Raw genomic sequence first — 72089 nt, 5'->3', positions numbered from 1 at the left:
AGTGTTTCCCAACTGCTCTATCAAAAGACAGGTTCAACTCTGTTAGTTGAGTGCACACATCAGAAACAAGTTTCTGAGAATGCTTCTGTCTAGTTTTTATGGGAAGAGATTTCCTTTTTCACCATAGGCCTCAAAGCGCTCCAAATGTCCACTTCCAGATCCTACAAAAAGAGTGTTTCAAACCTGCTCTATGAAAGCAAATGTTCAAGTCTGTGCCTTGAATGCAATCATCATAAAGAAGTTTCTGAGAATGCATCTGTCTAGATTTTATACGGTGATATTCCCGTTTCCAACGAAATCCTCAAAGCTATCCAAATATCCACTTGCAGATCGTACAAAAAGAGTGTTTCAGAACTCCTCTATCAAAAGAAAGGTTCAACTCTGTTAGTTGAGTACACACATCACAAACTAGTTTCTGAGAATGCTTCTGTCTAGTTTTTATGGGAATAGATTTCCTTTTTCACCACAGGCCAGAAAGCGTTCGGAATGTCCACTCCCAGACACTACAAAAAGACTGTTTCAAACGTACTCTGTAAAAGGAAATGCTAAACTCTGTGACTTGAATGCAAACATCACAAAGACGTTTCTGAGAATGCTTCTTCTTTTTATACGGAGATATTCGGGTTTCCAACGAAATCCTCAAAGAAATCCAAATATCCACTTGCAGATTCTATAACAAGAGTGTTTCAAAACTGCTCTATCAAAAGAAAGGTTCAAGTCTGTTTGTTGAGTACACACATCAGAAACAAGTTTCTGAGAATGCTTCTGTCTAGTTCTTATGGAAGAGATTTCCTTTTTCAACATAGGCCTCAAAGTACTCCAAATGTCCACTTCCAGATTCTACAAAAAGAGTGTTTAAACCTGCTCTATGAAAGCGAATGTTCACCTCTGTGACTTGAATGCAATCATCATAAAGAAATTTCTGAGAATCCATCTGTCTAGATTGTATACGATGATATTCCCGTTTCCAACGAAATCCTCAAAGCTATCGAAATATCCACTTGCAGATCGTACAAAAAGAGTGTTTCAAAACTGCTCTATCAAAAGAAAGGTTCAACTCTGTTAGTTGAGTACACACATCACAACGAAGTTTCGGAGAATACTTCTGTCTAGTTTTTATGGGAAGAGATTTCCTTTTTCACCGTAGGCATGAAAGCGTGCGGAATGTCCACTTCCAGATCCTACAAAAAGACTGTTTCAAACCTGCTCAGTACAAGGGAATGCTCAACCCTGTGACTTGAATGCAAACATCCCAAAGAAGTTTCTGAGAATGCTTCTTCTTTTTATATGGTGATAATCCCGTTTCCAACGAAATCCTCAAGGCATTCCACATATCCACCTGCAGATACTATAACAAGAGTGTTTCAAATCTTCTCTATCAAAAGAAAGGTTCAAATCTGTTAGTTAAGTACACACATCAGAAACAAGTTTCTGAGAATGCTTCAGTCTAGTTTTTATGGGAAGAAATTTCCTTTTTCACCACAGGCCTCAAAGCGCTCCAAATGTCCACTTCCAGAATGTACAAAAAGAGTGTTTCAAACCTGCTCTACGAAAGCGAATGTTCAACTCTGTGACTTGAATGCAATCATCATAAAGAAGTTTCTGAGAATGCATCTGTCTAGATTTTATCCGATGATATTCCCGTTTCCAACGAAATCCTTAAAGCTATCCAAATATCCACTTGCAGATCACACAAAAAGAGTGTTTCAAAACTGCTCTATCAAAAGAAAAGTTCAACTCTGTTAGTGGAGTACACCCATCACAAACAAGTTTCTGAGAATGCTTCTGTCTAGTTTTTATGGGAAGAAATTTCCTTTTTCACCTTTGGCCTCAACGCGTTCGGAATGTCCACTTCCAGATACTACAAAAAGTCTGTTTGAAACCTGCTCTGTAAATGGGAATGCACATCCCTGTGACTTCAATGCAAACATAACAAAGAAGTTTCTGAGAATGCTTCTTCTTTTTATATGGAGATAATTCCGCTGCCAACGAAATCCTCAAAGCAATCCAAATATCCCCTTGTAGATTCTATAACAAGAGTGTTTCAAAACTGCTTTATCAAAAGAAACGTTGAACTCTGTTAGTTGAGTACACACATCAGAAACAAGTTTCTGACAATGCTTCTGTCTAGTTTTCATGGGAAGGGATTTCCTTTTTCACCATAGGCCCCAAAGCACTCCAAATGTCCACTTCCAGATTCTACAAAGAGAGTGTTTCAAACTTGCTCTATGAAAGCGAATGTTCAACTCTGTGACGTGAATTCAATCATCACAAAGAAGTTTCTGAGAATGCATCAGTCTAGATTTTATACGATGTTATTTCCGTTTCCAACGAAATTCTCAAAGCTATCCAAATATCCACTTGCAGATCGCACAGAAGGAGTGTTTCAAAACTGCTCTATCAAACGATAGGTCCAACCCTGTGAGTTGAGTACACACATCAGAAACAAGTTTCTGAGAATGCTTCTGTCTAGTTTTTATGGGAAGAGATTTCCTTTTTCATCATAGGCCTCAAAGCGTTCAGAATGTCCACTTCCAGATACTACAAAAAGACTGTTTCCAACCTGCTCTGTAAAAGGGAATGCTCAACTCTGTGACTTGAATGCAAACATCACGAAGAAGTTTCTGAGAATTTTCCTCTTTTTATATGGAAATAATCGCGTTTCCAAGGAAATCCTAAAAGCAATCCAAATATCCACTTGCAGATTCTATAACAAGAGTGTTTCCCAACTGCTCTATCAAAAGACAGGTTCAACTCTGTTAGTTGAGTGCACACATCAGAAACAAGTTTCTGAGAATGCTTCTGTCTAGTTTTTATGGGAAGAGATTTCCTTTTTCACCATAGGCCTCAAAGCGCTCCAAATGTCCACTTCCAGATCCTACAAAAAGAGTGTTTCAAACCTGCTCTATGAAAGCAAATGTTCAAGTCTGTGCCTTGAATGCAATCATCATAAAGAAGTTTCTGAGAATGCATCTGTCTAGATTTTATACGGTGATATTCCCGTTTCCAACGAAATCCTCAAAGCTATCCAAATATCCACTTGCAGATCGTACAAAAAGAGTGTTTCAGAACTCCTCTATCAAAAGAAAGGTTCAACTCTGTTAGTTGAGTACACACATCACAAACTAGTTTCTGAGAATGCTTCTGTCTAGTTTTTATGGGAATAGATTTCCTTTTTCACCACAGGCCAGAAAGCGTTCGGAATGTCCACTCCCAGACACTACAAAAAGACTGTTTCAAACGTACTCTGTAAAAGGAAATGCTAAACTCTGTGACTTGAATGCAAACATCACAAAGACGTTTCTGAGAATGCTTCTTCTTTTTATACGGAGATATTCGGGTTTCCAACGAAATCCTCAAAGAAATCCAAATATCCACTTGCAGATTCTATAACAAGAGTGTTTCAAAACTGCTCTATCAAAAGAAAGGTTCAAGTCTGTTTGTTGAGTACACACATCAGAAACAAGTTTCTGAGAATGCTTCTGTCTAGTTCTTATGGAAGAGATTTCCTTTTTCAACATAGGCCTCAAAGTACTCCAAATGTCCACTTCCAGATTCTACAAAAAGAGTGTTTAAACCTGCTCTATGAAAGCGAATGTTCACCTCTGTGACTTGAATGCAATCATCATAAAGAAATTTCTGAGAATCCATCTGTCTAGATTGTATACGATGATATTCCCGTTTCCAACGAAATCCTCAAAGCTATCGAAATATACACTTGCAGATCGTACAAAAAGAGTGTTTCAAAACTGCTCTATCAAAAGAAAGGTTCAACTCTGTTAGTTGAGTACACACATCACAACGAAGTTTCGGAGAATACTTCTGTCTAGTTTTTATGGGAAGAGATTTCCTTTTTCACCGTAGGCATGAAAGCGTGCGGAATGTCCACTTCCAGATCCTACAAAAAGACTGTTTCAAACCTGCTCAGTACAAGGGAATGCTCAACCCTGTGACTTGAATGCAAACATCCCAAAGAAGTTTCTGAGAATGCTTCTTCTTTTTATATGGTGATAATCCCGTTTCCAACGAAATCCTCAAGGCATTCCACATATCCACCTGCAGATACTATAACAAGAGTGTTTCAAATCTTCTCTATCAAAAGAAAGGTTCAAATCTGTTAGTTAAGTACACACATCAGAAACAAGTTTCTGAGAATGCTTCAGTCTAGTTTTTATGGGAAGAAATTTCCTTTTTCACCACAGGCCTCAAAGCGCTCCAAATGTCCACTTCCAGAATGTACAAAAAGAGTGTTTCAAACCTGCTCTACGAAAGCGAATGTTCAACTCTGTGACTTGAATGCAATCATCATAAAGAAGTTTCTGAGAATGCATCTGTCTAGATTTTATCCGATGATATTCCCGTTTCCAACGAAATCCTTAAAGCTATCCAAATATCCACTTGCAGATCACACAAAAAGAGTGTTTCAAAACTGCTCTATCAAAAGAAAAGTTCAACTCTGTTAGTGAAGTGCACCCATCACAAACAAGTTTCTGAGAATGCTTCTGTCTAGTTTTTATGGGAAGAAATTTCCTTTTTCACCTTTGGCCTCAACGCGTTCGGAATCTCCACTTCCAGATACTACAAAAAGTCTGTTTGAAACCTGCTCTGTAAATGGGAATGCACATCCCTGTGACTTCAATGCAAACATAACAAAGAAGTTTCTGAGAATGCTTCTTCTTTTTATATGGAGATAATTCCGCTGCCAACGAAATCCTCAAAGCAATCCAAATATCCCCTTGTAGATTCTATAACAAGAGTGTTTCAAAACTGCTTTATCAAAAGAAACGTTGAACTCTGTTAGTTGAGTACACACATCAGAAACAAGTTTCTGACAATGCTTCTGTCTAGTTTTCATGGGAAGGGATTTCCTTTTTCACCATAGGCCCCAAAGCTCTCCAAATGTCCACTTCCAGATTCTACAAAGAGAGTGTTTCAAACTTGCTCTATGAAAGCGAATGTTCAACTCTGTGACGTGAATTCAATCATCACAAAGAAGTTTCTGAGAATGCATCAGTCTAGATTTTATACGATGTTATTTCCGTTTCCAACGAAATTCTCAAAGCTATCCAAATATCCACTTGCAGATCGCACAGAAGGAGTGTTTCAAAACTGCTCTATCAAACGATAGGTCCAACCCTGTGAGTTGAGTACACACATCAGAAACAAGTTTCTGAGAATGCTTCTGTCTAGTTTTCATGGGAAGAGATTTCCTTTTTCATCATAGGCCTCAAAGCGTTCAGAATGTCCACTTCCAGATACTACAAAAAGACTGTTTCCAACCTGCTCTGTAAAAGGGAATGCTCAACTCTGTGACTTGAATGCAAACATCACGAAGAAGTTTCTGAGAATTTTCCTCTTTTTATATGGAAATAATCGCGTTTCCAAGGAAATCCTAAAAGCAATCCAAATATCCACTTGCAGATTCTATAACAAGAGTGTTTCCCAACTGCTCTATCAAAAGACAGGTTCAACTCTGTTAGTTGAGTGCACACATCAGAAACAAGTTTCTGAGAATGCTTCTGTCTAGTTTTTATGGGAAGAGATTTCCTTTTTCACCATAGGCCTCAAAGCGCTCCAAATGTCCACTTCCAGATCCTACAAAAAGAGTGTTTCAAACCTGCTCTATGAAAGCAAATGTTCAAGTCTGTGCCTTGAATGCAATCATCATAAAGAAGTTTCTGAGAATGCATCTGTCTAGATTTTATACGGTGATATTCCCGTTTCCAACGAAATCCTCAAAGCTATCCAAATATCCACTTGCAGATCGTACAAAAAGAGTGTTTCAGAACTCCTCTATCAAAAGAAAGGTTCAACTCTGTTAGTTGAGTACACACATCACAAACTAGTTTCTGAGAATGCTTCTGTCTAGTTTTTATGGGAATAGATTTCCTTTTTCACCACAGGCCAGAAAGCGTTCGGAATGTCCACTCCCAGACACTACAAAAAGACTGTTTCAAACGTACTCTGTAAAAGGAAATGCTAAACTCTGTGACTTGAATGCAAACATCACAAAGACGTTTCTGAGAATGCTTCTTCTTTTTACACGGAGATATTCGGGTTTCCAACGAAATCCTCAAAGAAATCCAAATATCCACTTGCAGATTCTATAACAAGAGTGTTTCAAAACTGCTCTATCAAAAGAAAGGTTCAAGTCTGTTTGTTGAGTACACACATCAGAAACAAGTTTCTGAGAATGCTTCTGTCTAGTTCTTATGGAAGAGATTTCCTTTTTCAACATAGGCCTCAAAGTACTCCAAATGTCCACTTCCAGATTCTACAAAAAGAGTGTTTAAACCTGCTCTATGAAAGCGAATGTTCACCTCTGTGACTTGAATGCAATCATCATAAAGAAATTTCTGAGAATCCATCTGTCTAGATTGTATACGATGATATTCCCGTTTCCAACGAAATCCTCAAAGCTATCGAAATATCCACTTGCAGATCGTACAAAAAGAGTGTTTCAAAACTGCTCTATCAAAAGAAAGGTTCAACTCTGTTAGTTGAGTACACACATCACAACGAAGTTTCGGAGAATACTTCTGTCTAGTTTTTATGGGAAGAGATTTCCTTTTTCACCGTAGGCATGAAAGCGTTCGGAATGTCCACTTCCAGATCCTACAAAAAGACTGTTTCAAACCTGCTCAGTACAAGGGAATGCTCAACCCTGTGACTTGAATGCAAACATCCCAAAGAAGTTTCTGAGAATGCTTCTTCTTTTTATATGGTGATAATCCCGTTTCCAACGAAATCCTCAAAGCATTCCACATATCCACCTGCAGATACTATAACAAGAGTGTTTCAAATCTTCTCTATCAAAAGAAAGGTTCAAATCTGTTAGTTAAGTACACACATCAGAAACAAGTTTCTGAGAATGCTTCAGTCTAGTTTTTATGGGAAGAAATTTCCTTTTTCAACACAGGCCTCAAAGCGCTCCAAATGTCCACTTCCAGAATGTACAAAAAGAGTGTTTCAAACCTGCTCTACGAAAGCGAATGTTCAACTCTGTGACTTGAATGCAATCATCATAAAGAAGTTTCTGAGAATGCATCTGTCTAGATTTTATCCGATGATATTCCCGTTTCCAACGAAATCCTTAAAGCTATCCAAATATCCACTTGCAGATCACACAAAAAGAGTGTTTCAAAACTGCTCTATCAAAAGAAAAGTTCAACTCTGTTAGTGGAGTACACCCATCACAAACAAGTTTCTGAGAATGCTTCTGTCTAGTTTTTATGGGAAGAAATTTCCTTTTTCACCTTTGGCCTCAACGCGTTCGGAATGTCCACTTCCAGATACTACAAAAAGTCTGTTTGAAACCTGCTCTGTAAATGGGAATGCACATCCCTGTGACTTCAATGCAAACATAACAAAGAAGTTTCTGAGAATGCTTCTTCTTTTTATATGGAGATAATTCCGCTGCCAACGAAATCCTCAAAGCAATCCAAATATCCCCTTGTAGATTCTATAACAAGAGTGTTTCAAAACTGCTTTATCAAAAGAAACGTTGAACTCTGTTAGTTGAGTACACACATCAGAAACAAGTTTCTGACAATGCTTCTGTCTAGTTTTCATGGGAAGGGATTTCCTTTTTCACCATAGGCCCCAAAGCACTCCAAATGTCCACTTCCAGATTCTACAAAGAGAGTGTTTCAAACTTGCTCTATGAAAGCGAATGTTCAACTCTGTGACGTGAATTCAATCATCACAAAGAAGTTTCTGAGAATGCATCAGTCTAGATTTTATACGATGTTATTTCCGTTTCCAACGAAATTCTCAAAGCTATCCAAATATCCACTTGCAGATCGCACAGAAGGAGTGTTTCAAAACTGCTCTATCAAACGATAGGTCCAACCCTGTGAGTTGAGTACACACATCAGAAACAAGTTTCTGAGAATGCTTCTGTCTAGTTTTCATGGGAAGAGATTTCCTTTTTCATCATAGGCCTCAAAGCGTTCAGAATGTCCACTTCCAGATACTACAAAAAGACTGTTTCCAACCTGCTCTGTAAAAGGGAATGCTCAACTCTGTGACTTGAATGCAAACATCACGAAGAAGTTTCTGAGAATTTTCCTCTTTTTATATGGAAATAATCGCGTTTCCAAGGAAATCCTAAAAGCAATCCAAATATCCACTTGCAGATTCTATAACAAGAGTGTTTCCCAACTGCTCTATCAAAAGACAGGTTCAACTCTGTTAGTTGAGTGCACACATCAGAAACAAGTTTCTGAGAATGCTTCTGTCTAGTTTTTATGGGAAGAGATTTCCTTTTTCACCATAGGCCTCAAAGCGCTCCAAATGTCCACTTCCAGATCCTACAAAAAGAGTGTTTCAAACCTGCTCTATGAAAGCAAATGTTCAAGTCTGTGCCTTGAATGCAATCATCATAAAGAAGTTTCTGAGAATGCATCTGTCTAGATTTTATACGGTGATATTCCCGTTTCCAACGAAATCCTCAAAGCTATCCAAATATCCACTTGCAGATCGTACAAAAAGAGTGTTTCAGAACTCCTCTATCAAAAGAAAGGTTCAACTCTGTTAGTTGAGTACACACATCACAAACTAGTTTCTGAGAATGCTTCTGTCTAGTTTTTATGGGAATAGATTTCCTTTTTCACCACAGGCCAGAAAGCGTTCGGAATGTCCACTCCCAGACACTACAAAAAGACTGTTTCAAACGTACTCTGTAAAAGGAAATGCTAAACTCTGTGACTTGAATGCAAACATCACAAAGACGTTTCTGAGAATGCTTCTTCTTTTTATACGGAGATATTCGGGTTTCCAACGAAATCCTCAAAGAAATCCAAATATCCACTTGCAGATTCTATAACAAGAGTGTTTCAAAACTGCTCTATCAAAAGAAAGGTTCAAGTCTGTTTGTTGAGTACACACATCAGAAACAAGTTTCTGAGAATGCTTCTGTCTAGTTCTTATGGAAGAGATTTCCTTTTTCAACATAGGCCTCAAAGTACTCCAAATGTCCACTTCCAGATTCTACAAAAAGAGTGTTTAAACCTGCTCTATGAAAGCGAATGTTCACCTCTGTGACTTGAATGCAATCATCATAAAGAAATTTCTGAGAATCCATCTGTCTAGATTGTATACGATGATATTCCCGTTTCCAACGAAATCCTCAAAGCTATCGAAATATACACTTGCAGATCGTACAAAAAGAGTGTTTCAAAACTGCTCTATCAAAAGAAAGGTTCAACTCTGTTAGTTGAGTACACACATCACAACGAAGTTTCGGAGAATACTTCTGTCTAGTTTTTATGGGAAGAGATTTCCTTTTTCACCGTAGGCATGAAAGCGTGCGGAATGTCCACTTCCAGATCCTACAAAAAGACTGTTTCAAACCTGCTCAGTACAAGGGAATGCTCAACCCTGTGACTTGAATGCAAACATCCCAAAGAAGTTTCTGAGAATGCTTCTTCTTTTTATATGGAGATAATCCCGTTTCCAACGAAATCCTCAAAGCATTCCACATATCCACCTGCAGATACTATAACAAGAGTGTTTCAAATCTTCTCTATCAAAAGAAAGGTTCAAATCTGTTAGTTAAGTACACACATCAGAAACAAGTTTCTGAGAATGCTTCAGTCTAGTTTTTATGGGAAGAAATTTCCTTTTTCAACACAGGCCTCAAAGCGCTCCAAATGTCCACTTCCAGAATGTACAAAAAGAGTGTTTCAAACCTGCTCTACGAAAGCGAATGTTCAACTCTGTGACTTGAATGCAATCATCATAAAGGAGTTTCTGAGAATGCATCTGTCCAGATTTTATCCGATGATATTCCCGTTTCCAACGAAATCCTTAAAGCTATCCAAATATCCACTTGCAGATCACACAAAAAGAGTGTTTCAAAACTGCTCTATCAAAAGAAAAGTTCAACTCTGTTAGTGGAGTACACCCATCACAAACAAGTTTCTGAGAATGCTTCTGTCTAGTTTTTATGGGAAGAAATTTCCTTTTTCACCTTTGGCCTCAACGCGTTCGGAATGTCCACTTCCAGATACTACAAAAAGTCTGTTTGAAACCTGCTCTGTAAATGGGAATGCACATCCCTGTGACTTCAATGCAAACATAACAAAGAAGTTTCTGAGAATGCTTCTTCTTTTTATATGGAGATAATTCCGCTGCCAACGAAATCCTCAAAGCAATCCAAATATCCCCTTGTAGATTCTATAACAAGAGTGTTTCAAAACTGCTTTATCAAAAGAAACGTTGAACTCTGTTAGTTGAGTACACACATCAGAAACAAGTTTCTGACAATGCTTCTGTCTAGTTTTCATGGGAAGGGATTTCCTTTTTCACCATAGGCCCCAAAGCACTCCAAATGTCCACTTCCAGATCCTACAAAGAGAGTGTTTCAAACTTGCTCTATGAAAGCGAATGTTCAACTCTGTGACGTGAATTCAATCATCACAAAGAAGTTTCTGAGAATGCATCAGTCTAGATTTTATACGATGTTATTTCCGTTTCCAACGAAATTCTCAAAGCTATCCAAATATCCACTTGCAGATCGCACAGAAGGAGTGTTTCAAAACTGCTCTATCAAACGATAGGTCCAACCCTGTGAGTTGAGTACACACATCAGAAACAAGTTTCTGAGAATGCTTCTGTCTAGTTTTCATGGGAAGAGATTTCCTTTTTCATCATAGGCCTCAAAGCGTTCAGAATGTCCACTTCCAGATACTACAAAAAGACTGTTTCCAACCTGCTCTGTAAAAGGGAATGCTCAACTCTGTGACTTGAATGCAAACATCACGAAGAAGTTTCTGAGAATTTTCCTCTTTTTATATGGAAATAATCGCGTTTCCAAGGAAATCCTAAAAGCAATCCAAATATCCACTTGCAGATTCTATAACAAGAGTGTTTCCCAACTGCTCTATCAAAAGACAGGTTCAACTCTGTTAGTTGAGTGCACACATCAGAAACAAGTTTCTGAGAATGCTTCTGTCTAGTTTTTATGGGAAGAGATTTCCTTTTTCACCATAGGCCTCAAAGCGCTCCAAATGTCCACTTCCAGATCCTACAAAAAGAGTGTTTCAAACCTGCTCTATGAAAGCAAATGTTCAAGTCTGTGCCTTGAATGCAATCATCATAAAGAAGTTTCTGAGAATGCATCTGTCTAGATTTTATACGGTGATATTCCCGTTTCCAACGAAATCCTCAAAGCTATCCAAATATCCACTTGCAGATCGTACAAAAAGAGTGTTTCAGAACTCCTCTATCAAAAGAAAGGTTCAACTCTGTTAGTTGAGTACACACATCACAAACTAGTTTCTGAGAATGCTTCTGTCTAGTTTTTATGGGAATAGATTTCCTTTTTCACCACAGGCCAGAAAGCGTTCGGAATGTCCACTCCCAGACACTACAAAAAGACTGTTTCAAACGTACTCTGTAAAAGGAAATGCTAAACTCTGTGACTTGAATGCAAACATCACAAAGACGTTTCTGAGAATGCTTCTTCTTTTTATACGGAGATATTCGGGTTTCCAACGAAATCCTCAAAGAAATCCAAATATCCACTTGCAGATTCTATAACAAGAGTGTTTCAAAACTGCTCTATCAAAAGAAAGGTTCAAGTCTGTTTGTTGAGTACACACATCAGAAACAAGTTTCTGAGAATGCTTCTGTCTAGTTCTTATGGAAGAGATTTCCTTTTTCAACATAGGCCTCAAAGTACTCCAAATGTCCACTTCCAGATTCTACAAAAAGAGTGTTTAAACCTGCTCTATGAAAGCGAATGTTCACCTCTGTGACTTGAATGCAATCATCATAAAGAAATTTCTGAGAATCCATCTGTCTAGATTTTATACGATGATATTCCCGTTTCCAACGAAATCCTCAAAGCTATCGAAATATCCACTTGCAGATCGTACAAAAAGAGTGTTTCAAAACTGCTCTATCAAAAGAAAGGTTCAACTCTGTTAGTTGAGTACACACATCACAACGAAGTTTCGGAGAATACTTCTGTCTAGTTTTTATGGGAAGAGATTTCCTTTTTCACCGTAGGCATGAAAGCGTGCGGAATGTCCACTTCCAGATCCTACAAAAAGACTGTTTCAAACCTGCTCAGTACAAGGGAATGCTCAACCCTGTGACTTGAATGCAAACATCCCAAAGAAGTTTCTGAGAATGCTTCTTCTTTTTATATGGAGATAATCCCGTTTCCAACGAAATCCTCAAAGCATTCCACATATCCACCTGCAGATACTATAACAAGAGTGTTTCAAATCTTCTCTATCAAAAGAAAGGTTCAAATCTGTTAGTTAAGTACACACATCAGAAACAAGTTTCTGAGAATGCTTCAGTCTAGTTTTTATGGGAAGAAATTTCCTTTTTCACCACAGGCCTCAAAGCGCTCCAAATGTCCACTTCCAGAATGTACAAAAAGAGTGTTTCAAACCTGCTCTACGAAAGCGAATGTTCAACTCTGTGACTTGAATGCAATCATCATAAAGGAGTTTCTGAGAATGCATCTGTCCAGATTTTATCCGATGATATTCCCGTTTCCAACGAAATCCTTAAAGCTATCCAAATATCCACTTGCAGATCACACAAAAAGAGTGTTTCAAAACTGCTCTATCAAAAGAAAAGTTCAACTCTGTTAGTGGAGTACACCCATCACAAACAAGTTTCTGAGAATGCTTCTGTCTAGTTTTTATGGGAAGAAATTTCCTTTTTCACCTTTGGCCTCAACGCATTCGGAATGTCCACTTCCAGATACTACAAAAAGTCTGTTTGAAACCTGCTCTGTAAATGGGAATGCACATCCCTGTGACTTCAATGCAAACATAACAAAGAAGTTTCTGAGAATGCTTCTTCTTTTTATATGGAGATAATTCCGCTGCCAACGAAATCCTCAAAGCAATCCAAATATCCCCTTGTAGATTCTATAACAAGAGTGTTTCAAAACTGCTTTATCAAAAGAAACGTTGAACTCTGTTAGTTGAGTACACACATCAGAAACAAGTTTCTGACAATGCTTCTGTCTAGTTTTCATGGGAAGGGATTTCCTTTTTCACCATAGGCCCCAAAGCACTCCAAATGTCCACTTCCAGATCCTACAAAGAGAGTGTTTCAAACTTGCTCTATGAAAGCGAATGTTCAACTCTGTGACGTGAATTCAATCATCACAAAGAAGTTTCTGAGAATGCATCAGTCTAGATTTTATACGATGTTATTTCCGTTTCCAACGAAATTCTCAAAGCTATCCAAATATCCACTTGCAGATCGCACAGAAGGAGTGTTTCAAAACTGCTCTATCAAACGATAGGTCCAACCCTGTGAGTTGAGTACACACATCAGAAACAAGTTTCTGAGAATGCTTCTGTCTAGTTTTCATGGGAAGAGATTTCCTTTTTCATCATAGGCCTCAAAGCGTTCAGAATGTCCACTTCCAGATACTACAAAAAGACTGTTTCCAACCTGCTCTGTAAAAGGGAATGCTCAACTCTGTGACTTGAATGCAAACATCACGAAGAAGTTTCTGAGAATTTTCCTCTTTTTATATGGAAATAATCGCGTTTCCAAGGAAATCCTAAAAGCAATCCAAATATCCACTTGCAGATTCTATAACAAGAGTGTTTCCCAACTGCTCTATCAAAAGACAGGTTCAACTCTGTTAGTTGAGTGCACACATCAGAAACAAGTTTCTGAGAATGCTTCTGTCTAGTTTTTATGGGAAGAGATTTCCTTTTTCACCATAGGCCTCAAAGCGCTCCAAATGTCCACTTCCAGATCCTACAAAAAGAGTGTTTCAAACCTGCTCTATGAAAGCAAATGTTCAAGTCTGTGCCTTGAATGCAATCATCATAAAGAAGTTTCTGAGAATGCATCTGTCTAGATTTTATACGGTGATATTCCCGTTTCCAACGAAATCCTCAAAGCTATCCAAATATCCACTTGCAGATCGTACAAAAAGAGTGTTTCAGAACTCCTCTATCAAAAGAAAGGTTCAACTCTGTTAGTTGAGTACACACATCACAAACTAGTTTCTGAGAATGCTTCTGTCTAGTTTTTATGGGAATAGATTTCCTTTTTCACCACAGGCCAGAAAGCGTTCGGAATGTCCACTCCCAGACACTACAAAAAGACTGTTTCAAACGTACTCTGTAAAAGGAAATGCTAAACTCTGTGACTTGAATGCAAACATCACAAAGACGTTTCTGAGAATGCTTCTTCTTTTTATACGGAGATATTCGGGTTTCCAACGAAATCCTCAAAGAAATCCAAATATCCACTTGCAGATTCTATAACAAGAGTGTTTCAAAACTGCTCTATCAAAAGAAAGGTTCAAGTCTGTTTGTTGAGTACACACATCAGAAACAAGTTTCTGAGAATGCTTCTGTCTAGTTCTTATGGAAGAGATTTCCTTTTTCAACATAGGCCTCAAAGTACTCCAAATGTCCACTTCCAGATTCTACAAAAAGAGTGTTTAAACCTGCTCTATGAAAGCGAATGTTCACCTCTGTGACTTGAATGCAATCATCATAAAGAAATTTCTGAGAATCCATCTGTCTAGATTGTATACGATGATATTCCCGTTTCCAACGAAATCCTCAAAGCTATCGAAATATCCACTTGCAGATCGTACAAAAAGAGTGTTTCAAAACTGCTCTATCAAAAGAAAGGTTCAACTCTGTTAGTTGAGTACACACATCACAACGAAGTTTCGGAGAATACTTCTGTCTAGTTTTTATGGGAAGAGATTTCCTTTTTCACCGTAGGCATGAAAGCGTGCGGAATGTCCACTTCCAGATCCTACAAAAAGACTGTTTCAAACCTGCTCAGTACAAGGGAATGCTCAACCCTGTGACTTGAATGCAAACATCCCAAAGAAGTTTCTGAGAATGCTTCTTCTTTTTATATGGTGATAATCCCGTTTCCAACGAAATCCTCAAGGCATTCCACATATCCACCTGCAGATACTATAACAAGAGTGTTTCAAATCTTCTCTATCAAAAGAAAGGTTCAAATCTGTTAGTTAAGTACACACATCAGAAACAAGTTTCTGAGAATGCTTCAGTCTAGTTTTTATGGGAAGAAATTTCCTTTTTCACCACAGGCCTCAAAGCGCTCCAAATGTCCACTTCCAGAATGTACAAAAAGAGTGTTTCAAACCTGCTCTACGAAAGCGAATGTTCAACTCTGTGACTTGAATGCAATCATCATAAAGAAGTTTCTGAGAATGCATCTGTCTAGATTTTATCCGATGATATTCCCGTTTCCAACGAAATCCTTAAAGCTATCCAAATATCCACTTGCAGATCACACAAAAAGAGTGTTTCAAAACTGCTCTATCAAAAGAAAAGTTCAACTCTGTTAGTGGAGTACACCCATCACAAACAAGTTTCTGAGAATGCTTCTGTCTAGTTTTTATGGGAAGAAATTTCCTTTTTCACCTTTGGCCTCAACGCGTTCGGAATGTCCACTTCCAGATACTACAAAAAGTCTGTTTGAAACCTGCTCTGTAAATGGGAATGCACATCCCTGTGACTTCAATGCAAACATAACAAAGAAGTTTCTGAGAATGCTTCTTCTTTTTATATGGAGATAATTCCGCTGCCAACGAAATCCTCAAAGCAATCCAAATATCCCCTTGTAGATTCTATAACAAGAGTGTTTCAAAACTGCTTTATCAAAAGAAACGTTGAACTCTGTTAGTTGAGTACACACATCAGAAACAAGTTTCTGACAATGCTTCTGTCTAGTTTTCATGGGAAGGGATTTCCTTTTTCACCATAGGCCCCAAAGCACTCCAAATGTCCACTTCCAGATTCTACAAAGAGAGTGTTTCAAACTTGCTCTATGAAAGCGAATGTTCAACTCTGTGACGTGAATTCAATCATCACAAAGAAGTTTCTGAGAATGCATCAGTCTAGATTTTATACGATGTTATTTCCGTTTCCAACGAAATTCTCAAAGCTATCCAAATATCCACTTGCAGATCGCACAGAAGGAGTGTTTCAAAACTGCTCTATCAAACGATAGGTCCAACCCTGTGAGTTGAGTACACACATCAGAAACAAGTTTCTGAGAATGCTTCTGTCTAGTTTTTATGGGAAGAGATTTCCTTTTTCATCATAGGCCTCAAAGCGTTCAGAATGTCCACTTCCAGATACTACAAAAAGACTGTTTCCAACCTGCTCTGTAAAAGGGAATGCTCAACTCTGTGACTTGAATGCAAACATCACGAAGAAGTTTCTGAGAATTTTCCTCTTTTTATATGGAAATAATCGCGTTTCCAAGGAAATCCTAAAAGCAATCCAAATATCCACTTGCAGATTCTATAACAAGAGTGTTTCCCAACTGCTCTATCAAAAGACAGGTTCAACTCTGTTAGTTGAGTGCACACATCAGAAACAAGTTTCTGAGAATGCTTCTGTCTAGTTTTTATGGGAAGAGATTTCCTTTTTCACCATAGGCCTCAAAGCGCTCCAAATGTCCACTTCCAGATCCTACAAAAAGAGTGTTTCAAACCTGCTCTATGAAAGCAAATGTTCAAGTCTGTGCCTTGAATGCAATCATCATAAAGAAGTTTCTGAGAATGCATCTGTCTAGATTTTATACGGTGATATTCCCGTTTCCAACGAAATCCTCAAAGCTATCCAAATATCCACTTGCAGATCGTACAAAAAGAGTGTTTCAGAACTCCTCTATCAAAAGAAAGGTTCAACTCTGTTAGTTGAGTACACACATCACAAACTAGTTTCTGAGAATGCTTCTGTCTAGTTTTTATGGGAATAGATTTCCTTTTTCACCACAGGCCAGAAAGCGTTCGGAATGTCCACTCCCAGACACTACAAAAAGACTGTTTCAAACGTACTCTGTAAAAGGAAATGCTAAACTCTGTGACTTGAATGCAAACATCACAAAGACGTTTCTGAGAATGCTTCTTCTTTTTATACGGAGATATTCGGGTTTCCAACGAAATCCTCAAAGAAATCCAAATATCCACTTGCAGATTCTATAACAAGAGTGTTTCAAAACTGCTCTATCAAAAGAAAGGTTCAAGTCTGTTTGTTGAGTACACACATCAGAAACAAGTTTCTGAGAATGCTTCTGTCTAGTTCTTATGGAAGAGATTTCCTTTTTCAACATAGGCCTCAAAGTACTCCAAATGTCCACTTCCAGATTCTACAAAAAGAGTGTTTAAACCTGCTCTATGAAAGCGAATGTTCACCTCTGTGACTTGAATGCAATCATCATAAAGAAATTTCTGAGAATCCATCTGTCTAGATTGTATACGATGATATTCCCGTTTCCAACGAAATCCTCAAAGCTATCGAAATATACACTTGCAGATCGTACAAAAAGAGTGTTTCAAAACTGCTCTATCAAAAGAAAGGTTCAACTCTGTTAGTTGAGTACACACATCACAACGAAGTTTCGGAGAATACTTCTGTCTAGTTTTTATGGGAAGAGATTTCCTTTTTCACCGTAGGCATGAAAGCGTGCGGAATGTCCACTTCCAGATCCTACAAAAAGACTGTTTCAAACCTGCTCAGTACAAGGGAATGCTCAACCCTGTGACTTGAATGCAAACATCCCAAAGAAGTTTCTGAGAATGCTTCTTCTTTTTATATGGTGATAATCCCGTTTCCAACGAAATCCTCAAGGCATTCCACATATCCACCTGCAGATACTATAACAAGAGTGTTTCAAATCTTCTCTATCAAAAGAAAGGTTCAAATCTGTTAGTTAAGTACACACATCAGAAACAAGTTTCTGAGAATGCTTCAGTCTAGTTTTTATGGGAAGAAATTTCCTTTTTCACCACAGGCCTCAAAGCGCTCCAAATGTCCACTTCCAGAATGTACAAAAAGAGTGTTTCAAACCTGCTCTACGAAAGCGAATGTTCAACTCTGTGACTTGAATGCAATCATCATAAAGAAGTTTCTGAGAATGCATCTGTGTAGATTTTATCCGATGATATTCCCGTTTCCAACGAAATCCTTAAAGCTATCCAAATATCCACTTGCAGATCACACAAAAAGAGTGTTTCAAAACTGCTCTATCAAAAGAAAAGTTCAACTCTGTTAGTGGAGTACACCCATCACAAACAAGTTTCTGAGAATGCTTCTGTCTAGTTTTTATGGGAAGAAATTTCCTTTTTCACCTTTGGCCTCAACGCGTTCGGAATGTCCACTTCCAGATACTACAAAAAGTCTGTTTGAAACCTGCTCTGTAAATGGGAATGCACATCCCTGTGACTTCAATGCAAACATAACAAAGAAGTTTCTGAGAATGCTTCTTCTTTTTATATGGAGATAATTCCGCTGCCAACGAAATCCTCAAAGCAATCCAAATATCCCCTTGTAGATTCTATAACAAGAGTGTTTCAAAACTGCTTTATCAAAAGAAACGTTGAACTCTGTTAGTTGAGTACACACATCAGAAACAAGTTTCTGACAATGCTTCTGTCTAGTTTTCATGGGAAGGGATTTCCTTTTTCACCATAGGCCCCAAAGCACTCCAAATGTCCACTTCCAGATCCTACAAAGAGAGTGTTTCAAACTTGCTCTATGAAAGCGAATGTTCAACTCTGTGACGTGAATTCAATCATCACAAAGAAGTTTCTGAGAATGCATCAGTCTAGATTTTATACGATGTTATTTCCGTTTCCAACGAAATTCTCAAAGCTATCCAAATATCCACTTGCAGATCGCACAGAAGGAGTGTTTCAAAACTGCTCTATCAAACGATAGGTCCAACCCTGTGAGTTGAGTACACACATCAGAAACAAGTTTCTGAGAATGCTTCTGTCTAGTTTTCATGGGAAGAGATTTCCTTTTTCATCATAGGCCTCAAAGCGTTCAGAATGTCCACTTCCAGATACTACAAAAAGACTGTTTCCAACCTGCTCTGTAAAAGGGAATGCTCAACTCTGTGACTTGAATGCAAACATCACGAAGAAGTTTCTGAGAATTTTCCTCTTTTTATATGGAAATAATCGCGTTTCCAAGGAAATCCTAAAAGCAATCCAAATATCCACTTGCAGATTCTATAACAAGAGTGTTTCCCAACTGCTCTATCAAAAGACAGGTTCAACTCTGTTAGTTGAGTGCACACATCAGAAACAAGTTTCTGAGAATGCTTCTGTCTAGTTTTTATGGGAAGAGATTTCCTTTTTCACCATAGGCCTCAAAGCGCTCCAAATGTCCACTTCCAGATCCTACAAAAAGAGTGTTTCAAACCTGCTCTATGAAAGCAAATGTTCAAGTCTGTGCCTTGAATGCAATCATCATAAAGAAGTTTCTGAGAATGCATCTGTCTAGATTTTATACGGTGATATTCCCGTTTCCAACGAAATCCTCAAAGCTATCCAAATATCCACTTGCAGATCGTACAAAAAGAGTGTTTCAGAACTCCTCTATCAAAAGAAAGGTTCAACTCTGTTAGTTGAGTACACACATCACAAACTAGTTTCTGAGAATGCTTCTGTCTAGTTTTTATGGGAATAGATTTCCTTTTTCACCACAGGCCAGAAAGCGTTCGGAATGTCCACTCCCAGACACTACAAAAAGACTGTTTCAAACGTACTCTGTAAAAGGAAATGCTAAACCCTGTGGCTTGAATGCAAACATCACAAAGACGTTTCTGAGAATGCTTCTTCTTTTTATACGGAGATATTCGGGTTTCCAACGAAATCCTCAAAGAAATCCAAATATCCACTTGCAGATTCTATAACAAGAGTGTTTCAAAACTGCTCTATCAAAAGAAAGGTTCAAGTCTGTTTGTTGAGTACACACATCAGAAACAAGTTTCTGAGAATGCTTCTGTCTAGTTCTTATGGAAGAGATTTCCTTTTTCAACATAGGCCTCAAAGTACTCCAAATGTCCACTTCCAGATTCTACAAAAAGAGTGTTTAAACCTGCTCTATGAAAGCGAATGTTCACCACTGTGACTTGAATGCAATCATCATAAAGAAATTTCTGAGAATCCATCTGTCTAGATTTTATACGATGATATTCCCGTTTCCAACGAAATCATCAAAGCTATCGAAATATCCACTTGCAGATCGTACAAAAAGAGTGTTTCAAAACTGCTCTATCAAAAGAAAGGTTCAACTCTGTTAGTTGAGTACACACATCACAACGAAGTTTCGGAGAATACTTCTGTCTAGTTTTTATGGGAAGAGATTTCCTTTTTCACCGTAGGCATGAAAGCGTGCGGAATGTCCACTTCCAGATCCTACAAAAAGACTGTTTCAAACCTGCTCAGTACAAGGGAATGCTCAACCCTGTGACTTGAATGCAAACATCCCAAAGAAGTTTCTGAGAATGCTTCTTCTTTTTATATGGAGATAATCCCGTTTCCAACGAAATCCTCAAAGCATTCCACATATCCACCTGCAGATACTATAACAAGAGTGTTTCAAATCTTCCCTATCAAAAGAAAGGTTCAAATCTGTTAGTTAAGTACACACATCAGAAACAAGTTTCTGAGAATGCTTCAGTCTAGTTTTTATGGGAAGAAATTTCCTTTTTCACCACAGGCCTCAAAGCGCTCCAAATGTCCACTTCCAGAATGTACAAAAAGAGTGTTTCAAACCTGCTCTACGAAAGCGAATGTTCAACTCTGTGACTTCAATGCAATCATCATAAAGGAGTTTCTGAGAATGCATCTATCTAGATTTTATCCGATGATATTCCCGTTTCCAATGAAATCCTTAAAGCTATCTAAATATCCACTTGCAGATCACACAAAAAGAGTGTTTCAAAACTGCTCTATCAAAAGAAAAGTTCAACTCTGTTAGTGGAGTACACCCATCACAAACAAGTTTCTGAGAATGCTTCTGTCTAGTTTTCATGGGAAGAAATTTCCTTTTTCACCTTTGGCCTCAACGCGTTCGGAATGTCCACTTCCAGATACTACAAAAAGTCTGTTTGAAACCTGCTCTGTAAATGGGAATGCACATCCCTGTGACTTCAATGCAAACATAACAAAGAAGTTTCTGAGAATGCTTCTTCTTTTTATATGGAGATAATTCCGCTGCCAACGAAATCCTCAAAGCAATCCAAATATCCCCTTGTAGATTCTATAACAAGAGTGTTTCAAAACTGCTTTATCAAAAGAAACGTTGAACTCTGTTAGTTGAGTACACACATCAGAAACAAGTTTCTGACAATGCTTCTGTCTAGTTTTCATGGGAAGGGATTTCCTTTTTCACCATAGGCCCCAAAGCACTCCAAATGTCCACTTCCAGATCCTACAAAGAGAGTGTTTCAAACTTGCTCTATGAAAGCGAATGTTCAACTCTGTGACGTGAATTCAATCATCACAAAGAAGTTTCTGAGAATGCATCAGTCTAGATTTTATACGATGTTATTTCCGTTTCCAACGAAATTCTCAAAGCTATCCAAATATCCACTTGCAGATCGCACAGAAGGAGTGTTTCAAAACTGCTCTATCAAACGATAGGTCCAACCCTGTGAGTTGAGTACACACATCAGAAACAAGTTTCTGAGAATGCTTCTGTCTAGTTTTCATGGGAAGAGATTTCCTTTTTCATCATAGGCCTCAAAGCGTTCAGAATGTCCACTTCCAGATACTACAAAAAGACTGTTTCCAACCTGCTCTGTAAAAGGGAATGCTCAACTCTGTGACTTGAATGCAAACATCACGAAGAAGTTTCTGAGAATTTTCCTCTTTTTATATGGAAATAATCGCGTTTCCAAGGAAATCCTAAAAGCAATCCAAATATCCACTTGCAGATTCTATAACAAGAGTGTTTCCCAACTGCTCTATCAAAAGACAGGTTCAACTCTGTTAGTTGAGTGCACACATCAGAAACAAGTTTCTGAGAATGCTTCTGTCTAGTTTTTATGGGAAGAGATTTCCTTTTTCACCATAGGCCTCAAAGCGCTCCAAATGTCCACTTCCAGATCCTACAAAAAGAGTGTTTCAAACCTGCTCTATGAAAGCAAATGTTCAAGTCTGTGCCTTGAATGCAATCATCATAAAGAAGTTTCTGAGAATGCATCTGTCTAGATTTTATACGGTGATATTCCCGTTTCCAACGAAATCCTCAAAGCTATCCAAATATCCACTTGCAGATCGTACAAAAAGAGTGTTTCAGAACTCCTCTATCAAAAGAAAGGTTCAACTCTGTTAGTTGAGTACACACATCACAAACTAGTTTCTGAGAATGCTTCTGTCTAGTTTTTATGGGAATAGATTTCCTTTTTCACCACAGGCCAGAAAGCGTTCGGAATGTCCACTCCCAGACACTACAAAAAGACTGTTTCAAACGTACTCTGTAAAAGGAAATGCTAAACCCTGTGGCTTGAATGCAAACATCACAAAGACGTTTCTGAGAATGCTTCTTCTTTTTATACGGAGATATTCGGGTTTCCAACGAAATCCTCAAAGAAATCCAAATATCCACTTGCAGATTCTATAACAAGAGTGTTTCAAAACTGCTCTATCAAAAGAAAGGTTCAAGTCTGTTTGTTGAGTACACACATCAGAAACAAGTTTCTGAGAATGCTTCTGTCTAGTTCTTATGGAAGAGATTTCCTTTTTCAACATAGGCCTCAAAGTACTCCAAATGTCCACTTCCAGATTCTACAAAAAGAGTGTTTAAACCTGCTCTATGAAAGCGAATGTTCACCACTGTGACTTGAATGCAATCATCATAAAGAAATTTCTGAGAATCCATCTGTCTAGATTTTATACGATGATATTCCCGTTTCCAACGAAATCCTCAAAGCTATCGAAATATCCACTTGCAGATCGTACAAAAAGAGTGTTTCAAAACTGCTCTATCAAAAGAAAGGTTCAACTCTGTTAGTTGAGTACACACATCACAACGAAGTTTCGGAGAATACTTCTGTCTAGTTTTTATGGGAAGAGATTTCCTTTTTCACCGTAGGCATGAAAGCGTGCGGAATGTCCACTTCCAGATCCTACAAAAAGACTGTTTCAAACCTGCTCAGTACAAGGGAATGCTCAACCCTGTGACTTGAATGCAAACATCCCAAAGAAGTTTCTGAGAATGCTTCTTCTTTTTATATGGAGATAATCCCGTTTCCAACGAAATCCTCAAAGCATTCCACATATCCACCTGCAGATACTATAACAAGAGTGTTTCAAATCTTCCCTATCAAAAGAAAGGTTCAAATCTGTTAGTTAAGTACACACATCAGAAACAAGTTTCTGAGAATGCTTCAGTCTAGTTTTTATGGGAAGAAATTTCCTTTTTCACCACAGGCCTCAAAGCGCTCCAAATGTCCACTTCCAGAATGTACAAAAAGAGTGTTTCAAACCTGCTCTACGAAAGCGAATGTTCAACTCTGTGACTTCAATGCAATCATCATAAAGGAGTTTCTGAGAATGCATCTATCTAGATTTTATCCGATGATATTCCCGTTTCCAATGAAATCCTTAAAGCTATCTAAATATCCACTTGCAGATCACACAAAAAGAGTGTTTCAAAACTGCTCTATCAAAAGAAAAGTTCAACTCTGTTAGTGGAGTACACCCATCACAAACAAGTTTCTGAGAATGCTTCTGTCTAGTTTTCATGGGAAGAAATTTCCTTTTTCACCTTTGGCCTCAACGCGTTCGGAATGTCCACTTCCAGATACTACAAAAAGTCTGTTTGAAACCTGCTCTGTAAATGGGAATGCACATCCCTGTGACTTCAATGCAAACATAACAAAGAAGTTTCTGAGAATGCTTCTTCTTTTTATATGGAGATAATTCCGCTGCCAACGAAATCCTCAAAGCAATCCAAATATCCCCTTGTAGATTCTATAACAAGAGTGTTTCAAAACTGCTTTATCAAAAGAAACGTTGAACTCTGTTAGTTGAGTACACACATCAGAAACAAGTTTCTGACAATGCTTCTGTCTAGTTTTCATGGGAAGGGATTTCCTTTTTCACCATAGGCCCCAAAGCACTCCAAATGTCCACTTCCAGATTCTACAAAGAGAGTGTTTCAAACTTGCTCTATGAAAGCGAATGTTCAACTCTGTGACGTGAATTCAATCATCACAAAGAAGTTTCTGAGAATGCATCAGTCTAGATTTTATACGATGTTATTTCCGTTTCCAACGAAATTCTCAAAGCTATCCAAATATCCACTTGCAGATCGCACAGAAGGAGTGTTTCAAAACTGCTCTATCAAACGATACGTCCAACCCTGTGAGTTGAGTACACACATCAGAAACAAGTTTCTGAGAATGCTTCTGTCTAGTTTTCATGGGAAGAGATTTCCTTTTTCATCATAGGCCTCAAAGCGTTCAGAATGTCCACTTCCAGATACTACAAAAAGACTGTTTCCAACCTGCTCTGTAAAAGGGAATGCTCAACTCTGTGACTTGAATGCAAACATCACGAAGAAGTTTCTGAGAATTTTCCTCTTTTTATATGGAAATAATCGCGTTTCCAAGGAAATCCTAAAAGCAATCCAAATATCCACTTGCAGATTCTATAACAAGAGTGTTTCCCAACTGCTCTATCAAAAGACAGGTTCAATTCTGTTAGTTGAGTGCACACATCAGAAACAAGTTTCTGAGAATGCTTCTGTCTAGTTTTTATGGGAAGAGATTTCCTTTTTCACCATAGGCCTCAAAGCGCTCCAAATGTCCACTTCCAGATCCTACAAAAAGAGTGTTTCAAACCTGCTCTATGAAAGCAAATGTTCAAGTCTGTGCCTTGAATGCAATCATCATAAAGAAGTTTCTGAGAATGCATCTGTCTAGATTTTATACGGTGATATTCCCGTTTCCAACGAAATCCTCAAAGCTATCCAAATATCCACTTGCAGATCGTACAAAAAGAGTGTTTCAGAACTCCTCTATCAAAAGAAAGGTTCAACTCTGTTAGTTGAGTACACACATCACAAACTAGTTTCTGAGAATGCTTCTGTCTAGTTTTTATGGGAATAGATTTCCTTTTTCACCACAGGCCAGAAAGCGTTCGGAATGTCCACTCCCAGACACTACAAAAAGACTGTTTCAAACGTACTCTGTAAAAGGAAATGCTAAACTCTGTGACTTGAATGCAAACATCACAAAGACGTTTCTGAGAATGCTTCTTCTTTTTATACGGAGATATTCGGGTTTCCAACGAAATCCTCAAAGAAATCCAAATATCCACTTGCAGATTCTATAACAAGAGTGTTTCAAAACTGCTCTATCAAAAGAAAGGTTCAAGTCTGTTTGTTGAGTACACACATCAGAAACAAGTTTCTGAGAATGCTTCTGTCTAGTTCTTATGGAAGAGATTTCCTTTTTCAACATAGGCCTCAAAGTACTCCAAATGTCCACTTCCAGATTCTACAAAAAGAGTGTTTAAACCTGCTCTATGAAAGCGAATGTTCACCTCTGTGACTTGAATGCAATCATCATAAAGAAATTTCTGAGAATCCATCTGTCTAGATTGTATACGATGATATTCCCGTTTCCAACGAAATCCTCAAAGCTATCGAAATATCCACTTGCAGATCGTACAAAAAGAGTGTTTCAAAACTGCTCTATCAAAAGAAAGGTTCAACTCTGTTAGTTGAGTACACACATCACAACGAAGTTTCGGAGAATACTTCTGTCTAGTTTTTATGGGAAGAGATTTCCTTTTTCACCGTAGGCATGAAAGCGTGCGGAATGTCCACTTCCAGATCCTACAAAAAGACTGTTTCAAACCTGCTCAGTACAAGGGAATGCTCAACCCTGTGGCTTGAATGCAAACATCCCAAAGAAGTTTCTGAGAATGCTTCTTCTTTTTATATGGAGATAATCCCGTTTCCAACGAAATCCTCAAAGCATTCCACATATCCACCTGCAGATACTATAACAAGAGTGTTTCAAATCTTCTCTATCAAAAGAAAGGTTCAAATCTGTTAGTTAAGTACACACATCAGAAACAAGTTTCTGAGAATGCTTCAGTCTAGTTTTTATGGGAAGAAATTTCCTTTTTCACCACAGGCCTCAAAGCGCTCCAAATGTCCACTTCCAGAATGTACAAAAAGAGTGTTTCAAACCTGCTCTACGAAAGCGAATGTTCAACTCTGTGACTTCAATGCAATCATCATAAAGGAGTTTCTGAGAATGCATCTGTCTAGATTTTATCCGATGATATTCCCGTTTCCAATGAAATCCTTAAAGCTATCTAAATATCCACTTGCAGATCACACAAAAAGAGTGTTTCAAAACTGCTCTATCAAAAGAAAAGTTCAACTCTGTTAGTGGAGTACACCCATCACAAACAAGTTTCTGAGAATGCTTCTGTCTAGTTTTTATGGGAAGAAATTTCCTTTTTCACCTTTGGCCTCAACGCGTTCGGAATGTCCACTTCCAGATACTACAAAAAGTCTGTTTGAAACCTGCTCTGTAAATGGGAATGCACATCCCTGTGACTTCAATGCAAACATAACAAAGAAGTTTCTGAGAATGCTTCTTCTTTTTATATGGAGATAATTCCGCTGCCAACGAAATCCTCAAAGCAATCCAAATATCCCCTTGTAGATTCTATAACAAGAGTGTTTCAAAACTGCTTTATCAAAAGAAACGTTGAACTCTGTTAGTTGAGTACACACATCAGAAACAAGTTTCTGACAATGCTTCTGTCTAGTTTTCATGGGAAGGGATTTCCTTTTTCACCATAGGCCCCAAAGCACTCCAAATGTCCACTTCCAGATTCTACAAAGAGAGTGTTTCAAACTTGCTCTATGAAAGCGAATGTTCAACTCTGTGACGTGAATTCAATCATCACAAAGAAGTTTCTGAGAATGCATCAGTCTAGATTTTATACGATGTTATTTCCGTTTCCAACGAAATTCTCAAAGCTATCCAAATATCCACTTGCAGATCGCACAGAAGGAGTGTTTCAAAACTGCTCTATCAAACGATACGTCCAACCCTGTGAGTTGAGTACACACATCAGAAACAAGTTTCTGAGAATGCTTCTGTCTAGTTTTCATGGGAAGAGATTTCCTTTTTCATCATAGGCCTCAAAGCGTTCAGAATGTCCACTTCCAGATACTACAAAAAGACTGTTTCCAACCTGCTCTGTAAAAGGGAATGCTCAACTCTGTGACTTGAATGCAAACATCACGAAGAAGTTTCTGAGAATTTTCCTCTTTTTATATGGAAATAATCGCGTTTCCAAGGAAATCCTAAAAGCAATCCAAATATCCACTTGCAGATTCTATAACAAGAGTGTTTCCCAACTGCTCTATCAAAAGACAGGTTCAACTCTGTTAGTTGAGTGCACACATCAGAAACAAGTTTCTGAGAATGCTTCTGTCTAGTTTTTATGGGAAGAGATTTCCTTTTTCACCATAGGCCTCAAAGCGCTCCAAATGTCCACTTCCAGATCCTACAAAAAGAGTGTTTCAAACCTGCTCTATGAAAGCAAATGTTCAAGTCTGTGCCTTGAATGCAATCATCATAAAGAAGTTTCTGAGAATGCATCTGTCTAGATTTTATACGGTGATATTCCCGTTTCCAACGAAATCCTCAAAGCTATCCAAATATCCACTTGCAGATCGTACAAAAAGAGTGTTTCAGAACTCCTCTATCAAAAGAAAGGTTCAACTCTGTTAGTTGAGTACACACATCACAAACTAGTTTCTGAGAATGCTTCTGTCTAGTTTTTATGGGAATAGATTTCCTTTTTCACCACAGGCCAGAAAGCGTTCGGAATGTCCACTCCCAGACACTACAAAAAGACTGTTTCAAACGTACTCTGTAAAAGGAAATGCTAAACTCTGTGACTTGAATGCAAACATCACAAAGACGTTTCTGAGAATGCTTCTTCTTTTTATACGGAGATATTCGGATTTCCAACGAAATCCTCAAAGAAATCCAAATATCCACTTGCAGATTCTATAACAAGAGTGTTTCAAAACTGCTCTATCAAAAGAAAGGTTCAAGTCTGTTTGTTGAGTACACACATCAGAAACAAGTTTCTGAGAATGCTTCTGTCTAGTTCTTATGGAAGAGATTTCCTTTTTCAACATAGGCCTCAAAGTACTCCAAATGTCCACTTCCAGATTCTACAAAAAGAGTGTTTAAACCTGCTCTATGAAAGCGAATGTTCACCTCTGTGACTTGAATGCAATCATCATAAAGAAATTTCTGAGAATCCATCTGTCTAGATTGTATACGATGATATTCCCGTTTCCAACGAAATCCTCAAAGCTATCGAAATATCCACTTGCAGATCGTACAAAAAGAGTGTTTCAAAACTGCTCTATCAAAAGAAAGGTTCAACTCTGTTAGTTGAGTACACACATCACAACGAAGTTTCGGAGAATACTTCTGTCTAGTTTTTATGGGAAGAGATTTCCTTTTTCACCGTAGGCATGAAAGCGTGCGGAATGTCCACTTCCAGATCCTACAAAAAGACTGTTTCAAACCTGCTCAGTACAAGGGAATGCTCAACCCTGTGGCTTGAATGCAAACATCCCAAAGAAGTTTCTGAGAATGCTTCTTCTTTTTATATGGAGATAATCCCGTTTCCAACGAAATCCTCAAAGCATTCCACATATCCACCTGCAGATACTATAACAAGAGTGTTTCAAATCTTCTCTATCAAAAGAAAGGTTCAAATCTGTTAGTTAAGTACACACATCAGAAACAAGTTTCTGAGAATGCTTCAGTCTAGTTTTTATGGGAAGAAATTTCCTTTTTCACCACAGGCCTCAAAGCGCTCCAAATGTCCACTTCCAGAATGTACAAAAAGAGTGTTTCAAACCTGCTCTACGAAAGCGAATGTTCAACTCTGTGACTTCAATGCAATCATCATAAAGGAGTTTCTGAGAATGCATCTGTCTAGATTTTATCCGATGATATTCCCGTTTCCAATGAAATCCTTAAAGCTATCTAAATATCCACTTGCAGATCACACAAAAAGAGTGTTTCAAAACTGCTCTATCAAAAGAAAAGTTCAACTCTGTTAGTGGAGTACACCCATCACAAACAAGTTTCTGAGAATGCTTCTGTCTAGTTTTTATGGTAAGAAATTTCCTTTTTCACCTTTGGCCTCAACGCGTTCGGAATGTCCACTTCCAGATACTACAAAAAGTCTGTTTGAAACCTGCTCTGTAAATGGGAATGCACATCCCTGTGACTTCAATGCAAACATAACAAAGAAGTTTCTGAGAATGCTTCTTCTTTTTATATGGAGATAATTCCGCTGCCAACGAAATCCTCAAAGCAATCCAAATATCCCCTTGTAGATTCTATAACAAGAGTGTTTCAAAACTGCTTTATCAAAAGAAACGTTGAACTCTGTTAGTTGAGTACACACATCAGAAACAAGTTTCTGACAATGCTTCTGTCTAGTTTTCATGGGAAGGGATTTCCTTTTTCACCATAGGCCCCAAAGCACTCCAAATGTCCACTTCCAGATTCTACAAAGAGAGTGTTTCAAACTTGCTCTATGAAAGCGAATGTTCAACTCTGTGACGTGAATTCAATCATCACAAAGAAGTTTCTGAGAATGCATCAGTCTAGATTTTATACGATGTTATTTCCGTTTCCAACGAAATTCTCAAAGCTATCCAAATATCCACTTGCAGATCGCACAGAAGGAGTGTTTCAAAACTGCTCTATCAAACGATACGTCCAACCCTGTGAGTTGAGTACACACATCAGAAACAAGTTTCTGAGAATGCTTCTGTCTAGTTTTCATGGGAAGAGATTTCCTTTTTCATCATAGGCCTCAAAGCGTTCAGAATGTCCACTTCCAGATACTACAAAAAGACTGTTTCCAACCTGCTCTGTAAAAGGGAATGCTCAACTCTGTGACTTGAATGCAAACATCACGAAGAAGTTTCTGAGAATTTTCCTCTTTTTATATGGAAATAATCGCGTTTCCAAGGAAATCCTAAAAGCAATCCAAATATCCACTTGCAGATTCTATAACAAGAGTGTTTCCCAACTGCTCTATCAAAAGACAGGTTCAACTCTGTTAGTTGAGTGCACACATCAGAAACAAGTTTCTGAGAATGCTTCTGTCTAGTTTTTATGGGAAGAGATTTCCTTTTTCACCATAGGCCTCAAAGCGCTCCAAATGTCCACTTCCAGATCCTACAAAAAGAGTGTTTCAAACCTGCTCTATGAAAGCAAATGTTCAAGTCTGTGCCTTGAATGCAATCATCATAAAGAAGTTTCTGAGAATGCATCTGTCTAGATTTTATACGGTGATATTCCCGTTTCCAACGAAATCCTCAAAGCTATCCAAATATCCACTTGCAGATCGTACAAAAAGAGTGTTTCAGAACTCCTCTATCAAAAGAAAGGTTCAACTCTGTTAGTTGAGTACACACATCACAAACTAGTTTCTGAGAATGCTTCTGTCTAGTTTTTATGGGAATAGATTTCCTTTTTCACCACAGGCCAGAAAGCGTTCGGAATGTCCACTCCCAGACACTACAAAAAGACTGTTTCAAACGTACTCTGTAAAAGGAAATGCTAAACTCTGTGACTTGAATGCAAACATCACAAAGACGTTTCTGAGAATGCTTCTTCTTTTTATATGGAGATATTCGGGTTTCCAACGAAATCCTCAAAGAAATCCAAATATCCACTTGCAGATTCTATAACAAGAGTGTTTCAAAACTGCTCTATCAAAAGAAAGGTTCAAGTCTGTTTGTTGAGTACACACATCAGAAACAAGTTTCTGAGAATGCTTCTGTCTAGTTCTTATGGAAGAGATTTCCTTTTTCAACATAGGCCTCAAAGTACTCCAAATGTCCACTTCCAGATTCTACAAAAAGAGTGTTTAAACCTGCTCTATGAAAGCGAATGTTCACCTCTGTGACTTGAATGCAATCATCATAAAGAAATTTCTGAGAATCCATCTGTCTAGATTGTATACGATGATATTCCCGTTTCCAACGAAATCCTCAAAGCTATCGAAATATCCACTTGCAGATCGTACAAAAAGAGTGTTTCAAAACTGCTCTATCAAAAGAAAGGTTCAACTCTGTTAGTTGAGTACACACATCACAACGAAGTTTCGGAGAATACTTCTGTCTAGTTTTTATGGGAAGAGATTTCCTTTTTCACCGTAGGCATGAAAGCGTGCGGAATGTCCACTTCCAGATCCTACAAAAAGACTGTTTCAAACCTGCTCAGTACAAGGGAATGCTCAACCCTGTGGCTTGAATGCAAACATCCCAAAGAAGTTTCTGAGAATGCTTCTTCTTTTTATATGGAGATAATCCCGTTTCCAACGAAATCCTCAAAGCATTCCACATATCCACCTGCAGATACTATAACAAGAGTGTTTCAAATCTTCTCTATCAAAAGAAAGGTTCAAATCTGTTAGTTAAGTACACACATCAGAAACAAGTTTCTGAGAATGCTTCAGTCTAGTTTTTATGGGAAGAAATTTCCTTTTTCACCACAGGCCTCAAAGCGCTCCAAATGTCCACTTCCAGAATGTACAAAAAGAGTGTTTCAAACCTGCTCTACGAAAGCGAATGTTCAACTCTGTGACTTCAATGCAATCATCATAAAGGAGTTTCTGAGAATGCATCTGTCTAGATTTTATCCGATGATATTCCCGTTTCCAATGAAATCCTTAAAGCTATCTAAATATCCACTTGCAGATCACACAAAAAGAGTGTTTCAAAACTGCTCTATCAAAAGAAAAGTTCAACTCTGTTAGTGGAGTACACCCATCACAAACAAGTTTCTGAGAATGCTTCTGTCTAGTTTTTATGGGAAGAAATTTCCTTTTTCACCTTTGGCCTCAACGCGTTCGGAATGTCCACTTCCAGATACTACAAAAAGTCTGTTTGAAACCTGCTCTGTAAATGGGAATGCACATCCCTGTGACTTCAATGCAAACATAACAAAGAAGTTTCTGAGAATGCTTCTTCTTTTTATATGGAGATAATTCCGCTGCCAACGAAATCCTCAAAGCAATCCAAATATCCCCTTGTAGATTCTATAACAAGAGTGTTTCAAAACTGCTTTATCAAAAGAAACGTTGAACTCTGTTAGTTGAGTACACACATCAGAAACAAGTTTCTGACAATGCTTCTGTCTAGTTTTCATGGGAAGGGATTTCCTTTTTCACCATAGGCCCCAAAGCACTCCAAATGTCCACTTCCAGATTCTACAAAGAGAGTGTTTCAAACTTGCTCTATGAAAGCGAATGTTCAACTCTGTGACGTGAATTCAATCATCACAAAGAAGTTTCTGAGAATGCATCAGTCTAGATTTTATACGATGTTATTTCCGTTTCCAACGAAATTCTCAAAGCTATCCAAATATCCACTTGCAGATCGCACAGAAGGAGTGTTTCAAAACTGCTCTATCAAACGATACGTCCAACTCTGTGAGTTGAGTACACACATCAGAAACAAGTTTCTGAGAATGCTTCTGTCTAGTTTTCATGGGAAGAGATTTCCTTTTTCATCATAGGCCTCAAAGCGTTCAGAATGTCCACTTCCAGATACTACAAAAAGACTGTTTCCAACCTGCTCTGTAAAAGGGAATGCTCAACTCTGTGACTTGAATGCAAACATCACGAAGAAGTTTCTGAGAATTTTCCTCTTTTTATATGGAAATAATCGCGTTTCCAAGGAAATCCTAAAAGCAATCCAAATATCCACTTGCAGATTCTATAACAAGAGTGTTTCCCAACTGCTCTATCAAAAGACAGGTTCAACTCTGTTAGTTGAGTGCACACATCAGAAACAAGTTTCTGAGAATGCTTCTGTCTAGTTTTTATGGGAAGAGATTTCCTTTTTCACCATAGGCCTCAAAGCGCTCCAAATGTCCACTTCCAGATCCTACAAAAAGAGTGTTTCAAACCTGCTCTATGAAAGCAAATGTTCAAGTCTGTGCCTTGAATGCAATCATCATAAAGAAGTTTCTGAGAATGCATCTGTCTAGATTTTATACGGTGATATTCCCGTTTCCAACGAAATCCTCAAAGCTATCCAAATATCCACTTGCAGATCGTACAAAAAGAGTGTTTCAGAACTCCTCTATCAAAAGAAAGGTTCAACTCTGTTAGTTGAGTACACACATCACAAACTAGTTTCTGAGAATGCTTCTGTCTAGTTTTTATGGGAATAGATTTCCTTTTTCACCACAGGCCAGAAAGCGTTCGGAATGTCCACTCCCAGACACTACAAAAAGACTGTTTCAAACGTACTCTGTAAAAGGAAATGCTAAACTCTGTGACTTGAATGCAAACATCACAAAGACGTTTCTGAGAATGCTTCTTCTTTTTATATGGAGATATTCGGGTTTCCAACGAAATCCTCAAAGAAATCCAAATATCCACTTGCAGATTCTATAACAAGAGTGTTTCAAAACTGCTCTATCAAAAGAAAGGTTCAAGTCTGTTTGTTGACTACACACATCAGAAACAAGTTTCTGAGAATGCTTCTGTCTAGTTCTTATGGAAGAGATTTCCTTTTTCAACATAGGCCTCAAAGTACTCCAAATGTCCACTTCCAGATTCTACAAAAAGAGTGTTTAAACCTGCTCTATGAAAGCGAATGTTCACCTCTGTGACTTGAATGCAATCATCATAAAGAAATTTCTGAGAATCCATCTGTCTAGATTGTATACGATGATATTCCCGTTTCCAACGAAATCCTCAAAGCTATCGAAATATCCACTTGCAGATCGTACAAAAAGAGTGTTTCAAAACTGCTCTATCAAAAGAAAGGTTCAACTCTGTTAGTTGAGTACACACATCACAACGAAGTTTCGGAGAATACTTCTGTCTAGTTTTTATGGGAAGAGATTTCCTTTTTCACCGTAGGCATGAAAGCGTTCGGAATGTCCACTTCCAGATCCTACAAAAAGACTGTTTCAAACCTGCTCAGTACAAGGGAATGCTCAACCCTGTGACTTGAATGCAAACATCCCAAAGAAGTTTCTGAGAATGCTTCTTCTTTTTATATGGTGATAATCCCGTTTCCAACGAAATCCTCAAGGCATTCCACATATCCACCTGCAGATACTATAACAAGAGTGTTTCAAATCTTCTCTATCAAAAGAAAGGTTCAAATCTGTTAGTTAAGTACACACATCAGAAACAAGTTTCTGAGAATGCTTCAGTCTAGTTTTTATGGGAAGAAATTTCCTTTTTCACCACAGGCCTCAAAGCGCTCCAAATGTCCACTTCCAGAATGTACAAAAAGAGTGTTTCAAACCTGCTCTACGAAAGCGAATGTTCAACTCTGTGACTTGAATGCAATCATCATACAGAAGTTTCTGAGAATGCATCTGTCTAGATTTTATCCGATGATATTCCCGTTTCCAACGAAATCCTTAAAGCTATCCAAATATCCACTTGCAGATCACACAAAAAGAGTGTTTCAAAACTGCTCTATCAAAAGAAAAGTTCAACTCTGTTAGTGGAGTACACCCATCACAAACAAGTTTCTGAGAATGCTTCTGTCTAGTTTTTATGGGAAGAAATTTCCTTTTTCACCTTTGGCCTCAACGCGTTCGGAATGTCCACTTCCAGATACTACAAAAAGTCTGTTTGAAACCTGCTCTGTAAATGGGAATGCACATCCCTGTGACTTCAATGCAAACATAACAAAGAAGTTTCTGAGAATGCTTCTTCTTTTTATATGGAGATAATTCCGCTGCCAACGAAATCCTCAAAGCAATCCAAATATCCCCTTGTAGATTCTATAACAAGAGTGTTTCAAAACTGCCTTATCAAAAGAAACGTTGAACTCTGTTAGTTGAGTACACACATCAGAAACAAGTTTCTGACAATGCTTCTGTCTAGTTTTCATGGGAAGGGATTTCCTTTTTCACCATAGGCCCCAAAGCACTCCAAATGTCCACTTCCAGATTCTACAAAGAGAGTGTTTCAAACTTGCTCTATGAAAGCGAATGTTCAACTCTGTGACGTGAATTCAATCATCACAAAGAAGTTTCTGAGAATGCATCAGTCTAGATTTTATACGATGTTATTTCCGTTTCCAACGAAATTCTCAAAGCTATCCAAATATCCACTTGCAGATCGCACAGAAGGAGTGTTTCAAAACTGCTCTATCAAACGATAGGTCCAACCCTGTGAGTTGAGTACACACATCAGAAACATGTTTCTGAGAATGCTTCTGTCTAGTTTTCATGGGAAGAGATTTCCTTTTTCATCATAGGCCTCAAAGCGTTCAGAATGTCCACTTCCAGATACTACAAAAAGACTGTTTCCAACCTGCTCTGTAAAAGGGAATGCTCAACTCTGTGACTTGAATGCAAACATCACGAAGAAGTTTCTGAGAATTTTCCTCTTTTTATATGGAAATAATCGCGTTTCCAAGGAAATCCTAAAAGCAATCCAAATATCCACTTGCAGATTCTATAACAAGAGTGTTTCCCAACTGCTCTATCAAAAGACAGGTTCAACTCTGTTAGTTGAGTGCACACATCAGAAACAAGTTTCTGAGAATGCTTCTGTCTAGTTTTTATGGGAAGAGATTTCCTTTTTCACCATAGGCCTCAAAGCGCTCCAAATGTCCACTTCCAGATCCTACAAAAAGAGTGTTTCAAACCTGCTCTATGAAAGCAAATGTTCAAGTCTGTGCCTTGAATGCAATCATCATAAAGAAGTTTCTGAGAATGCATCTGTCTAGATTTTATACGGTGATATTCCCGTTTCCAACGAAATCCTCAAAGCTATCCAAATATCCACTTGCAGATCGTACAAAAAGAGTGTTTCAGAACTCCTCTATCAAAAGAAAGGTTCAACTCTGTTAGTTGAGTACACACATCACAAACTAGTTTCTGAGAATGCTTCTGTCTAGTTTTTATGGGAATAGATTTCCTTTTTCACCACAGGCCAGAAAGCGTTCGGAATGTCCACTCCCAGACACTACAAAAAGACTGTTTCAAACGTACTCTGTAAAAGGAAATGCTAAACTCTGTGACTTGAATGCAAACATCACAAAGACGTTTCTGAGAATGCTTCTTCTTTTTATACGGAGATATTCGGGTTTCCAACGAAATCCTCAAAGAAATCCAAATATCCACTTGCAGATTCTATAACAAGAGTGTTTCAAAACTGCTCTATCAAAAGAAAGGTTCAAGTCTGTTTGTTGAGTACACACATCAGAAACAAGTTTCTGAGAATGCTTCTGTCTAGTTCTTATGGAAGAGATTTCCTTTTTCAACATAGGCCTCAAAGTACTCCAAATGTCCACTTCCAGATTCTACAAAAAGAGTGTTTAAACCTGCTCTATGAAAGCGAATGTTCACCTCTGTGACTTGAATGCAATCATCATAAAGAAATTTCTGAGAATCCATCTGTCTAGATTGTATACGATGATATTCCCGTTTCCAACGAAATCCTCAAAGCTATCGAAATATCCACTTGCAGATCGTACAAAAAGAGTGTTTCAAAACTGCTCTATCAAAAGAAAGGTTCAACTCTGTTAGTTGAGTACACACATCACAACGAAGTTTCGGAGAATACTTCTGTCTAGTTTTTATGGGAAGAGATTTCCTTTTTCACCGTAGGCATGAAAGCGTGCGGAATGTCCACTTCCAGATCCTACAAAAAGACTGTTTCAAACCTGCTCAGTACAAGGGAATGCTCAACCCTGTGGCTTGAATGCAAACATCCCAAAGAAGTTTCTGAGAATGCTTCTTCTTTTTATATGGAGATAATCCCGTTTCCAACGAAATCCTCAAAGCATTCCACATATCCACCTGCAGATACTATAACAAGAGTGTTTCAAATCTTCTCTATCAAAAGAAAGGTTCAAATCTGTTAGTTAAGTACACACATCAGAAACAAGTTTCTGATAATGCTTCAGTCTAGTTTTTATGGGAAGAAATTTCCTTTTTCACCACAGGCCTCAAAGCGCTCCAAATGTCCACTTCCAGAATGTACAAAAAGAGTGTTTCAAACCTGCTCTACGAAAGCGAATGTTCAACTCTGTGACTTCAATGCAATCATCATAAAGGAGTTTCTGAGAATGCATCTGTCTAGATTTTATCCGATGATATTCCCGTTTCCAATGAAATCCTTAAAGCTATCTAAATATCCACTTGCAGATCACACAAAAAGAGTGTTTCAAAACTGCTCTATCAAAAGAAAAGTTCAACTCTGTTAGTGGAGTACACCCATCACAAACAAGTTTCTGAGAATGCTTCTGTCTAGTTTTTATGGGAAGAAATTTCCTTTTTCACCTTTGGCCTCAACGCGTTCGGAATGTCCACTTCCAGATACTACAAAAAGTCTGTTTGAAACCTGCTCTGTAAATGGGAATGCACATCCCTGTGACTTCAATGCAAACATAACAAAGAAGTTTCTGAGAATGCTTCTTCTTTTTATATGGAGATAATTCCGCTGCCATCGAAATCCTCAAAGCAATCCAAATATCCCCTTGTAGATTCTATAACAAGAGTGTTTCAAAACTGCTTTATCAAAAGAAACGTTGAACTCTGTTAGTTGAGTACACACATCAGAAACAAGTTTCTGACAATGCTTCTGTCTAGTTTTCATGGGAAGGGATTTCCTTTTTCACCATAGGCCCCAAAGCACTCCAAATGTCCACTTCCAGATTCTACAAAGAGAGTGTTTCAAACTTGCTCTATGAAAGCGAATGTTCAACTCTGTGACGTGAATTCAATCATCACAAAGAAGTTTCTGAGAATGCATCAGTCTAGATTTTATACGATGTTATTTCCGTTTCCAACGAAATTCTCAAAGCTATCCAAATATCCACTTGCAGATCGCACAGAAGGAGTGTTTCAAAACTGCTCTATCAAACGATACGTCCAACCCTGTGAGTTGAGTACACACATCAGAAACAAGTTTCTGAGAATGCTTCTGTCTAGTTTTCATGGGAAGAGATTTCCTTTTTCATCATAGGCCTCAAAGCGTTCAGAATGTCCACTTCCAGATACTACAAAAAGACTGTTTCCAACCTGCTCTGTAAAAGGGAATGCTCAACTCTGTGACTTGAATGCAAACATCACGAAGAAGTTTCTGAGAATTTTCCTCTTTTTATATGGAAATAATCGCGTTTCCAAGGAAATCCTAAAAGCAATCCAAATATCCACTTGCAGATTCTATAACAAGAGTGTTTCCCAACTGCTCTATCAAAAGACAGGTTCAACTCTGTTAGTTGAGTGCACACATCAGAAACAAGTTTCTGAGAATGCTTCTGTCTAGTTTTTATGGGAAGAGATTTCCTTTTTCACCATAGGCCTCAAAGCGCTCCAAATGTCCACTTCCAGATCCTACAAAAAGAGTGTTTCAAACCTGCTCTATGAAAGCAAATGTTCAAGTCTGTGCCTTGAATGCAATCATCATAAAGAAGTTTCTGAGAATGCATCTGTCTAGATTTTATACGGTGATATTCCCGTTTCCAACGAAATCCTCAAAGCTATCCAAATATCCACTTGCAGATCGTACAAAAAGAGTGTTTCAGAACTCCTCTATCAAAAGAAAGGTTCAACTCTGTTAGTTGAGTACACACATCACAAACTAGTTTCTGAGAATGCTTCTGTCTAGTTTTTATGGGAATAGATTTCCTTTTTCACCACAGGCCAGAAAGCGTTCGGAATGTCCACTCCCAGACACTACAAAAAGACTGTTTCAAACGTACTCTGTAAAAGGAAATGCTAAACTCTGTGACTTGAATGCAAACATCACAAAGACGTTTCTGAGAATGCTTCTTCTTTTTATATGGAGATATTCGGGTTTCCAACGAAATCCTCAAAGAAATCCAAATATCCACTTGCAGATTCTATAACAAGAGTGTTTCAAAACTGCTCTATCAAAAGAAAGGTTCAAGTCTGTTTGTTGACTACACACATCAGAAACAAGTTTCTGAGAATGCTTCTGTCTAGTTCTTATGGAAGAGATTTCCTTTTTCAACATAGGCCTCAAAGTACTCCAAATGTCCACTTCCAGATTCTACAAAAAGAGTGTTTAAACCTGCTCTATGAAAGCGAATGTTCACCTCTGTGACTTGAATGCAATCATCATAAAGAAATTTCTGAGAATCCATCTGTCTAGATTGTATACGATGATATTCCCGTTTCCAACGAAATCCTCAAAGCTATCGAAATATCCACTTGCAGATCGTACAAAAAGAGTGTTTCAAAACTGCTCTATCAAAAGAAAGGTTCAACTCTGTTAGTTGAGTACACACATCACAACGAAGTTTCGGAGAATACTTCTGTCTAGTTTTTATGGGAAGAGATTTCCTTTTTCACCGTAGGCATGAAAGCGTTCGGAATGTCCACTTCCAGATCCTACAAAAAGACTGTTTCAAACCTGCTCAGTACAAGGGAATGCTCAACCCTGTGACTTGAATGCAAACATCCCAAAGAAGTTTCTGAGAATGCTTCTTCTTTTTATATGGTGATAATCCCGTTTCCAACGAAATCCTCAAGGCATTCCACATATCCACCTGCAGATACTATAACAAGAGTGTTTCAAATCTTCTCTATCAAAAGAAAGGTTCAAATCTGTTAGTTAAGTACACACATCAGAAACAAGTTTCTGAGAATGCTTCAGTCTAGTTTTTATGGGAAGAAATTTCCTTTTTCACCACAGGCCTCAAAGCGCTCCAAATGTCCACTTCCAGAATGTACAAAAAGAGTGTTTCAAACCTGCTCTACGAAAGCGAATGTTCAACTCTGTGACTTGAATGCAATCATCATAAAGAAGTTTCTGAGAATGCATCTGTCTAGATTTTATCCGATGATATTCCCGTTTCCAACGAAATCCTTAAAGCTATCCAAATATCCACTTGCAGATCACACAAAAAGAGTGTTTCAAAACTGCTCTATCAAAAGAAAAGTTCAACTCTGTTAGTGGAGTACACCCATCACAAACAAGTTTCTGAGAATGCTTCTGTCTAGTTTTTATGGGAAGAAATTTCCTTTTTCACCTTTGGCCTCAACGCGTTCGGAATGTCCACTTCCAGATACTACAAAAAGTCTGTTTGAAACCTGCTCTGTAAATGGGAATGCACATCCCTGTGACTTCAATGCAAACATAACAAAGAAGTTTCTGAGAATGCTTCTTCTTTTTATATGGAGATAATTCCGCTGCCAACGAAATCCTCAAAGCAATCCAAATATCCCCTTGTAGATTCTATAACAAGAGTGTTTCAAAACTGCCTTATCAAAAGAAACGTTGAACTCTGTTAGTTGAGTACACACATCAGAAACAAGTTTCTGACAATGCTTCTGTCTAGTTTTCATGGGAAGGGATTTCCTTTTTCACCATAGGCCCCAAAGCACTCCAAATGTCCACTTCCAGATTCTACAAAGAGAGTGTTTCAAACTTGCTCTATGAAAGCGAATGTTCAACTCTGTGACGTGAATTCAATCATCACAAAGAAGTTTCTGAGAATGCATCAGTCTAGATTTTATACGATGTTATTTCCGTTTCCAACGAAATTCTCAAAGCTATCCAAATATCCACTTGCAGATCGCACAGAAGGAGTGTTTCAAAACTGCTCTATCAAACGATAGGTCCAAACCTGTGAGTTGAGTACACACATCAGAAACAAGTTTCTGAGAATGCTTCTGTCTAGTTTTCATGGGAAGAGATTTCCTTTTTCATCATAGGCCTCAAAGCGTTCAGAATGTCCACTTCCAGATACTACAAAAAGACTGTTTCCAACCTGCTCTGTAAAAGGGAATGCTCAACTCTGTGACTTGAATGCAAACATCACGAAGAAGTTTCTGAGAATTTTCCTCTTTTTATATGGAAATAATCGCGTTTCCAAGGAAATCCTAAAAGCAATCCAAATATCCACTTGCAGATTCTATAACAAGAGTGTTTCCCAACTGCTCTATCAAAAGACAGGTTCAACTCTGTTAGTTGAGTGCACACATCAGAAACAAGTTTCTGAGAATGCTTCTGTCTAGTTTTTATGGGAAGAGATTTCCTTTTTCACCATAGGCCTCAAAGCGCTCCAAATGTCCACTTCCAGATCCTACAAAAAGAGTGTTTCAAACCTGCTCTATGAAAGCAAATGTTCAAGTCTGTGCCTTGAATGCAATCATCATAAAGAAGTTTCTGAGAATGCATCTGTCTAGATTTTATACGGTGATATTCCCGTTTCCAACGAAATCCTCAAAGCTATCCAAATATCCACTTGCAGATCGTACAAAAAGAGTGTTTCAGAACTCCTCTATCAAAAGAAAGGTTCAACTCTGTTAGCTGAGTACACACATCACAAACTAGTTTCTGAGAATGCTTCTGTCTAGTTTTTATGGGAATAGATTTCCTTTTTCACCACAGGCCAGAAAGCGTTCGGAATGTCCACTCCCAGACACTACAAAAAGACTGTTTCAAACGTACTCTGTAAAAGGAAATGCTAAACTCTGTGACTTGAATGCAAACATCACAAAGACGTTTCTGAGAATGCTTCTTCTTTTTATACGGAGATATTCGGGTTTCCAACGAAATCCTCAAAGAAATCCAAATATCCACTTGCAGATTCTATAACAAGAGTGTTTCAAAACTGCTCTATCAAAAGAAAGGTTCAAGTCTGTTTGTTGAGTACACACATCAGAAACAAGTTTCTGAGAATGCTTCTGTCTAGTTCTTATGGAAGAGATTTCCTTTTTCAACATAGGCCTCAAAGTACTCCAAATGTCCACTTCCAGATTCTACAAAAAGAGTGTTTAAACCTGCTCTATGAAAGCGAATGTTCACCTCTGTGACTTGAATGCAATCATCATAAAGAAATTTCTGAGAATCCATCTGTCTAGATTTTATACGATGATATTCCCGTTTCCAACGAAATCCTCAAAGCTATCGAAATATCCACTTGCAGATCGTACAAAAAGAGTGTTTCAAAACTGCTCTATCAAAAGAAAGGTTCAACTCTGTTAGTTGAGTACACACATCACAACGAAGTTTCGGAGAATACTTCTTTCTAGTTTTTATGGGAAGAGATTTCCTTTTTCACCGTAGGCATGAAAGCGCTCGGAATGTCCACTTCCAGATCCTACAAAAAGACTGTTTCAAACCTGCTCAGTACAAGGGCATGCTCAACCCTGTGACTTGAATGCAAACATCCCAAAGAAGTTTCTGAGAATGCTTCTTCTTTTTATATGGAGATAATCCCGTTTCCAACGAAATCCTCAAAGCATTCCACATATCCACCTGCAGATACTATAACAAGAGTGTTTCAAATCTTCTCTATCAAAAGAAAGGTTCAAATCTGTTAGTTAAGTACACACATCAGAAACAAGTTTCTGATAATGCTTCAGTCTAGTTTTTATGGGAAGAAATTTCCTTTTTCACCACAGGCCTCAAAGCGCTCCAAATGTCCACTTCCAGAATGTACAAAAAGAGTGTTTCAAACCTGCTCTACGAAAGCGAATGTTCAACTCTGTGACTTGAATGCAATCATCATAAAGAAGTTTCTGAGAATGCATCTGTCTAGATTTTATCCGATGATATTCCCGTTTCCAACGAAATCCTTAAAGCTATCCAAATATCCACTTGCAGATCACACAAAAAGAGTGTTTCAAAACTGCTCCATCAAAAGAAAAGTTCAACTCTGTTAGTGGAGTACACCCATCACAAACAAGTTTCTGAGAATGCTTCTGTCTAGTTTTTATGGTAAGAAATTTCCTTTTTCACCTTTGGCCTCAACGCGTTCGGAATGTCCACTTCCAGATACTACAAAAAGTCTGTTTGAAACCTGCTCTGTAAATGGGAATGCACATCCCTGTGACCTCAATGCAAACATAACAAAGAAGTTTCTGAGAATGCTTCTTCTTTTTATATGGAGATAATTCCGCTGCCAACGAAATCCTCAAAGCAATCCAAATATCCCCTTGTAGATTCTATAACAAGAGTGTTTCAAAACTGCTTTATCAAAAGAAACGTTGAACTCTGTTAGTTGAGTACACACATCAGAAACAAGTTTCTGACAATGCTTCTGTCTAGTTTTCTTGGGAAGGGATTTCCTTTTTCACCATAGGCCCCAAAGCACTCCAAATGTCCACTTCCAGATTCTACAAAGAGAGTGTTTCAAACTTGCTCTATGAAAGCGAATGTTCAACTCTGTGACGTGAATTCAATCATCACAAAGAAGTTTCTGAGAATGCATCAGTCTAGATTTTATACGATGTTATTTCCGTTTCCAACGAAATTCTCAAAGCTATCCAAATATCCACTTGCAGATCGCACAGAAGGAGTGTTTCAAAACTGCTCTATCAAACGATAGGTCCAACCCTGTGAGTTGAGTACACACATCAGAAACAAGTTTCTGAGAATGCTTCTGTCTAGTTTTCATGGGAAGAGATTTCCTTTTTCATCATAGGCCTCAAAGCGTTCAGAATGTCCACTTCCAGATACTACAAAAAGACTGTTTCCAACCTGCTCTGTAAAAGGGAATGCTCAACTCTGTGACTTGAATGCAAACATCACGAAGAAGTTTCTGAGAATTTTCCTCTTTTTATATGGAAATAATCGCGTTTCCAAGGAAATCCTAAAAGCAATCCAAATATCCACTTGCAGATTCTATAACAAGAGTGTTTCCCAACTGCTCTATCAAAAGACAGGTTCAACTCTGTTAGTTGAGTGCACACATCAGAAACAAGTTTCTGAGAATGCTTCTGTCTAGTTTTTATGGGAAGAGATTTCCTTTTTCACCATAGGCCTCAAAGCGCTCCAAATGTCCACTTCCAGATCCTACAAAAAGAGTGTTTCAAACCTGCTCTATGAAAGCAAATGTTCAAGTCTGTGCCTTGAATGCAATCATCATAAAGAAGTTTCTGAGAATGCATCTGTCTAGATTTTATACGGTGATATTCCCGTTTCCAACGAAATCCTCAAAGCTATCCAAATATCCACTTGCAGATCGTACAAAAAGAGTGTTTCAGAACTCCTCTATCAAAAGAAAGGTTCAACTCTGTTAGTTGAGTACACACATCACAAACTAGTTTCTGAGAATGCTTCTGTCTAGTTTTTATGGGAATAGATTTCCTTTTTCACCACAGGCCAGAAAGCGTTCGGAATGTCCACTCCCAGACACTACAAAAAGACTGTTTCAAACGTACTCTGTAAAAGGAAATGCTAAACTCTGTGACTTGAATGCAAACATCACAAAGACGTTTCTGAGAATGCTTCTTCTTTTTATATGGAGATATTCGGGTTTCCAATGAAATCCTCAAAGAAATCCAAATATCCACTTGCAGATTCTATAACAAGTGTGTTTCAAAACTGCTCTATCAAAAGAAAGGTTCAAGTCTGTTTGTTGAGTACACACATCAGAAACAAGTTTCTGAGAATGCTTCTGTCTAGTTCTTATGGAAGAGATTTCCTTTTTCACCATAGGCCTCAAAGTACTCCAAATGTCCACTTCCAGATTCTACAAAAAGAGTGTTTAAACCTGCTCTATGAAAGCGAATGTTCACCTCTGTGTCTTGAATGCAATCATCATAAAGAAATTTCTGAGAATCCATCTGTCTAGATTTTATACGATGATATTCCCGTTTCCAACGAAATCCTCAAAGCTATCGAAATATCCACTTGCAGATCGTACAAAAAGAGTGTTTCAAAACTGCTCTATCAAAAGAAAGGTTCAACTCTGTTAGTTGAGTACACACATCACAACGAAGTTTCGGAGAATACTTCTGTCTAGTTTTTATGGGAAGAGATTTCCTTTTTCACCGTAGGCATGAAAGCGTTCGGAATGTCCACTTCCAGATCCTACAAAAAGACTGTTTCAAACCTGCTCAGTACAAGGGAATGCTCAACCCTGTGACTTGAATGCAAACATCCCAAAGAAGTTTCTGAGAATGCTTCTTCTTTTTATATGGAGATAATCCCGTTTCCAACGAAATCCTCAAAGCATTCCACATATCCACCTGCAGATACTATAACAAGAGTGTTTCAAATCTTCTCTATCAAAAAAAAGGTTCAAATCTGTTAGTTAAGTACACACATCAGAAACAAGTTTCTGAGAATGCTTCAGTCTAGTTTTTATGGGAAGAAATTTCCTTTTTCACCACAGGCCTCAAAGCGCTCCAAATGTCCACTTCCAGAATGTACAAAAAGAGTGTTTCAAACCTGCTCTACGAAAGCGAATGTTCAACTCTGTGACTTGAATGCAATCATCATAAAGAAGTTTCTGAGAATGCATCTGTCTAGATTTTATCCGATGATATTCCCGTTTCCAACGAAATCCTTAAAGCTATCCAAATATCCACTTGCAGATCACACAAAAAGAGTGTTTCAAAACTGCTCCATCAAAAGAAAAGTTCAACTCTGTTAGTGGAGTACACCCATCACAAACAAGTTTCTGAGAATGCTTCTGTCTAGTTTTTATGGGAAGAAATTTCCTTTTTCACCTTTGGCCTCAACGCGTTCGGAATGTCCACTTCCAGATACTACAAAAAGTCTGTTTGAAACCTGCTCTGTAAATGGGAATGCACATCCCTGTGACTTCAATGCAAACATAACAAAGAAGTTTCTGAGAATGCTTCTTCTTTTTATATGGAGATAATTCCGCTGCCAACGAAATCCTCAAAGCAATCCAAATATCCCCTTGTAGATTCTATAACAAGAGTGTTTCAAAACTGCTTTATCAAAAGAAACGTTGAACTCTGTTAGTTGAGTACACACATCAGAAACAAGTTTCTGACAATGCTTCTGTCTAGTTTTCATGGGAAGGGATTTCCTTTTTCACCATAGGCCCCAAAGCACTCCAAATGTCCACTTCCAGATTCTACAAAGAGAGTGTTTCAAACTTGCTCTATGAAAGCGAATGTTCAACTCTGTGACGTGAATTCAATCATCACAAAGAAGTTTCTGAGAATGCATCAGTCTAGATTTTATACGATGTTATTTCCGTTTCCAACGAAATTCTCAAAGCTATCCAAATATCCACTTGCAGATCGCACAGAAGGAGTGTTTCAAAACTGCTCTATCAAACGATAGGTCCAACCCTGTGAGTTGAGTACACACATCAGAAACAAGTTTCTGAGAATGCTTCTGTCTAGTTTTCATGGGAAGAGATTTCCTTTTTCATCATAGGCCTCAAAGCGTTCAGAATGTCCACTTCCAGATACTACAAAAAGACTGTTTCCAACCTGCTCTGTAAAAGGGAATGCTCAACTCTGTGACTTGAATGCAAACATCACGAAGAAGTTTCTGAGAATTTTCCTCTTTTTATATGGAAATAATCGCGTTTCCAAGGAAATCCTAAAAGCAATCCAAATATCCACTTGCAGATTCTATAACAAGAGTGTTTCCCAACTGCTCTATCAAAAGACAGGTTCAACTCTGTTAGTTGAGTGCACACATCAGAAACAAGTTTCTGAGAATGCTTCTGTCTAGTTTTTATGGGAAGAGATTTCCTTTTTCACCATAGGCCTCAAAGCGCTCCAAATGTCCACTTCCAGATCCTACAAAAAGAGTGTTTCAAACCTGCTCTATGAAAGCAAATGTTCAAGTCTGTGCCTTGAATGCAATCATCATAAAGAAGTTTCTGAGAATGCATCTGTCTAGATTTTATACGGTGATATTCCCGTTTCCAACGAAATCCTCAAAGCTATCCAAATATCCACTTGCAGATCGTACAAAAAGAGTGTTTCAGAACTCCTCTATCAAAAGAAAGGTTCAACTCTGTTAGTTGAGTACACACATCACAAACTAGTTTCTGAGAATGCTTCTGTCTAGTTTTTATGGGAATAGATTTCCTTTTTCACCACAGGCCAGAAAGCGTTCGGAATGTCCACTCCCAGACACTACAAAAAGACTGTTTCAAACGTACTCTGTAAAAGGAAATGCTAAACTCTGTGACTTGAATGCAAACATCACAAAGACGTTTCTGAGAATGCTTCTTCTTTTTATATGGAGATATTCGGGTTTCCAATGAAATCCTCAAAGAAATCCAAATATCCACTTGCAGATTCTATAACAAGTGTGTTTCAAAACTGCTCTATCAAAAGAAAGGTTCAAGTCTGTTTGTTGAGTACACACATCAGAAACAAGTTTCTGAGAATGCTTCTGTCTAGTTCTTATGGAAGAGATTTCCTTTTTCACCATAGGCCTCAAAGTACTCCAAATGTCCACTTCCAGATTCTACAAAAAGAGTGTTTAAACCTGCTCTATGAAAGCGAATGTTCACCTCTGTGACTTGAATGCAATCATCATAAAGAAATTTCTGAGAATCCATCTGTCTAGATTTTATACGATGATATTCCCGTTTCCAACGAAATCCTCAAAGCTATCGAAATATCCACTTGCAGATCGTACAAAAAGAGTGTTTCAAAACTGCTCTATCAAAAGAAAGGTTCAACTCTGTTAGTTGAGTACACACATCACAACGAAGTTTCGGAGAATACTTCTGTCTAGTTTTTATGGGAAGAGATTTCCTTTTTCACCGTAGGCATGAAAGCGTTCGGAATGTCCACTTCCAGATCCTACAAAAAGACTGTTTCAAACCTGCTCAGTACAAGGGAATGCTCAACCCTGTGACTTGAATGCAAACATCCCAAAGAAGTTTCTGAGAATGCTTCTTCTTTTTATATGGAGATAATCCCGTTTCCAACGAAATCCTCAAAGCATTCCACATATCCACCTGCAGATACTATAACAAGAGTGTTTCAAATCTTCTCTATCAAAAGAAAGGTTCAAATCTGTTAGTTAAGTACACACATCAGAAACAAGTTTCTGAGAATGCTTCAGTCTAGTTTTTATGGGAAGAAATTTCCTTTTTCACCACAGGCCTCAAAGCGCTCCAAATGTCCACTTCCAGAATGTACAAAAAGAGTGTTTCAAACCTGCTCTACGAAAGCGAATGTTCAACTCTGTGACTTGAATGCAATCATCATAAAGAAGTTTCTGAGAATGCATCTGTCTAGATTTTATCCGATGATATTCCCGTTTCCAACGAAATCCTTAAAGCTATCCAAATATCCACTTGCAGATCACACAAAAAGAGTGTTTCAAAACTGCTCTATCAAAAGAAAAGTTCAACTCTGTTAGTGGAGTACACCCATCACAAACAAGTTTCTGAGAATGCTTCTGTCTAGTTTTTATGGGAAGAAATTTCCTTTTTCACCTTTGGCCTCAACGCGTTCGGAATGTCCACTTCCAGATACTACAAAAAGTCTGTTTGAAACCTGCTCTGTAAATGGGAATGCACATCCCTGTGACTTCAATGCAAACATAACAAAGAAGTTTCTGAGAATGCTTCTTCTTTTTATATGGAGATAATTCCGCTGCCAACGAAATCCTCAAAGCAATCCAAATATCCCCTTGTAGATTCTATAACAAGAGTGTTTCAAAACTGCTTTATCAAAAGAAACGTTGAACTCTGTTAGTTGAGTACACACATCAGAAACAAGTTTCTGACAATGCTTCTGTCTAGTTTTCATGGGAAGGGATTTCCTTTTTCACCATAGGCCCCAAAGCACTCCAAATGTCCACTTCCAGATTCTACAAAGAGAGTGTTTCAAACTTGCTCTATGAAAGCGAATGTTCAACTCTGTGACGTGAATTCAATCATCACAAAGAAGTTTCTGAGAATGCATCAGTCTAGATTTTATACGATGTTATTTCCGTTTCCAACGAAATTCTCAAAGCTATCCAAATATCCACTTGCAGATCGCACAGAAGGAGTGTTTCAAAACTGCTCTATCAAACGATAGGTCCAACCCTGTGAGTTGAGTACACACATCAGAAACAAGTTTCTGAGAATGCTTCTGTCTAGTTTTCATGGGAAGAGATTTCCTTTTTCATCATAGGCCTCAAAGCGTTCAGAATGTCCACTTCCAGATACTACAAAAAGACTGTTTCCAACCTGCTCTGTAAAAGGGAATGCTCAACTCTGTGACTTGAATGCAAACATCACGAAGAAGTTTCTGAGAATTTTCCTCTTTTTATATGGAAATAATCGCGTTTCCAAGGAAATCCTAAAAGCAATCCAAATATCCACTTGCAGATTCTATAACAAGAGTGTTTCCCAACTGCTCTATCAAAAGACAGGTTCAACTCTGTTAGTTGAGTGCACACATCAGAAACAAGTTTCTGAGAATGCTTCTGTCTAGTTTTTATGGGAAGAGATTTCCTTTTTCACCATAGGCCTCAAAGCGCTCCAAATGTCCACTTCCAGATCCTACAAAAAGAGTGTTTCAAACCTGCTCTATGAAAGCAAATGTTCAAGTCTGTGCCTTGAATGCAATCATCATAAAGAAGTTTCTGAGAATGCATCTGTCTAGATTTTATACGGTGATATTCCCGTTTCCAACGAAATCCTCAAAGCTATCCAAATATCCACTTGCAGATCGTACAAAAAGAGTGTTTCAGAACTCCTCTATCAAAAGAAAGGTTCAACTCTGTTAGTTGAGTACACACATCACAAACTAGTTTCTGAGAATGCTTCTGTCTAGTTTTTATGGGAATAGATTTCCTTTTTCACCACAGGCCAGAAAGCGTTCGGAATGTCCACTCCCAGACACTACAAAAAGACTGTTTCAAACGTACTCTGTAAAAGGAAATGCTAAACTCTGTGACTTGAATGCAAACATCACAAAGACGTTTCTGAGAATGCTTCTTCTTTTTATATGGAGATATTCGGGTTTCCAATGAAATCCTCAAAGAAATCCAAATATCCACTTGCAGATTCTATAACAAGTGTGTTTCAAAACTGCTCTATCAAAAGAAAGGTTCAAGTCTGTTTGTTGAGTACACACATCAGAAACAAGTTTCTGAGAATGCTTCTGTCTAGTTCTTATGGAAGAGATTTCCTTTTTCACCATAGGCCTCAAAGTACTCCAAATGTCCACTTCCAGATTCTACAAAAAGATTGTTTAAACCTGCTCTATGAAAGCGAATGTTCACCTCTGTGTCTTGAATGCAATCATCATAAAGAAATTTCTGAGAATCCATCTGTCTAGATTTTATACGATGATATTCCCGTTTCCAACGAAATCCTCAAAGCTATCGAAATATCCACTTGCAGATCGTACAAAAAGAGTGTTTCAAAACTGCTCTATCAAAAGAAAGGTTCAACTCTGTTAGTTGAGTACACACATCACAACGAAGTTTCGGAGAATACTTCTGTCTAGTTTTTATGGGAAGAGATTTCCTTTTTCACCGTAGGCATGAAAGCGTTCGGAATGTCCACTTCCAGATCCTACAAAAAGACTGTTTCAAACCTGCTCAGTACAAGGGAATGCTCAACCCTGTGACTTGAATGCAAACATCCCAAAGAAGTTTCTGAGAATGCTTCTTCTTTTTATATGGAGATAATCCCGTTTCCAACGAAATCCTCAAAGCATTCCACATATCCACCTGCAGATACTATAACAAGAGTGTTTCAAATCTTCTCTATCAAAAAAAAGGTTCAAATCTGTTAGTTAAGTACACACATCAGAAACAAGTTTCTGAGAATGCTTCAGTCTAGTTTTTATGGGAAGAAATTTCCTTTTTCACCACAGGCCTCAAAGCGCTCCAAATGTCCACTTCCAGAATGTACAAAAAGAGTGTTTCAAACCTGCTCTACGAAAGCGAATGTTCAACTCTGTGACTTGAATGCAATCATCATAAAGAAGTTTCTGAGAATGCATCTGTCTAGATTTTATCCGATGATATTCCCGTTTCCAACGAAATCCTTAAAGCTATCCAAATATCCACTTGCAGATCACACAAAAAGAGTGTTTCAAAACTGCTCCATCAAAAGAAAAGTTCAACTCTGTTAGTGGAGTACACCCATCACAAACAAGTTTCTGAGAATGCTTCTGTCTAGTTTTTATGGTAAGAAATTTCCTTTTTCACCTTTGGCCTCAACGCGTTCGGAATGTCCACTTCCAGATACTACAAAAAGTCTGTTTGAAACCTGCTCTGTAAATGGGAATGCACATCCCTGTGACTTCAATGCAAACATAACAAAGAAGTTTCTGAGAATGCTTCTTCTTTTTATATGGAGATAATTCCGCTGCCAACGAAATCCTCAAAGCAATCCAAATATCCCCTTGTAGATTCTATAACAAGAGTGTTTCAAAACTGCTTTATCAAAAGAAACGTTGAACTCTGTTAGTTGAGTACACACATCAGAAACAAGTTTCTGACAATGCTTCTGTCTAGTTTTCATGGGAAGGGATTTCCTTTTTCACCATAGGCCCCAAAGCACTCCAAATGTCCACTTCCAGATTCTACAAAGAGAGTGTTTCAAACTTGCTCTATGAAAGCGAATGTTCAACTCTGTGACGTGAATTCAATCATCACAAAGAAGTTTCTGAGAATGCATCAGTCTAGATTTTATACGATGTTATTTCCGTTTCCAACGAAATTCTCAAAGCTATCCAAATATCCACTTGCAGATCGCACAGAAGGAGTGTTTCAAAACTGCTCTATCAAACGATAGGTCCAACCCTGTGAGTTGAGTACACACATCAGAAACAAGTTTCTGAGAATGCTTCTGTCTAGTTTTCATGGGAAGAGATTTCCTTTTTCATCATAGGCCTCAAAGCGTTCAGAATGTCCACTTCCAGATACTACAAAAAGACTGTTTCCAACCTGCTCTGTAAAAGGGAATGCTCAACTCTGTGACTTGAATGCAAACATCACGAAGAAGTTTCTGAGAATTTTCCTCTTTTTATATGGAAATAATCGCGTTTCCAAGGAAATCCTAAAAGCAATCCAAATATCCACTTGCAGATTCTATAACAAGAGTGTTTCCCAACTGCTCTATCAAAAGACAGGTTCAACTCTGTTAGTTGAGTGCACACATCAGAAACAAGTTTCTGAGAATGCTTCTGTCTAGTTTTTATGGGAAGAGATTTCCTTTTTCACCATAGGCCTCAAAGCGCTCCAAATGTCCACTTCCAGATCCTACAAAAAGAGTGTTTCAAACCTGCTCTATGAAAGCAAATGTTCAAGTCTGTGCCTTGAATGCAATCATCATAAAGAAGTTTCTGAGAATGCATCTGTCTAGATTTTATACGGTGATATTCCCGTTTCCAACGAAATCCTCAAAGCTATCCAAATATCCACTTGCAGATCGTACAAAAAGAGTGTTTCAGAACTCCTCTATCAACAGAATGGTTCAACTCTGTTAGTTGAGTACACACATCACAAACTAGTTTCTGAGAATGCTTCTGTCTAGTTTTTATGGGAATAGATTTCCTTTTTCACCACAGGCCAGAAAGCGTTCGGAATGTCCACTCCCAGACACTACAAAAAGACTGTTTCAAACGTACTCTGTAAAAGGAAATGCTAAACTCTGTGACTTGAATGCAAACATCACAAAGACGTTTCTGAGAATGCTTCTTCTTTTTATATGGAGATATTCGGGTTTCCAATGAAATCCTCAAAGAAATCCAAATATCCACTTGCAGATTCTATAACAAGTGTGTTTCAAAACTGCTCTATCAAAAGAAAGGTTCAAGTCTGTTTGTTGAGTACACACATCAGAAACAAGTTTCTGAGAATGCTTCTGTCTAGTTCTTATGGAAGAGATTTCCTTTTTCACCATAGGCCTCAAAGTACTCCAAATGTCCACTTCCAGATTCTACAAAAAGAGTGTTTAAACCTGCTCTATGAAAGCGAATGTTCACCTCTGTGACTTGAATGCAATCATCATAAAGAAATTTCTGAGAATCCATCTGTCTAGATTTTATACGATGATATTCCCGTTTCCAACGAAATCCTCAAAGCTATCGAAATATCCACTTGCAGATCGTACAAAAAGAGTGTTTCAAAACTGCTCTATCAAAAGAAAGGTTCAACTCTGTTAGTTGAGTACACACATCACAACGAAGTTTCGGAGAATACTTCTTTCTAGTTTTTATGGGAAGAGATTTCCTTTTTCACCGTAGGCATGAAAGCGTTCGGAATGTCCACTTCCAGATCCTACAAAAAGACTGTTTCAAACCTGCTCAGTACAAGGGAATGCTCAACCCTGTGACTTGAATGCAAACATCCCAAAGAAGTTTCTGAGAATGCTTCTTCTTTTTATATGGAGATAATCCCGTTTCCAACGAAATCCTCAAAGCATTCCACATATCCACCTGCAGATACTATAACAAGAGTGTTTCAAATCTTCTCTATCAAAAGAAAGGTTCAAATCTGTTAGTTAAGTACACACATCAGAAACAAGTTTCTGAGAATGCTTCAGTCTAGTTTTTATGGGAAGAAATTTCCTTTTTCACCACAGGCCTCAAAGCGCTCCAAATGTCCACTTCCAGAATGTACAAAAAGAGTGTTTCAAACCTGCTCTACGAAAGCGAATGTTCAACTCTGTGACTTGAATGCAATCATCATAAAGAAGTTTCTGAGAATGCATCTGTCTAGATTTTATCCGATGATATTCCCGTTTCCAACGAAATCCTTAAAGCTATCCAAATATCCACTTGCAGATCACACAAAAAGAGTGTTTCAAAACTGCTCTATCAAAAGAAAAGTTCAACTCTGTTAGTGGAGTACACCCATCACAAACAAGTTTCTGAGAATGCTTCTGTCTAGTTTTTATGGGAAGAAATTTCCTTTTTCACCTTTGGCCTCAACGCGTTCGGAATGTCCACTTCCAGATACTACAAAAAGTCTGTTTGAAACCTGCTCTGTAAATGGGAATGCACATCCCTGTGACTTCAATGCAAACATAACAAAGAAGTTTCTGAGAATGCTTCTTCTTTTTATATGGAGATAATTCCGCTGCCAACGAAATCCTCAAAGCAATCCAAATATCCCCTTGTAGATTCTATAACAAGAGTGTTTCAAAACTGCTTTATCAAAAGAAACGTTGAACTCTGTTAGTTGAGTACACACATCAGAAACAAGTTTCTGACAATGCTTCTGTCTAGTTTTCATGGGAAGGGATTTCCTTTTTCACCATAGGCCCCAAAGCACTCCAAATGTCCACTTCCAGATTCTACAAAGAGAGTGTTTCAAACTTGCTCTATGAAAGCGAATGTTCAACTCTGTGACGTGAATTCAATCATCACAAAGAAGTTTCTGAGAATGCATCAGTCTAGATTTTATACGATGTTATTTCCGTTTCCAACGAAATTCTCAAAGCTATCCAAATATCCACTTGCAGATCGCACAGAAGGAGTGTTTCAAAACTGCTCTATCAAACGATAGGTCCAACCCTGTGAGTTGAGTACACACATCAGAAACAAGTTTCTGAGAATGCTTCTGTCTAGTTTTCATGGGAAGAGATTTCCTTTTTCATCATAGGCCTCAAAGCGTTCAGAATGTCCACTTCCAGATACTACAAAAAGACTGTTTCCAACCTGCTCTGTAAAAGGGAATGCTCAACTCTGTGACTTGAATGCAAACATCACGAAGAAGTTTCTGAGAATTTTCCTCTTTTTATATGGAAATAATCGCGTTTCCAAGGAAATCCTAAAAGCAATCCAAATATCCACTTGCAGATTCTATAACAAGAGTGTTTCCCAACTGCTCTATCAAAAGACAGGTTCAACTCTGTTAGTTGAGTGCACACATCAGAAACAAGTTTCTGAGAATGCTTCTGTCTAGTTTTTATGGGAAGAGATTTCCTTTTTCACCATAGGCCTCAAAGCGCTCCAAATGTCCACTTCCAGATCCTACAAAAAGAGTGTTTCAAACCTGCTCTATGAAAGCAAATGTTCAAGTCTGTGCCTTGAATGCAATCATCATAAAGAAGTTTCTGAGAATGCATCTGTCTAGATTTTATACGGTGATATTCCCGTTTCCAACGAAATCCTCAAAGCTATCCAAATATCCACTTGCAGATCGTACAAAAAGAGTGTTTCAGAACTCCTCTATCAAAAGAAAGGTTCAACTCTGTTAGTTGAGTACACACATCACAAACTAGTTTCTGAGAATGCTTCTGTCTAGTTTTTATGGGAATAGATTTCCTTTTTCACCACAGGCCAGAAAGCGTTCGGAATGTCCACTCCCAGACACTACAAAAAGACTGTTTCAAACGTACTCTGTAAAAGGAAATGCTAAACTCTGTGACTTGAATGCAAACATCACAAAGACGTTTCTGAGAATGCTTCTTCTTTTTATATGGAGATATTCGGGTTTCCAATGAAATCCTCAAAGAAATCCAAATATCCACTTGCAGATTCTATAACAAGTGTGTTTCAAAACTGCTCTATCAAAAGAAAGGTTCAAGTCTGTTTGTTGAGTACACACATCAGAAACAAGTTTCTGAGAATGCTTCTGTCTAGTTCTTATGGAAGAGATTTCCTTTTTCACCATAGGCCTCAAAGTACTCCAAATGTCCACTTCCAGATTCTACAAAAAGAGTGTTTAAACCTGCTCTATGAAAGCGAATGTTCACCTCTGTGTCTTGAATGCAATCATCATAAAGAAATTTCTGAGAATCCATCTGTCTAGATTTTATACGATGATATTCCCGTTTCCAACGAAATCCTCAAAGCTATCGAAATATCCACTTGCAGATCGTACAAAAAGAGTGTTTCAAAACTGCTCTATCAAAAGAAAGGTTCAACTCTGTTAGTTGAGTACACACATCACAACGAAGTTTCGGAGAATACTTCTTTCTAGTTTTTATGGGAAGAGATTTCCTTTTTCACCGTAGGCATGAAAGCGTTCGGAATGTCCACTTCCAGATCCTACAAAAAGACTGTTTCAAACCTGCTCAGTACAAGGGAATGCTCAACCCTGTGACTTGAATGCAAACATCCCAAAGAAGTTTCTGAGAATGCTTCTTCTTTTTATATGGAGATAATCCCGTTTCCAACGAAATCCTCAAAGCATTCCACATATCCACCTGCAGATACTATAACAAGAGTGTTTCAAATCTTCTCTATCAAAAGAAAGGTTCAAATCTGTTAGTTAAGTACACACATCAGAAACAAGTTTCTGAGAATGCTTCAGTCTAGTTTTTATGGGAAGAAATTTCCTTTTTCACCACAGGCCTCAAAGCGCTCCAAATGTCCACTTCCAGAATGTACAAAAAGAGTGTTTCAAACCTGCTCTACGAAAGCGAATGTTCAACTCTGTGACTTGAATGCAATCATCATAAAGAAGTTTCTGAGAATGCATCTGTCTAGATTTTATCCGATGATATTCCCGTTTCCAACGAAATCCTTAAAGCTATCCAAATATCCACTTGCAGATCACACAAAAAGAGTGTTTCAAAACTGCTCTATCAAAAGAAAAGTTCAACTCTGTTAGTGGAGTACACCCATCACAAACAAGTTTCTGAGAATGCTTCTGTCTAGTTTTTATGGGAAGAAATTTCCTTTTTCACCTTTGGCCTCAACGCGTTCGGAATGTCCACTTCCAGATACTACAAAAAGTCTGTTTGAAACCTGCTCTGTAAATGGGAATGCACATCCCTGTGACTTCAATGCAAACATAACAAAGAAGTTTCTGAGAATGCTTCTTCTTTTTATATGGAGATAATTCCGCTGCCAACGAAATCCTCAAAGCAATCCAAATATCCCCTTGTAGATTCTATAACAAGAGTGTTTCAAAACTGCTTTATCAAAAGAAACGTTGAACTCTGTTAGTTGAGTACACACATCAGAAACAAGTTTCTGACAATGCTTCTGTCTAGTTTTCATGGGAAGGGATTTCCTTTTTCACCATAGGCCCCAAAGCACTCCAAATGTCCACTTCCAGATTCTACAAAGAGAGTGTTTCAAACTTGCTCTATGAAAGCGAATGTTCAACTCTGTGACGTGAATTCAATCATCACAAAGAAGTTTCTGAGAATGCATCAGTCTAGATTTTATACGATGTTATTTCCGTTTCCAACGAAATTCTCAAAGCTATCCAAATATCCACTTGCAGATCGCACAGAAGGAGTGTTTCAAAACTGCTCTATCAAACGATAGGTCCAACCCTGTGAGTTGAGTACACACATCAGAAACAAGTTTCTGAGAATGCTTCTGTCTAGTTTTCATGGGAAGAGATTTCCTTTTTCATCATAGGCCTCAAAGCGTTCAGAATGTCCACTTCCAGATACTACAAAAAGACTGTTTCCAACCTGCTCTGTAAAAGGGAATGCTCAACTCTGTGACTTGAATGCAAACATCACGAAGAAGTTTCTGAGAATTTTCCTCTTTTTATATGGAAATAATCGCGTTTCCAAGGAAATCCTAAAAGCAATCCAAATATCCACTTGCAGATTCTATAACAAGAGTGTTTCCCAACTGCTCTATCAAAAGACAGGTTCAACTCTGTTAGTTGAGTGCACACATCAGAAACAAGTTTCTGAGAATGCTTCTGTCTAGTTTTTATGGGAAGAGATTTCCTTTTTCACCATAGGCCTCAAAGCGCTCCAAATGTCCACTTCCAGATCCTACAAAAAGAGTGTTTCAAACCTGCTCTATGAAAGCAAATGTTCAAGTCTGTGCCTTGAATGCAATCATCATAAAGAAGTTTCTGAGAATGCATCTGTCTAGATTTTATACGGTGATATTCCCGTTTCCAACGAAATCCTCAAAGCTATCCAAATATCCACTTGCAGATCGTACAAAAAGAGTGTTTCAGAACTCCTCTATCAAAAGAAAGGTTCAACTCTGTTAGTTGAGTACACACATCACAAACTAGTTTCTGAGAATGCTTCTGTCTAGTTTTTATGGGAATAGATTTCCTTTTTCACCACAGGCCAGAAAGCGTTCGGAATGTCCACTCCCAGACACTACAAAAAGACTGTTTCAAACGTACTCTGTAAAAGGAAATGCTAAACTCTGTGACTTGAATGCAAACATCACAAAGACGTTTCTGAGAATGCTTCTTCTTTTTATATGGAGATATTCGGGTTTCCAATGAAATCCTCAAAGAAATCCAAATATCCACTTGCAGATTCTATAACAAGTGTGTTTCAAAACTGCTCTATCAAAAGAAAGGTTCAAGTCTGTTTGTTGAGTACACACATCAGAAACAAGTTTCTGAGAATGCTTCTGTCTAGTTCTTATGGAAGAGATTTCCTTTTTCACCATAGGCCTCAAAGTACTCCAAATGTCCACTTCCAGATTCTACAAAAAGAGTGTTTAAACCTGCTCTATGAAAGCGAATGTTCACCTCTGTGTCTTGAATGCAATCATCATAAAGAAATTTCTGAGAATCCAACTGTCTAGATTTTATACGATGATATTCCCGTTTCCAACGAAATCCTCAAAGCTATCGAAATATCCACTTGCAGATCGTACAAAAAGAGTGTTTCAAAACTGCTCTATCAAAAGAAAGGTTCAACTCTGTTAGTTGAGTACACACATCACAACGAAGTTTCGGAGAATACTTCTTTCTAGTTTTTATGGGAAGAGATTTCCTTTTTCACCGTAGGCATGAAAGCGTTCGGAATGTCCACTTCCAGATCCTACAAAAAGACTGTTTCAAACCTGCTCAGTACAAGGGAATGCTCAACCCTGTGACTTGAATGCAAACATCCCAAAGAAGTTTCTGAGAATGCTTCTTCTTTTTATATGGAGATAATCCCGTTTCCAACGAAATCCTCAAAGCATTCCACATATCCACCTGCAGATACTATAACAAGAGTGTTTCAAATCTTCTCTATCAAAAGAAAGGTTCAAATCTGTTAGTTAAGTACACACATCAGAAACAAGTTTCTGAGAATGCTTCAGTCTAGTTTTTATGGGAAGAAATTTCCTTTTTCACCACAGGCCTCAAAGCGCTCCAAATGTCCACTTCCAGAATGTACAAAAAGAGTGTTTCAAACCTGCTCTACGAAAGCGAATGTTCAACTCTGTGACTTGAATGCAATCATCATAAAGAAGTTTCTGAGAATGCATCTGTCTAGATTTTATCCGATGATATTCCCGTTTCCAACGAAATCCTTAAAGCTATCCAAATATCCACTTGCAGATCACACAAAAAGAGTGTTTCAAAACTGCTCTATCAAAAGAAAAGTTCAACTCTGTTAGTGGAGTACACCCATCACAAACAAGTTTCTGAGAATGCTTCTGTCTAGTTTTTATGGGAAGAAATTTCCTTTTTCACCTTTGGCCTCAACGCGTTCAGAATGTCCACTTCCAGATACTACAAAAAGTCTGTTTGAAACCTGCTCTGTAAATGGGAATGCACATCCCTGTGACTTCAATGCAAACATAACAAAGAAGTTTCTGAGAATGCTTCTTCTTTTTATATGGAGATAATTCCGCTGCCAACGAAATCCTCAAAGCAATCCAAATATCCCCTTGTAGATTCTATAACAAGAGTGTTTCAAAACTGCTTTATCAAAAGAAACGTTGAACTCTGTTAGTTGAGTACACACATCAGAAACAAGTTTCTGACAATGCTTCTGTCTAGTTTTCATGGGAAGGGATTTCCTTTTTCACCATAGGCCCCAAAGCACTCCAAATGTCCACTTCCAGATTCTACAAAGAGAGTGTTTCAAACTTGCTCTATGAAAGCGAATGTTCAACTCTGTGACGTGAATTCAATCATCACAAAGAAGTTTCTGAGAATGCATCAGTCTAGATTTTATACGATGTTATTTCCGTTTCCAACGAAATTCTCAAAGCTATCCAAATATCCACTTGCAGATCGCACAGAAGGAGTGTTTCAAAACTGCTCTATCAAACGATAGGTCCAACCCTGTGAGTTGAGTACACACATCAGAAACAAGTTTCTGAGAATGCTTCTGTCTAGTTTTCATGGGAAGAGATTTCCTTTTTCATCATAGGCCTCAAAGCGTTCAGAATGTCCACTTCCAGATACTACAAAAAGACTGTTTCCAACCTGCTCTGTAAAAGGGAATGCTCAACTCTGTGACTTGAATGCAAACATCACGAAGAAGTTTCTGAGAATTTTCCTCTTTTTATATGGAAATAATCGCGTTTCCAAGGAAATCCTAAAAGCAATCCAAATATCCACTTGCAGATTCTATAACAAGAGTGTTTCCCAACTGCTCTATCAAAAGACAGGTTCAACTCTGTTAGTTGAGTGCACACATCAGAAACAAGTTTCTGAGAATGCTTCTGTCTAGTTTTTATGGGAAGAGATTTCCTTTTTCACCATAGGCCTCAAAGCGCTCCAAATGTCCACTTCCAGATCCTACAAAAAGAGTGTTTCAAACCTGCTCTATGAAAGCAAATGTTCAAGTCTGTGCCTTGAATGCAATCATCATAAAGAAGTTTCTGAGAATGCATCTGTCTAGATTTTATACGGTGATATTCCCGTTTCCAACGAAATCCTCAAAGCTATCCAAATATCCACTTGCAGATCGTACAAAAAGAGTGTTTCAGAACTCCTCTATCAAAAGAAAGGTTCAACTCTGTTAGTTGAGTACACACATCACAAACTAGTTTCTGAGAATGCTTCTGTCTAGTTTTTATGGGAATAGATTTCCTTTTTCACCACAGGCCAGAAAGCGTTCGGAATGTCCACTCCCAGACACTACAAAAAGACTGTTTCAAACGTACTCTGTAAAAGGAAATGCTAAACTCTGTGACTTGAATGCAAACATCACAAAGACGTTTCTGAGAATGCTTCTTCTTTTTATACGGAGATATTCGGGTTTCCAACGAAATCCTCAAAGAAATCCAAATATCCACTTGCAGATTCTATAACAAGAGTGTTTCAAAACTGCTCTATCAAAAGAAAGGTTCAAGTCTGTTAGTTGAGTACACACATCACAATGAAGTTTCGGAGAATACTTCTGTCTAGTTTTTATGGGAAGAGGTTTCCTTTTTCACCGTAGGCATGAAAGCGTTCGGAATGTCCACTTCCAGATCCTACAAAAAGACTGTTTCAAACCTGCTCAGTACAAGGGAATGCTCAACCCTGTGACTTGAATGCAAACATCCCAAAGAAGTTTCTGAGAATGCTTCTTCTTTTTATATGGAGATAATCCCGTTTCCAACGAAATCCTCAAAGCATTCCACATATCCACCTGCAGATACTATAACAAGAGTGTTTCAAATCTTCTCTATCAAAAGAAAGGTTCAAATCTGTTAGTTAAGTACACACATCAGAAACAAGTTTCTGAGAATGCTTCAGTCTAGTTTTTATGGGAAGAAATTTCCTTTTTCACCACAGGCCTCAAAGCGCTCCAAATGTCCACTTCCAGAATGTACAAAAAGAGTGTTTCAAACCTGCTCTACGAAAGCGAATGTTCAACTCTGTGACTTGAATGCAATCATCATAAAGAAGTTTCTGAGAATGCATCTGTCTAGATTTTATCCGATGATATTCCCGTTTCCAACGAAATCCTTAAAGCTATCCAAATATCCACTTGCAGATCACACAAAAAGAGTGTTTCAAAACTGCTCTATCAAAAGAAAAGTTCAACTCTGTTAGTGGAGTACACCCATCACAAACAAGTTTCTGAGAATGCTTCTGTCTAGTTTTTATGGGAAGAAATTTCCTTTTTCACCTTTGGCCTCAACGCGTTCGGAATGTCCACTTCCAGATACTACAAAAAGTCTGTTTGCAACCTGCTCTGTAAATGGGAATGCACATCCCTGTGACTTCAATGCAAACATAACAAAGAAGTTTCTGAGAATGCTTCTTCTTTTTATATGGAGATAATTCCGCTGCCAACGAAATCCTCAAAGCAATCCAAATATCCCCTTGTAGATTCTATAACAAGAGTGTTTCAAAACTGCTTTATCAAAAGAAACGTTGAACTCTGTTAGTTGAGTACACACATCAGAAACAAGTTTCTGACAATGCTTCTGTCTAGTTTTCATGGGAAGGGATTTCCTTTTTCACCATAGGCCCCAAAGCACTCCAAATGTCCACTTCCAGATTCTACAAAGAGAGTGTTTCAAACTTGCTCTATGAAAGCGAATGTTCAACTCTGTGACGTGAATTCAATCATCACAAAGAAGTTTCTGAGAATGCATCAGTCTAGATTTTATACGATGTTATTTCCGTTTCCAACGAAATTCTCAAAGCTATCCAAATATCCACTTGCAGATCGCACAGAAGGAGTGTTTCAAAACTGCTCTATCAAACGATACGTCCAACCCTGTGAGTTGAGTACACACATCAGAAACAAGTTTCTGAGAATGCTTCTGTCTAGTTTTTATGGGAAGAGATTTCCTTTTTCATCATAGGCCTCAAAGCGTTCAGAATGTCCACTTCCAGATACTACAAAAAGACTGTTTCCAACCTGCTCTGTAAAAGGGAATGCTCAACTCTGTGACTTGAATGCAAACATCACGAAGAAGTTTCTGAGAATTTTCCTCTTTTTATATGGAAATAATCGCGTTTCCAAGGAAATCCTAAAAGCAATCCAAATATCCACTTGCAGATTCTATAACAAGAGTGTTTCCCAACTGCTCTATCAAAAGACAGGTTCAACTCTGTTAGTTGAGTGCACACATCAGAAACAAGTTTCTGAGAATGCTTCTGTCTAGTTTTTATGGGAAGAGATTTCCTTTTTCACCATAGGCCTCAAAGCGCTCCAAATGTCCACTTCCAGATCCTACAAATAGAGTGTTTCAAACCTGCTCTATGAAAGCAAATGTTCAAGTCTGTGCCTTGAATGCAATCATCATAAAGAAGTTTCTGAGAATGCATCTGTCTAGATTTTATACGGTGATATTCCCGTTTCCAACGAAATCCTCAAAGCTATCCAAATATCCACTTGCAGATCGTACAAAAAGAGTGTTTCAGAACTCCTCTATCAAAAGAAAGGTTCAACTCTGTTAGTTGAGTACACACATCACAAACTAGTTTCTGAGAATGCTTCTGTCTAGTTTTTATGGGAATAGATTTCCTTTTTCACCACAGGCCAGAAAGCGTTCGGAATGTCCACTCCCAGACACTACAAAAAGACTGTTTCAAACGTACTCTGTAAAAGGAAATGCTAAACTCTGTGACTTGAATGCAAACATCACAAAGACGTTTCTGAGAATGCTTCTTCTTTTTATACGGAGATATTCGGGTTTCCAACGAAATCCTCAAAGAAATCCAAATATCCACTTGCAGATTCTATAACAAGAGTGTTTCAAAACTGCTCTATCAAAAGAAAGGTTCAAGTCTGTTTGTTGAGTACACACATCAGAAACAAGTTTCTGAGAATGCTTCTGTCTAGTTCTTATGGAAGAGATTTCCTTTTTCAACATAGGCCTCAAAGTACTCCAAATGTCCACTTCCAGATTTTACAAAAAGAGTGTTTAAACCTGCTCTATGAAAGCGAATGTTCACCTCTGTGACTTGAATGCAATCATCATAAAGAAATTTCTGAGAATCCATCTGTCTAGATTTTATATGATGATATTCCCGTTTCCAACGAAATCCTCAAAGCTATCGAAATATCCACTTGCAGATCGTACAAAAAGAGTGTTTCAAAACTGCTCTATCAAAAGAAAGGTTCAACTCTGTTAGTTGAGTACACACATCACAACGAAGTTTCGGAGAATACTTCTGTCTAGTTTTTATGGGAAGAGATTTCCTTTTTCACCGTAGGCATGAAAGCGTTCGGAATGTCCACTTCCAGATCCTACAAAAAGACTGTTTCAAACCTGCTCAGTACAAGGGAATGCTCAACCCTGTGACTTGAATGCAAACATCCCAAAGAAGTTTCTGAGAATGCTTCTTCTTTTTATATGGAGATAATCCCGTTTCCAACGAAATCCTCAAAGCATTCCACATATCCACCTGCAGATACTATAACAAGAGTGTTTCAAATCTTCTCTATCAAAAGAAAGGTTCAAATCTGTTAGTTAAGTACACACATCAGAAACAAGATTCTGAGAATGCTTCAGTCTAGTTTTTATGGGAAGAAATTTCCTTTTTCACCACAGGCCTCAAAGCGCTCCAAATGTCCACTTCCAGAATGTACAAAAAGAGTGTTTCAAACCTGCTCTACGAAAGCGAATGTTCAACTCTGTGACTTGAATGCAATCATCATAAAGATGTTTCTGAGAATGCATCTGTCTAGATTTTATCCGATGATATTCCCGTTTCCAACGAAATCCTTAAAGCTATCCAAATATCCACTTGCAGATCACACAAAAAGAGTGTTTCAAAACTGCTCTATCAAAAGAAAAGTTCAACTCTGTTAGTGGAGTACACCCATCACAAACAAGTTTCTGAGAATGCTTCTGTCTAGTTTTTATGGGAAGAAATTTCCTTTTTCACCTTTGGCCTCAACGCGTTCGGAATGTCCACTTCCAGATACTACAAAAAGTCTGTTTGAAACCTGCTCTGTAAATGGGAATGCACATCCCTGTGACTTCAATGCAAACATAACAAAGAAGTTTCTGAGAATGCTTCTTCTTTTTATATGGAGATAATTCCGCTGCCAACGAAATCCTCAAAGCAATCCAAATATCCCCTTGTAGATTCTATAACAAGAGTGTTTCAAAACTGCTTTATCAAAAGAAACGTTGAACTCTGTTAGTTGAGTACACACATCAGAAACAAGTTTCTGACAATGCTTCTGTCTAGTTTTCATGGGAAGGGATTTCCTTTTTCACCATAGGCCCCAAAGCACTCCAAATGTCCACTTCCAGATTCTACAAAGAGAGTGTTTCAAACTTGCTCTATGAAAGCGAATGTTCAACTCTGTGACGTGAATTCAATCATCACAAAGAAGTTTCTGAGAATGCATCAGTCTAGATTTTATACGATGTTATTTCCGTTTCCAACGAAATTCTCAAAGCTATCCAAATATCCACTTGCAGATCGCACAGAAGGAGTGTTTCAAAACTGCTCTATCAAACGATAGGTCCAACCCTGTGAGTTGAGTACACACATCAGAAACAAGTTTCTGAGAATGCTTCTGTCTAGTTTTCATGGGAAGAGATTTCCTTTTTCATCATAGGCCTCAAAGCGTTCAGAATGTCCACTTCCAGATACTACAAAAAGACTGTTTCCAACCTGCTCTGTAAAAGGGAATGCTCAACTCTGTGACTTGAATGCAAACATCACGAAGAAGTTTCTGAGAATTTTCCTCTTTTTATATGGAAATAATCGCGTTTCCAAGGAAATCCTAAAAGCAATCCAAATATCCACTTGCAGATTCTATAACAAGAGTGTTTCCCAACTGCTCTATCAAAAGACAGGTTCAAATCTGTTAGTTGAGTGCACACATCAGAAACAAGTTTCTGAGAATGCTTCTGTCTAGTTTTTATGGGAAGAGATTTCCTTTTTCACCATAGGCCTCAAAGCGCTCCAAATGTCCACTTCCAGATCCTACAAAAAGAGTGTTTCAAACCTGCTCTATGAAAGCAAATGTTCAAGTCTGTGCCTTGAATGCAATCATCATAAAGAAGTTTCTGAGAATGCATCTGTCTAGATTTTATACGGTGATATTCCCGTTTCCAACGAAATCCTCAAAGCTATCCAAATATCCACTTGCAGATCGTACAAAAAGAGTGTTTCAGAACTCCTCTATCAAAAGAAAGGTTCAACTCTGTTAGTTGAGTACACACATCACAAACTAGTTTCTGAGAATGCTTCTGTCTAGTTTTTATGGGAATAGATTTCCTTTTTCACCACAGGCCAGAAAGCGTTCGGAATGTCCACTCCCAGACACTACAAAAAGACTGTTTCAAACCTACTCTGTAAAAGGAAATGCTAAACTCTGTGACTTGAATGCAAACATCACAAAGACGTTTCTGAGAATGCTTCTTCTTTTTATACGGAGATATTCGGGTTTCCAACGAAATCCTCAAAGAAATCCAAATATCCACTTGCAGATTCTATAACAAGAGTGTTTCAAAACTGCTCTATCAAAAGAAAGCTTCAAGTCTGTTTGTTGAGTACACACATCAGAAACAAGTTTCTGAGAATGCTTCTGTCTAGTTCTTATGGAAGAGATTTCCTTTTTCAACATAGGCCTCAAAGTACTCCAAATGTCCACTTCCAGATTCTACAAAAAGAGTGTTTAAACCTGCTCTATGAAAGCGAATGTTCACCTCTGTGACTTGAATGCAATCATCATAAAGAAATTTCTGAGAATCCATCTGTCTAGATTTTATATGATGATATTCCCGTTTCCAACGAAATCCTCAAAGCTATCGAAATATCCACTTGCAGATCGTACAAAAAGAGTGTTTCAAAACTGCTCTATCAAAAGAAAGGTTCAACTCTGTTAGTTGAGTACACACATCACAACGAAGTTTCGGAGAATACTTCTGTCTAGTTTTTATGGGAAGAGATTTCCTTTTTCACCGTAGGCATGAAAGCGTTCGGAATGTCCACTTCCAGATCCTACAAAAAGACTGTTTCAAACCTGCTCAGTACAAGGGAATGCTCAACCCTGTGACTTGAATGCAAACATCCCAAAGAAGTTTCTGAGAATGCTTCTTCTTTTTATATGGAGATAATCCCGTTTCCAACGAAATCCTCAAAGCATTCCACATATCCACCTGCAGATACTATAACAAGAGTGTTTCAAATCTTCTCTATCAAAAGAAAGGTTCAAATCTGTTAGTTAAGTACACACATCAGAAACAAGATTCTGAGAATGCTTCAGTCTAGTTTTTATGGGAAGAAATTTCCTTTTTCACCACAGGCCTCAAAGCGCTCCAAATGTCCACTTCCAGAATGTACAAAAAGAGTGTTTCAAACCTGCTCTACGAAAGCGAATGTTCAACTCTGTGACTTGAATGCAATCATCATAAAGAAGTTTCTGAGAATGCATCTGTGTAGATTTTATCCGATGATATTCCCGTTTCCAACGAAATCCTTAAAGCTATCCAAATATCCACTTGCAGATCACACAAAAAGAGTGTTTCAAAACTGCTCTATCAAAAGAAAAGTTCAACTCTGTTAGTGGAGTACACCCATCACAAACAAGTTTCTGAGAATGCTTCTGTCTAGTTTTTATGGGAAGAAATTTCCTTTTTCACCTTTGGCCTCAACGCGTTCGGAATGTCCACTTCCAGATACTACAAAAAGTCTGTTTGAAACCTGCTCTGTAAATGGGAATGCACATCCCTGTGACTTCAATGCAAACATAACAAAGAAGTTTCTGAGAATGCTTCTTCTTTTTATATGGAGATAATTCCGCTGCCAACGAAATCCTCAAAGCAATCCAAATATCCCCTTGTAGATTCTATAACAAGAGTGTTTCAAAACTGCTTTATCAAAAGAAACGTTGAACTCTGTTAGTTGAGTACACACATCAGAAACAAGTTTCTGACAATGCTTCTGTCTAGTTTTCATGGGAAGGGATTTCCTTTTTCACCATAGGCCCCAAAGCACTCCAAATGTCCACTTCCAGATTCTACAAAGAGAGTGTTTCAAACTTGCTCTATGAAAGCGAATGTTCAACTCTGTGACGTGAATTCAATCATCACAAAGAAGTTTCTGAGAATGCATCAGTCTAGATTTTATACGATGTTATTTCCGTTTCCAACGAAATTCTCAAAGCTATCCAAATATCCACTTGCAGATCGCACAGAAGGAGTGTTTCAAAACTGCTCTATCAAACGATAGGTCCAACCCTGTGAGTTGAGTACACACATCAGAAACAAGTTTCTGAGAATGCTTCTGTCTAGTTTTCATGGGAAGAGATTTCCTTTTTCATCATAGGCCTCAAAGCGTTCAGAATGTCCACTTCCAGATACTACAAAAAGACTGTTTCCAACCTGCTCTGTAAAAGGGAATGCTCAACTCTGTGACTTGAATGCAAACATCACGAAGAAGTTTCTGAGAATTTTCCTCTTTTTATATGGAAATAATCGCGTTTCCAAGGAAATCCTAAAAGCAATCCAAATATCCACTTGCAGATTCTATAACAAGAGTGTTTCCCAACTGCTCTATCAAAAGACAGGTTCAAATCTGTTAGTTGAGTGCACACATCAGAAACAAGTTTCTGAGAATGCTTCTGTCTAGTTTTTATGGGAAGAGATTTCCTTTTTCACCATAGGCCTCAAAGCGCTCCAAATGTCCACTTCCAGATCCTACAAAAAGAGTGTTTCAAACCTGCTCTATGAAAGCAAATGTTCAAGTCTGTGCCTTGAATGCAATCATCATAAAGAAGTTTCTGAGAATGCATCTGTCTAGATTTTATACGGTGATATTCCCGTTTCCAACGAAATCCTCAAAGCTATCCAAATATCCACTTGCAGATCGTACAAAAAGAGTGTTTCAGAACTCCTCTATCAAAAGAAAGGTTCAACTCTGTTAGTTGAGTACACACATCACAAACTAGTTTCTGAGAATGCTTCTGTCTAGTTTTTATGGGAATAGATTTCCTTTTTCACCACAGGCCAGAAAGCGTTCGGAATGTCCACTCCCAGACACTACAAAAAGACTGTTTCAAACGTACTCTGTAAAAGGAAATGCTAAACTCTGTGACTTGAATGCAAACATCACAAAGACGTTTCTGAGAATGCTTCTTCTTTTTATATGGAGATATTCGGGTTTCCAACGAAATCCTCAAAGAAATCCAAATATCCACTTGCAGATTCTATAACAAGTGTGTTTCAAAACTGCTCTATCAAAAGAAAGGTTCAAGTCTGTTTGTTGAGTACACACATCAGAAACAAGTTTCTGAGAATGCTTCTGTCTAGTTCTTATGGAAGAGATTTCCTTTTTCACCATAGGCCTCAAAGTACTCCAAATGTCCACTTCCAGATTCTACAAAAAGAGTGTTTAAACCTGCTCTATGAAAGCGAATGTTCACCTCTGTGTCTTGAATGCAATCATCATAAAGAAATTTCTGAGAATCCATCTGTCTAGATTTTATACGATGATATTCCCGTTTCCAACGAAATCCTCAAAGCTATCGAAATATCCACTTGCAGATCGTACAAAAAGAGTGTTTCAAAACTGCTCTATCAAAAGAAAGGTTCAAGTCTGTTAGTTGAGTACACACATCACAACGAAGTTTCGGAGAATACTTCTGTCTAGTTTTTATGGGAAGAGATTTCCTTTTTCACCGTAGGCATGAAAGCGTTCGGAATGTCCACTTCCAGATCCTACAAAAAGACTGTTTCAAACCTGCTCAGTACAAGGGAATGCTCAACCCTGTGACTTGAATGCAAACATCCCAAAGAAGTTTCTGAGAATGCTTCTTCTTTTTATATGGAGATAATCCCGTTTCCAACGAAATCCTCAAAGCATTCCACATATCCACCTGCAGATACTATAACAAGAGTGTTTCAAATCTTCTCTATCAAAAGAAAGGTTCAAATCTGTTAGTTAAGTACACACATCAGAAACAAGTTTCTGAGAATGCTTCAGTCTAGTTTTTATGGGAAGAAATTTCCTTTTTCACCACAGGCCTCAGAGCGCTCCAAATGTCCACTTCCAGAATGTACAAAAAGAGTGTTTCAAACCTGCTCTACGAAAGCGAATGTTCAACTCTGTGACTTGAATGCAATCATCATAAAGAAGTTTCTGAGAATGCATCTGTCTAGATTTTATCCGATGATATTCCCGTTTCCAACGAAATCCTTAAAGCTATCCAAATATCCACTTGCAGATCACACAAAAAGAGTGTTTCAAAACTGCTCTATCAAAAGAAAAGTTCAACTCTGTTAGTGGAGTACACCCATCACAAACAAGTTTCTGAGAATGCTTCTGTCTAGTTTTTATGGGAAGAAATTTCCTTTTTCACCTTTGGCCTCAACGCGTTCGGAATGTCCACTTCCAGATACTACAAAAAGTCTGTTTGAAACCTGCTCTGTAAATGGGAATGCACATCCCTGTGACTTCAATGCAAACATAACAAAGAAGTTTCTGAGAATGCTTCTTCTTTTTATATGGAGATAATTCCGCTGCCAACGAAATCCTCAAAGCAATCCAAATATCCCCTTGTAGATTCTATAACAAGAGTGTTTCTAAACTGCTTTATCAAAAGAAACGTTGAACTCTGTTAGTTGAGTACACACATCAGAAACAAGTTTCTGACAATGCTTCTGTCTAGTTTTCATGGGAAGGGATTTCCTTTTTCACCATAGGCCCCAAAGCACTCCAAATGTCCACTTCCAGATTCTACAAAGAGAGTGTTTCAAACTTGCTCTATGAAAGCGAATGTTCAACTCTGTGACGTGAATTCAATCATCACAAAGAAGTTTCTGAGAATGCATCAGTCTAGATTTTATACGATGTTATTTCCGTTTCCAACGAAATTCTCAAAGCTATCCAAATATCCACTTGCAGATCGCACAGAAGGAGTGTTTCAAAACTGCTCTATCAAACGATAGGTCCAACCCTGTGAGTTGAGTACACACATCAGAAACAAGTTTCTGAGAATGCTTCTGTCTAGTTTTCATGGGAAGAGATTTCCTTTTTCATCATAGGCCTCAAAGCGTTCAGAATGTCCACTTCCAGATACTACAAAAAGACTGTTTCCAACCTGCTCTGTAAAAGGGAATGCTCAACTCTGTGACTTGAATGCAAACATCACGAAGAAGTTTCTGAGAATTTTCCTCTTTTTATATGGAAATAATCGCGTTTCCAAGGAAATCCTAAAAGCAATCCAAATATCCACTTGCAGATTCTATAACAAGAGTGTTTCCCAACTGCTCTATCAAAAGACAGGTTCAAATCTGTTAGTTGAGTGCACACATCAGAAACAAGTTTCTGAGAATGCTTCTGTCTAGTTTTTATGGGAAGAGATTTCCTTTTTCACCATAGGCCTCAAAGCGCTCCAAATGTCCACTTCCAGATCCTACAAAAAGAGTGTTTCAAACCTGCTCTATGAAAGCAAATGTTCAAGTCTGTGCCTTGAATGCAATCATCATAAAGAAGTTTCTGAGAATGCATCTGTCTAGATTTTATACGGTGATATTCCCGTTTCCAACGAAATCCTCAAAGCTATCCAAATATCCACTTGCAGATCGTACAAAAAGAGTGTTTCAGAACTCCTCTATCAAAAGAAAGGTTCAACTCTGTTAGTTGAGTACACACATCACAAACTAGTTTCTGAGAATGCTTCTGTCTAGTTTTTATGGGAATAGATTTCCTTTTTCACCACAGGCCAGAAAGCGTTCGGAATGTCCACTCCCAGACACTACAAAAAGACTGTTTCAAACGTACTCTGTAAAAGGAAATGCTAAACTCTGTGACTTGAATGCAAACATCACAAAGACGTTTCTGAGAATGCTTCTTCTTTTTATATGGAGATATTCGGGTTTCCAACGAAATCCTCAAAGAAATCCAAATATCCACTTGCAGATTCTATAACAAGTGTGTTTCAAAACTGCTCTATCAAAAGAAAGGTTCAAGTCTGTTTGTTGAGTACACACATCAGAAACAAGTTTCTGAGAATGCTTCTGTCTAGTTCTTATGGAAGAGATTTCCTTTTTCACCATAGGCCTCAAAGTACTCCAAATGTCCACTTCCAGATTCTACAAAAAGAGTGTTTAAACCTGCTCTATGAAAGCGAATGTTCACCTCTGTGTCTTGAATGCAATCATCATAAAGAAATTTCTGAGAATCCATCTGTCTAGATTTTATACGATGATATTCCCGTTTCCAACGAAATCCTCAAAGCTATCGAAATATCCACTTGCAGATCGTACAAAAAGAGTGTTTCAAAACTGCTCTATCAAAAGAAAGGTTCAAGTCTGTTAGTTGAGTACACACATCACAACGAAGTTTCGGAGAATACTTCTGTCTAGTTTTTATGGGAAGAGATTTCCTTTTTCACCGTAGGCATGAAAGCTTTCGGAATGTCCACTTCCAGATCCTACAAAAAGACTGTTTCAAACCTGCTCAGTACAAGGGAATGCTCAACCCTGTGACTTGAATGCAAACATCCCAAAGAAGTTTCTGAGAATGCTTCTTCTTTTTATATGGAGATAATCCCGTTTCCAACGAAATCCTCAAAGCATTCCACATATCCACCTGCAGATACTATAACAAGAGTGTTTCAAATCTTCTCTATCAAAAGAAAGGTTCAAATCTGTTAGTTAAGTACACACATCAGAAACAAGTTTCTGAGAATGCTTCAGTCTAGTTTTTATGGGAAGAAATTTCCTTTTTCACCACAGGCCTCAGAGCGCTCCAAATGTCCACTTCCAGAATGTACAAAAAGAGTGTTTCAAACCTGCTCTACGAAAGCGAATGTTCAACTCTGTGACTTGAATGCAATCATCATAAAGAAGTTTCTGAGAATGCATCTGTCTAGATTTTATCCGATGATATTCCCGTTTCCAACGAAATCCTTAAAGCTATCCAAATATCCACTTGCAGATCACACAAAAAGAGTGTTTCAAAACTGCTCTATCAAAAGAAAAGTTCAACTCTGTTAGTGGAGTACACCCATCACAAACAAGTTTCTGAGAATGCTTCT

This window comes from Pan paniscus, chromosome 18 (genome assembly GCF_029289425.2).
Source record: "Pan paniscus chromosome 18, NHGRI_mPanPan1-v2.0_pri, whole genome shotgun sequence".
In the NCBI taxonomy this organism is placed as follows: Eukaryota; Metazoa; Chordata; class Mammalia; order Primates; family Hominidae; genus Pan; species Pan paniscus.
This window is presented reverse-complemented; position numbering follows the sequence as displayed.